The following is a 72,089-nucleotide window of genomic DNA, read 5'->3' as shown; positions in this document are numbered from 1 at the left end:
ATAGGTTAAATTTGAATAGTTGGTGGCGCCAAAGGGTTTAAGTAGGAGAATCCCAAAGTTGTGACTCAAGGCTAAGAAGAAAAAGAAACATCTTTAAAAATATTTTAAAAAAATCGTAAAAAACAAACAAACATTGTATATACAGTATGAATGTGTGTAGAATGAATGTTGTCATTATCATGTGACCTACCAGCATCAGTTGTGTCGCTTCACTGCCATTCATAAATTCTCTCACGTGGCCTCATGGGATAGTAAATTTTTGACGGTAAAGTTCTGGCAACCACAGCTGCCGGTATTTTACCGTAAAAATGCCATTTTATTTTTTACAGTGTATGCACACTTCCGAATCTCACCGGTAGTAGTAGGTCATCCGGGCACTTTTTGCTTACTCTTTTAGTACTGTGAATTCAGCCATACTTTTTTTGTAACATATTGTTTTTCACCTATACTGTACTATATAGTAGTAGAAGTATACAATTTCGGATGCAGCCTATAAGCTTCAGTGCTTGCCCCCTAAAACCATACATTAAATACATTTATTTTAAATTTTAAATTTGTTGAATTTGAATACCATCCAAAGATTGTTAAAATCAACAGACAGTGTGACTACAATATTAATCAATTAATTACATCATACTGTAGATAGATAGGTAGAGAGCTGTAAATCCCATTAACAGCACTACAGCGCATGAGGTTGTTTATGGAAATCCAGTGTGAAGCAATAGTCTCGACCGCCTCTCACTGTTGTGTTTCTTTAATGGATGTATATCTGAGTGAGTTTACTCCCTAGAGAGTCGACACAGTACACATCCACTTATCAGGACTATTACTGAGGACACACTCGCACACACCGAGCGTTTAACTCCTTATCTGTGTCACACTCATCTTCAATCACCTTCAGCGGCTCAAGGAGCATCTGTGCTCCTCTTCAGCCTTTCATGAGGCCCGGGTCATCTCTCCGCTTTCTGTCCAGGGTCAAACGGTCCTTGTTTGGGCTTCTGGCGAGTTACCATCCTTGACCTGTTCAAGATCTACACACGCACACACACACACACACATCCATATCCGATTCCCTCTCTCTCTCGGAAAGCAGAGCTGCTAGGATTATGTCTGTAATTATTTCTAATCTCTGTCACTCCTGTGATGGGATAATCCCACATTAGGCGGCCACCTTTAAGAGCATTTCACACCATTTTCATTGGCTGTGTCCAGATTAAACTGTGTTGCTCGTCTTTACCAGGCCACGAGGCTGGTGTCATTGCGTGGTCGTCCCGGTAACCCTCCATTTGTCAGCCACATCATTGATTATCAATATTTCATTACAGCACACAGATATTAGCCTGACCTCCTCTGAACCATCCAACACTTTCTCCAGGGTCAAGAGAGACGGATAGAGAGAGAGAAAGACAGAGACATAACTATGATTGTTTTCCTATTATGCTCTTTTGGTTGTGATGAAGCAAATAAAAATTCTTACTGAAAAACTTAAGCAAAATACAATTTAAAAGGAATATTCTGGTTTATGTATGCGTTATGCAACTTTAATGTGTGCATCTATATCCATTCAAGTTGCATTAGAAAAAAAAAAATATATATATAGGCTATATATATATATATTTATGCAACTTGAATTTTATGCATACATACAATTAATGTTGCATTCAAAATCCATATGGTTCATAATGTTGACTTAATGCTGAAAAGTGTGCATTTCAAAATGTATCCTACTGAAGTAGTTTGCCCCATAAACTTCCAATATAAATGATTCACTGTAATTCACTGTATTTTTGTTTTATTTTGAAGGAGTCAGTCCAAATTATTTTTTTTCATATAGTTGTTTCTCTTCCAGCAACTCCTTAAGTATACAACCACTTCCTGTTATGTCTCCATCCATTAATCCATCAGGTAACTATCACTGACAGAACCCACTTTCAACACCTAAAAACCAGAGGGACTCTGTCAAAATAGTCAGAATTTGTAACAAAGTGAAATCCTAAACAGTGGTGCTGGTTTTATATGTCTCGCAGTCTCTCGCATAATATAAAATAATTTCAACCGAAATCAATATTTCATGTCCATTTATTTATTTCTTTTTGCTAAGCAGCCGCGTAATAAGCCGGATAATGTACAGTCAACCGGTCGGTCATTATTGCAAAATCTCCTTCAGGTTGCTCCATGCGGGGTTTATTTCATGATAATGAACGTCTGACTGTACATTATGCCTTATTGCTTAGATTATTCTGAATTTTAATAAATATAAAGCAGTTAGAGACCTCCCAGACTATATGCGGGGCATTTTAAAACAGGATACACACAGGCAACATTGGCCCAACGGGCTCTTTTACAGTCTTGAGCAAACAATTATTATGCCAGCCTCTAATTAAAGCTTACAGTCAGTGGTACGTCCAGCCTTGAAGTCCAAATGACCAAATGTAGACCATCCCACCCCCCTCCATTGCCACACGTCCCGGCAAACGGCCTGCGCTGTTACCCAGCCTCAAGCCTGCTGCTTGGCGGGAGCAGTCCGAGGCGAGGCTGATCAAAAGCGGGCGAGAGGGTGTTCGTGACGGGCAGGAGGGGGATAACAGGCCGGGCGGGAGAGCGCTGACGCCCCACGGTTCCTGACCGCGGTCGGTCTCTGATGGTCACAGCCAGGGCTGTCGGTAGGGGTGATCGTAACCGCAGGTGCAAGCTCTATATCCGAGGCCTCCATCAAAGAACGAGACGGCCCTGCTGAGAGAGGCCGGAATAACAAGCATCAATGTGATTACACTGATGAGATAGGAGGGACTCACAAAGGACAGTGAGCTGGGCTTGTACCCGAAATGCGACAGGAAGTGAGGTCATGAGTGAGTGGAATACGTTTGGATTACAGCATCATGCTGAAAACTTGAACGATCGCATAATTTACTCACCCTCATGTAAGTGTAAATGGGCCCGTCCTCAGAGTCCACACTTTCGTGACGTAATGCCACTCGTAATGTCGGGTAGAAGTGCGCATCGAGGGCACATATCGTCCGCAAAGGGACATTCGCAAGCGCCCTTCTGAAATCTAAAATGACAAATGGGACACCCTACAGTCTTGTGGACTTAACGGACACACACACGTGGGCACTGTAAGTCCACAAGACTGAAGTGTGCCATTTGGGACAGAGCCTGATGACTGAATTCTCATTTTTGGACAGCATGCTGTCCAAAACATATTCTTTAAATTAATTGATCATAATCAGGAATGCGTTCAATTTAAACCATCAAATGCCAGATTTACTAACAGCTTGCGCCAACGCAAACCCTTTTGGCATTGAAAAAAAATACTCTCAGGATTTACAAAAGACATTTGAAACATTTGCACTGAAAGGTGTCGACAGTTATTTTTGCGGCTGACCTTTTTGCATATGGATTTATAAAAGTTTCCCTTGCAGACACAGCATTTATGGAAGGAGAGTATTTGAATAAATCACGCAAGGTGATTTACTAAGGTTTGTGCTAGTTTACTGGTATTTGCGTCATTATTTACCGCCCAAAAAAAATGTCTTAAACCAGACGCCAATTTGCTCTGCTCTTGGTAGATTGCGTTAGTCAAGGAAATAATCCGGCTGATCACTCGCAGAACTTTCCACTTTCCGCTTTTTTTGGAATTGCGCTCTCACGCTAATTTGCCCTGTTTAGTAAATCTGGCCCTAAGTATTTAATAAAAGCTCTTCAAGTAGCAGAGAGTGAGAACTATTTTTGTACTAAAACAAAATAATGCAAATGCAAGTTCAACTGAATCTTATGGTAAGTTTGAACAGTATGTGTGGGTTTGTGTGTGAGACGAGACGTCTCCTGTAGGTGAGGCCACAGTGGGAGGATGAAGAGGATGATCCAGGGTGACGACTCCACCGAGACACCGGGTACACGGCCTTTGCGTTCCCCTCAGCAGCTTTAATGAGTTTAATCGGGTTCTTAAGCCGCCCGATCCAGCCCGACCCCCCCAGAGCCCTGCACACAAACCCAGCGGCCCACCACCTGAGAGACGCACAATTTGGGCTCTTTTAGCATATCAGTCGGTTTACGCTGTCGCTACAGGCCTCATCTCTCACACTTCTCTGTCCATGTTTATTCAGCTTTCCATTGTTGTGTCTCTGATCGCTGCACTGGTTTTCCTTTTCTGAGTGACGACAATGAACAAATTCGTCCGAGACCTCTGCACTACTTTTCACCCTCAGTAAGACCCATTTCTGAATATGAGCTTATATAACTGCTCCTAAAACATGGTTATATAACATAACATTTTGTAGATTTGCAAAAACTCCCAGAGAGACAAGACAAAAGAGAGCCTCAACAAATCACATTTCTTTTCTGCTAAAACGTCTCTGACTCACACACTTAGCACAGTCATCATCAAACCGGCCGGCTTCATCTATATTTCACGTTAACTTGTACTTTCAAGTACTTTTGCGCAAAGCTTTGATCACTAAAGACAAAAGTCATCATATCCGTGCAAGCAGTTTAAGGTGCGCTCACCGTGAGGGGCTTCAAACCCTCAGAGGAAAGATTTTAAAGTCTTGTCTCGGTTAAACATCCCGTCCATCTTACGCATAACCTCGGTTTAAAACATGCCCAAGTTATGTAGGACTGGAACACCATGGGAGCCTGAAAAACACATATAGCAGCCAAAATGGTATTTGAATACACTTAAAAATGTCTTAATGTCACTATGTTAGATAACAAAATATCATCCAACTGGCCTCTGCAAACAAATGATGCTAGAGTTAACTTTACTTTAAGGGAACTGACTTCATATACTGTACAAATGTGTGGAGTTTGTAAGGGTTTTTGAAATAAGTCTCTTATGCTCTACAACACTCAATTTACAATATCAAAAAAAAAGAGTAAAAACAGTAAAATTGTGAAATATTATTACAATTCAAAATAACTGTTTTCTATTTGAATATATTTTAAAATGTAATTTATTCATGTGATCAAAGCTGTATTTTCAGCATCATTACTCCAGTCTTCAGTGTCACATGATCCTTCAGAAATCATTCTAATATGATGATTTGCTGCTCAAAAAACATTTATTTAAACAAAAGAACAACATTTATTTTAAATAATCTTTACTGTCACTTTTGATCATTTTAATGCATCCTTTATTTCTAGCTGAATAAAAAGTATTAATTTCTGACTAAATTAATTCCACTTGGTTTGATAATTTGTTGACATTCAGATATAATTTTGAGGGCCAGTGTATACTGAAAAACCATAAAGACAACAATACTACAAATAGTAACTAAATAGAGAATTTGATTTAAAAAAGACATGCTTTTTCATGCCACAGCAACACTACATAAAAATGAACTACAGTATTGTACATCATACCATATAATGACTTGCCATACTGTAAAATTAATTGTGGTAGTTGTTTGTAAGCTGTGTATTAAATTAATAGAACTACTCAGAGTAATGAAAACATGGGTAACACTTTACAGTATTTTACAGTGTCCTTGTTACATAATATTACATGTAGTTACTGTAGTAATAACAGTAAATTATGCATAATTGCATTCAACTAACCCTCAACAAAATCATAACCCTATAGTAAGTACATGTAGTTAATTAATATTACTCAGTACTTAATTACATTGTAACAATGACAGCTTAAAATAAAGTGTTACAAAATATATAGCATTATCATGCAGAAATCTCCTAAACCAACCCTCCTGAAAGCAAACTTCAATTCAAACATGCCAAGAATACTGAATTTGGTTATTATTAGTCCCAGAAGCTGCTATATATCTAAAAACACAGAACTGACAGGATGTTAGCATGTCATACTCAAAGACTCTGATAAAACCCATGTGACAAAACCAAATGGAGAAGAGAGCAAAATAACAAGAAAGAGAGAAGTTTATGGTTTTTGTCAGTGTTTAAGTGAGTGTACTTGACCTTCTGTCTGTTTGGAAGATCTGGTACATGTTATCGACTCCCATTTTCCCCGTCCAACAGCACTCGAAACCCTGTTAGTGCCTCTTCAAATACTTTAGATCAGGTTTAGTTTAAGGTCGACATCTTTCGCTGCTCCTCCCAGGGCAAATCAAGCAGCTTTTTCGCATTTCAGCGGGAGAAAAACACGCAAGTTTCAAAGTTGGTTTTTCTGAGCTTCAGATCTTAATGAGACCAGTAAGAGCTTGCCCTACTACCCGTCCTGCCACTCTGTGACAGTGTCAAAGCATTATCAGGAATTCATACAAACATATGGCATTTATGTATTAACACGTACGTGCCAGATTTATTCTTGGCCACTTCTAGGACAATAATCATTGTGAAGCTGTTCAACAAATCCTGTGTGTTGGCTTTCTGAAATGAGAGAGGGAGAGGGAGAGAGAGAGAGAGAGAGAGAGAGAGAGAGAGAGAGAGAGAGAGAGAGAGAGAGAGAGAGAGAGAGAGAGAGAGAGAGAGAGAGAGAGAGAGAGAGAGAGAGAGAGAGAGAGAGAGACTTCCTCTTAATTCACAGCTTAAGAGTGCCACCCTGTGGACGGAGCCGCTCTGTGGTTCGTTTTAAATGAATCAGATGACATGTTTGTTCTTTTCTTTGTTTGTTTGTTTTTGCTTATTGTTCAGCCGTTAATGAACACTTAAAATGATAAAAGACTACCAGATGGATTGTATCAGAGTTTCTTCAACCAATAGCCTGAATGAAAAATAATGTTGAGACGCGAGAATGTCTCAATGAGACTGAAAAAAGAAGTTTAACAATGGTGTTTTTATTGTTGTGAAATATATTTATTATTGGAATTATATTATTTTAATAGATTTTTTATAAAAAAAACATTATATTCGTATAATGATGAGGATGATGAGGATTATTACTATTGTTATTATTAAGCTGCACTGTAAAATTATTATTATTAATAATAATAATAGTATATCAAGTAAATTATTGTATTTATTTATTTATTTATTTCCAGTTTGTCTCCTTCAAATGATTGATAGATAGATAGATAGATATCAATTATCATAGAAAATAACGATAATTGATTTTATGAATATCAAAACACGATAACCTGTGCTTGATGATTGAAATAATAGCTAATATTGAAAAAGACAAGATGATATTGTTGTAGGCCCTATGTATTGCATACATTAGTTTGATTTGATTATTTTGGATAAATCAATTAATTATTGCTCCTCTCAATTGCTGTATAAAATGTGTGATTGTCTGAAACGTATATGAGTTTAAACAAATATTTCAAGGTGTTTTCTATCAGATTTTGTGGTAGCTAATGTTCAAGCACTTTTCCGATTCTCACTTTCAATTGTTTTCTCTCCAGATTCGTTTTGTGTTTTTCTCCTCCGCGCGGCTCTCAGGAGGACCCGTTTGAGAAGACCGGCGTCTGAAGTCACACGTTGGCTTGAGCAAACGCTTGTTTGGGTCAAATCTAAAGTGTCTGAGCGAAACACGCTGCACCTAAAGATCACCTGCCTGCCTTTCTCAAGTTAAAAAGTCCAAAATGAAAGCAACAGCAGACCTGTTTAAATTAGCCTTTCCCCCTCGTGGCCTCAAATCAAATAAAACACAACAGTTGGAGTCCAAACAAGTTAAAAGAACGTCCTTGTGGGTTTTATCCACTAAAGCAATAGTAACAAGAACAACCTTCTCAAAGGCTAAAATGTCCCAGCGGTCCAACACTCAATAAAGATTTGGCTACTTAAGAAGGTCGAAACAGCAAGCCATTTAAGGGCTTGACATGGACCCAGCTAGCATGCTGCTTTTACCATCACTCATACCGAGGTAATGCAATTCCTCGCCAATGTTCTGCGCCTCTGATACATTTAGGCTAATGCTTGATGCAAATGACACGGGGACAGATATAAATATAAATGTATCTTCATCACCTGCGTTCTCTCGCTCTGAGAGTCCTCCATCCCCAGATGCCCGGTTATTCACTTTAACACACACACACACACACACTGCTGTCTCTCCACACGTTCACTAGCAGAGTCTTCGTTGATGTCAGGGGAGTGAAAGCTTATTGATTGTTCAACAAAAGGTTGAGAAGAGATAGTGAAGACTTGGATGGACATGAGCTCTGGCCTCTTACTTTCCTGCTTATGATATTTTCAGTCACTATTTTTTTTTTTTTAATTTTCAATTTCATTTGTCTGGACACACCACACTGAAAACATATGGTGTAGGATTTACTTCAATTTTCACAAATAATTAGAAAAATATGGCAAGTAACATTGAGTTTAACATGAAATTATTAAGTTGAATGGCTAAAATGGTATTTTCTTGTAAAACAAACTCAAGTAATTTTTGTTTTACAACTAGTAGTAGCAGAATCAGACACTTTTAAATTGACATGAAATCAAAATGTACCTAATTTTCTTTCTAAATACACATTCAAGGTCTAATTGTTAATGATTCATCACTTCACAGACTTTGAAAGAAAAAGAAATGTTGTGAACTTGTTACATCTTTGAAGCAAATCTCCCTTTTGGACGATGCTGCTAATCTAAATGTTTCACCATAAAATCTATTTTTTACTTTGAAATATGCCGCATTTGAGTTTCATGTTGAGTTATTATTCCATCAGTCTTTTTGGAATTTGACCCCAAACTTAATTTCAAGTTCCCTCCATACCTCACTTTCATACTTTATTGGACTATTAGTTAATTAAAAGTTATTTCATGCCAGTTATAAATCATTACACAGATTCATTTTTAATTCATAGGGCTGAGGGGGTAAAAAAGGAAACTCACTGTCTGGGACCCGATGACTGTCAGCTCTGAGAATAATCACATATCAGTGTGGAGTTCAGAGCGACGGGGCCATTTCACATTCTGACTCTAATTAAAGATGAAACGAGGAGAAGAAATGTTCAACTCGCCCCTCAATCAACATCTGACAGACACAGACCTCACCTCGCATTCCCGAAGCCCAACCTGAGCCGCTTCTGAGACTGTTGAAGTGCTTCACAGTTCTACAGCTGGTCAAACTCACTCCGGCCTCGCGACTGAAGAGATCATGACATCGTAACTTTGCGTAAACATACACGCCACTTTCAAGTCAAGTGGCGTGTTATCTATACGCATTTTGAGCTATCCGCGTGTATGTCCACGCCGAAACGAACCGTCATCTTTTGCGTGTATGTCTACGCCGTTAAACGTCCGAGTGATTCCGCGTGTATGTGTACGCCGTTAAATGTCCGAGCGAAACGAAGCAAAATTCATATCTACATCTGTGGAGCAATATTTTTTTTCCTAGGATGGTAGGGGAAGACTCATAAATAGTATTAACCCCAGTGACGGGTAGGTTTAGGGACGGGGTTGGGGTCATATATTTATGTAACGTTAAGTCAACGGCGTTGATAAACACGCTGAAAAGCGATTATGCGTGTTGATAGCACGCCAAAAATGGAAATACGAATTGGCGTGTCATACATACGCCATTTCATGATGAGATCAGTCTGCTCACTCAGAGGAAGAACAATTCTGTCGGACCACCACGTGAAATACATTTTCTGACAAAGCCATTTACGAGACACAGCAAGCATCTCGGAATTTTGATAATGGTTCCAATTCACTGGTCAGTTTATTAGAACTTCTGATTTAAAACCGATCAGAACAAAAACCGCAAGAGAGTTGAGATAAAATCTTGACTCTTTTATTGGAGCGGTTTATCTCACCTCTCTTTGCAAACATTCAGACAGAACGTTCCAGATTGAGATTTATTTGTCTACTTTTTAAAAAAATCAAGTGGTGGCACCAAATATTTCAGTATTGGAAATGTGATAAATTCAGATGCACAGAGGACATAAATGTTTCAATGCTATTTAAAATATCTGGGATATTAAACAATTAGCATAGAAATCGGACACTTTTGAATCAACATGAACTCAAAATTGACTTGAGTACATCTTCCAGGTCAATTCAGTTCACAGCATCAAAAAATAAAAGAGTTTTTGAGATTTTTCCTCAAAATGCAGTAACTTGCTTTGTCTCTTAAGCAAAATTTACTTTACAGGTATTGCCTCCTCTTAATTTTCAACTTGTCATATGAGACATTTAATAATTTCATCAATTTCATATGATAAAATAAAGATCAAACACCTTTCAAGCTAAACATGGCAAAAAGTGAGTTTAAAAAAAGGTAAGTGTTTATCAGGAAGTGATAAACTACTGTATATACAGTATATATAGTAATCTACCGTTCAAAAGTTTGGTAAGATTTATTTGATCAAAAATACAAAACAGTCAAATTGTGAAATATTATTACAATTCAAAATAACTGTTTGAATATATTTTAAAATGTGTTCAAAGCTGAATGTTCAGCATCATTACTCCAGTCTTCAGGGTCACATGATCCTTCAGAAATCATTCTAATATGCTGATTTGCTGCTCAAGAAACATTTCTTATTATTATCAAAATTGAAAACATTGCTTCATATTTTTTGAGGAAATCGTAATGCATTTTTTTCCAGGATTCTTTAATGAATAAAAAGTTCAAAAGAACAGCATTGATTTGAAACAGGATTCTTTTGCAATGATGTAAAATGCTGTTTTGTCTGTCTGTAAAGCGCTTTGAGAAAGCTACTTTTAAAGGCGCTATATAAAATAAATATATTATTATTATTATTAAAAGTCTTCACTGTCACGTTTGATGAATTTAATGCATCCTTGCTGAATAAGCTATTCATATACAAAAAAACAAAAAAAATCTTGAGAAAGAGTTCACACCTGAATCAATATTAAATGCAATGACATTTAGACGTTAAGTGTCCAATTTTTGGAAACCATCAACCTTCACATTCATTCCTTCATCCATTTCTAAAAGACTCCGAACGCTTATATAACCAGAGTGGCGTCTCTCTGCGTTCTCATGTTCTACTTATTCAAATGCGTCCCAGCGACTAAATTTCCCTTTGTTTGAATTCTCCTCCAAATCCGCGGAACAAAGAAACAATTATTTTGTTCTTGTTTTGCCGGCCTCAACTTTTACAGCATTCTTTTTGAAGTCGCCCCGCAGATGTTTTTATTTTGTTTGTTTCTCGCTCTGACTGACAAGCTTTGTTTGCTGTTTGTCGACTCTGCATTTGAGGCTGTAGCGCCACGATTACAAGCTTACATCAAAGTTCCTCTCTTCCCCGGCATCCCTGCCCTGCCGGATCCCAGCGGAGCTGTCTGTGCTGACAGCCGCTACGCCTTACATGCGACACCGCGCGGGCGCGTGTGTGTGTGCGTTAAAGAGCGAGAAGTGGGTGCTTCAGGCTGAGGACTCTACAGGTTTTGCTTCATGGCCTTAAGCACTGAGGTTGTTCTCTTTGTTGCGACTGCCATGCGCAAGGAGATAAAGTTGACGCGAAGCTTCCAGGCCGACACGTTAATCTGGTCATCCCCCAATCCTCTCGTTCCCGCAGCCCTGCTTCAAGTCATGTCGCTAAATCCCCCATATCTCCCTCCCAGGCCCGCGGCTCTTGTGTTCGAACAATGGCCTCTTAGCAGGCCTTGGACTGACGCCCGACTCTGCAACTGTCTCTCTCTCACCCGGACTCTTTTTCCCTTTGTGACAGTGTGTGTGCGCGGGCCTTTTGGTTCCACGGCGGCGGCGCGTTCGCTTAGAGAAGCGCAGACTTGGTGGGCCCCCTAATTTGCGTCTATGAATGTGTATTTTGGTGGAACAAAGTGGACCGAGAACAGAAGACGCAGAGCTGCAACAGATAGAGCCTAAAACACAGAGAGCCGACACGCTAAGATTTCTGAAAAATACATCCAATAGCGCGACAACAAGCTCAGATATCGAATTATTCATGCGACTAAAACTTGCAAAGCACCTCTTCAACTCCGCTGCGCCCGACTCTGTTTTTTTCTCTTTCGGAGCAGTAAAAGAGAGGTACGAGAAGACAAACGGGGCATCAGAGTGGCGTGTCTGTGATGCGGTGGGACAGTCGAGGGAATTGGGCGCAGTCACCTCCTCTGTCAAAAGCTCTCCTCAAATCTCATTTGAATGCTAATTATTTTGGTCAGTTATAAACTATAGATCAACCCCAACGTCCCAGTGGCTCTTCTATAGGTTCTGTCTGGATCCTGAAATATCGTCCCGGGAGGACGCGAATCACCTTGCTTTCTAACATGTCCCCTGTCTCTGCTTCTTTCATTATACAACACATAACCTATCAGATATTCCTGCTTCTGCTGGCACTCTGGCCTTGTTGCCAGCCATCAGTAAGTGGGAAAAAAGGCACAAAGCTCGTTTTATCTCGCCTCAGCTGCCGTTCACAGCTCAGTTTTCCTCTCTCATACTCTCTACGCCACTTGCTCTCTTTCTGTGCTTTTCCCCCATGGAGCGGGGCCGATGTCTTAAGAACTCACGATTCTTCTCGTTTTTATTGAGGTTTTTTGCCTTCTTTTCCTCTCGAATGAAAACACTGCATGAAGCAGTACAAAAGCAGCTGTGTTGGAGACACACAAAGACGACACGACAGAACCACATCGCTCCCATTATACTCAACCAAGCTGTCTACAAATACTAGATTTGTCGCATTGTGTCACATCGCTCGCTTGTGGTGCATGTAAAATAAATATTTAGAATATGATGAATGTTTAAACATAAATGGTTAATTGGGGACAAGTTCCTCTTAAATAATAAAATAAAGGAGGGGTCTTATAAAATTGTACATAGAATATACCCAGCAAAGAAAACTTTAGAGAGATTTAAAATTGATACTGAATGTTCCTGTACCTTTTGTGGTAATTATGATGAAACAATTTGTCATCTGTTTTATGATTGTACATACAGTAAGATATTTTGGAGAGATGTTGAAAACTATAAGACGTAAAACTGGACAAACTTTAACATTGAGGGGGAAAGATGTGTTTATTTACTTTGAAGATGGTGGAACAGATAAGGATTTTTCTTTTTTTGTCCAATTGTTATTAGTCTTAGGAAAATTGCATATTCATAAGAGGAAATGGGCAGAGTCCAAACCAAATTTTGAACACCTTTTAGCAGAGCTAAAACAATATCACACCACTGTAAGAGGTCTTAAAAATAGACCGATCTTGTACTCTCTAAATATGTTTAATTTGCATCCTTTTATGTAATTTGGTCTTGTTTTATTTTTAATTTTATTTTATTTTATGGTTATTGTTTGTCTTGTATGTCTGTTTTAGTAGTGTATTTTGTGTATCAACCCTGGCATAAACAGATGTTGTTGTATTATATTGTTAATACTGAATAAAAAAAAATAAAAAAAAATGTTTAAACATAAATTATTATATTAAGACTTTATTTAATATACACTACATGTGGACAATGTTTCACAAGAAGAAAAAACGCACAATCCTTACTGGATTTACTATGCTACATTTAGTAAAGTACACTACCATCAGGGCTTTGAGTCTCGAAGGAAATATCTTACTTCTGCGGTAAAAAATAAACTGGATTGGGCCAGTTTGGAACATTTTCATGTGCCCTGCCACAATTTCACAATTGATTTTAGCAACATATGTGTGTCAGAAAAACATTAATTTCCATTGTCCGTTAAGCGTTCAGAAACACAATTTCACTGGAAACTGATACATACTACTGTGGCATGTACTGATTTGTTGATCATTGCAACTGATGCAAATGATACAATCAAACGTCACTCTCAAATATGTCTTGGTGACATATTTAAATCAGCAGAATTCACAACATGTTTAATATGTAACAAAAATCCAGTTGGGAAGATATTAAAGCACATTCACATGATCACTGGATGTCATCACAACACATCAATCCAGATTTTCTGTATGCATATAATAGAATACCCAGACAACTTACAACAGCACATTCTGCAGAGAATAATGCATCCCATAATGCAATGCAGTCAACTTAACCTATGTCCAGCAGGATGTTTTACATAAAATTGGATTAAAAATTTCAAATAACCATTTTTTATTTAGCCTATACATGTCATATCACGTAGCATTACCGATTGAAATGTTAGATTGTGCAAACTGTTCCACTTCATCATTATTATTATTAAAAATACTTTAAAAAGTAGTGGCTAACAGTGAATACTACACAGTAAACAATTTGCTAGTATTGCATAAAAAAATATTGACTATATCAGGAAAAGCATATAATACTATTACAGTTGTGCAAAATATAATAATGATACTGTGCGTAGTATGCAGATTTTCAGCATATAATACCCTATGATATACCCTAGATGATACACTAGATGTGCTAAAAATGATCAGTATACAAGGGAGCACACTAAATGGAGTATTACTGTATGATCCTACAATGCAATGTGCTGGATGCGTGAAAGATGAACAGAAAACAATGCCACATTAAGACATTTTAAATGATTAAAAGTGCAACATAATGGAACAAAAAAAAAAGAAAAGAAAAAAAGTACAGCCATTCATCAAAATTATTGTTGACATTTGCAACAAGACTTTAGATCAAAGAACAGTCATTCTGATAGAAACCTGTCAGTTCATTAAAGGGATAGTTCACAAAAAAAAAAAGAAATTCTGTCATCATTTACTCACCCTAAAGTTGTTCCAAACCTGTATGATTTTCTTTCTTCTGCTGAACACAAAAGAAGATGTTTTAAAGAATGCCCAAACAGTTGATGGACCCCATTGACTTCCATACAAGTGTTTTTCCTACTATGGAAGTCAATGGGGTACATCAACCGTTTGGTTACCGACATTCTTCAAAATATCTTCTTTTGTGTTCAGCAGAAGAAAAATACAGGTTTGGAACAACTTGAGGGTGAGTAAATAATGACAGAATTTTCATTTTTGGGTGAACTATCCCTTTCATAGCTGAATGGCATTAGCGCAATTGTCAACTGTAGCATTTGTAATCAGTGACCTTTAGATTTTCTTTAAGAGCCTGATAAAAAAAAGAAAAAAAAAAGATTTTGCATCAGTTGTTTACCACCCTGTTTACAAAAGTATTCCAAATCAACTCCTATTGTTCATCCCCTCAAAGGGATTTATGGTTTCCCAGAAGAAATGTGTCAAGATGCCGTTCATTCAGCAGGATAAAAGTGCAACCTTTCGGAGCTCGTTGCACCGGAGGCCGAGGAGAGAGAAATCGAGGGTCTGCAGCCCCGGCCGGAGTCTGGAGAGGGTTTCCAGCGGTCTCTCGACAGCGTTATCACACTCCGCTGCTGCTACAGCCAGCCGGCGCACAACAAAAACTCATTCTATAGTTATTGTCCGCCCTAATTGTTCTCAAGACTTGAGATAAGTACACTACGTGACAGAGAATTTCAGAGAGGACCCCCACCTCCCTCCCACACACACACACACACACACACACACACGTGCGCGCAGTCATTAGCAATGTGCGCGGGGGGAGCGCGTGGCGCGGGCACTCAAAAGCACTTGACTTCCTGCCATCTGAATTAGCGGCTTCCTTTCTTATTTGTTTTGATGGACAAATCGCAAGGCTTTCATCCTTGCATACTTAAAGATGACACCACAAACTGGCAGCCTGCGCTATTGTTCTAGCGAGCGTTTATTCAACGCTGCGGCGGCTCGCTCGCATTCATGCGACTCAAAGGAAGGGCCGCTCCCAATTTAAAGGCGTTTATTAAAATTCAGACTAGCCATTACACGGCAGAGCGCGGGGAGAAACTGCGCGAAAAAAACCCAACAAGCTGGTTAATCAAAAGTTAATTGTACAATTTTCATGTAGATGAGCACGGCATATACATGACTCCCTGCTCTGCGATTATTGAAATAAATAAACGAGGCTTCTAGAAATGTGGTGGGACTTTGCGGCTGGTAAACAATCAGGCCGAGTTTAATTTGTGGTAAACAAAGTGATTATCCACCGGGGGTACGGAAGGAGAGGCTAAGGTTAAATGAAATTTGCAAATGTACAGATACAAGGCGTTTTGTGTTGGAGTCGAGCAATTATAGAAGCGGTTTAATGAAGCAAGGTCTGGCATCAGGGGAGCCGTTCCGACTTCAGACGACCTACAACCAGTCACACTTCTGAGGAGCACATTAGAGCAAGAACTTCACAGAGAGAGGAAGAAAAGACACGCGTGCATGAATGCTAGTGATGTGCAAAACGTTTAGAGCCGAGTAGTCGTGTGTCGTCTGAACGACTACTTATCTCTGTATAATTATGCATGCATGTTTACGGTCACTGTCCACCTGACACATATCAAGTGTGTAAACATAGGTTGCTAACTTGCTAACTTCCTTCTGTCTTGTTCACTCGGATGTCCGTCATTGCTTAAAGGGATAGTTCCCTTTGAAATTAATTTTTGGTATGTTTTAGCTTACCTCAAGGGCATCCAAGATGTAGGTGTCTTTGTTTCCGCAGAAGTTTCAATTTTTATATTTTTAGGTCAAACCGTTCTTGTCTGTCAGTCATATAATGCAGGTCTATGGTCACCACCTCAAAGAGCATGCACAGAGAAGTCCAAATTAAACATGATTTAGAACGAGCGGTTTGTGTGAGAAAACGAACAGTATTTATATCGTTTTTACCTCTTGTAAACACAGCCACGTCCAAGTGATCTGATGGCGCGGGCGCTTCTGTCTGTGCGTTACAAGAGGTAAAAACGATATAAATACTGTTCGTTTTCTCACACAAACCGCTCGTTTCGTGTCTTAGGCCATCAATGTGTACTTACATTTACGAGTCATTAAGGCCATGTTTACACGGAAACGATCTGAAGAGAAAACGCAAAAGTGGCGTTTCGTTTTCACTTTTTATTCTGCGTTTAGACGAGCGTTATGGGGGGGAAATCTGCGTGCATATGGAGACGCAAAAGTGTTAGAAATGCGATGTAGTATGCACTCCAGGCGGCTAGGTGGCAATGTGAAGCACTGCCACACAACAACAACAAGTCCGTGCGCCTGCGTACAACCTTCCTTCTACTTCTCTCCCTAGTAGCGCGAAATTGAAAAGACTCTTGGACGTTTATCAGAGCTGCTAGGGCAACTTGAAGGTCCGACGTATGGAAATAATCCGACATGTTGGTTGTTATTTTCCTGTACGGGCGCATGTCGTGTGTCGTCTGAACGACTACTTATCTCTGTATAATTATGCATGCATGTTTACGGTCACTGTCCACCTGACACATATCAAGAGTGTAAACATAGGTTGCTAACTTGCTAACTTCCTTCCGTCTTGTTCACTCGGATGTCCGTCATTGCTTAAAGGGATAGTTCACTTTGAAATTAATTTTTGGTATGTTTTAGCTTACCTCAAGGGCATCCAAGATGTAGGTGTCTTTGTTTCCACAGTAGTTTCAATTTTGATATTTTTAGGTCAAACCGTTCTTGTCTGTCAGACAGTCATATAATGCAGGTCTATGGTCACCACCTCAAAGAGCATGCACAGAGAAGTCCAAATTAAACATGATTTAATGACTCGTAAATGTAAGTACACATTGATGGCCTAAGACACGAAACGAGCGGTTTGTGTGAGAAAACGAACAGTATTTATATCGTTTTTACCTCTTGTAACCACAGCCACGTCCAAGTGATCTGAGGGCGCGGGCGCTCCGGTCTGTGCGTTACAAGAGGTAAAAATGATATAAATACTGTTCGTTTTCTCACACAAACCGCTCGTTTCGTGTCTTAGGCCATCATTGTGTACTTACATTTACGAGTCATTAAATCATGTTTAATTTGGACTTCTCTGTGCATGCTCTTTGAGGTGGTGACCATAGACCTGCATTATATCACTGACAGACAAGAACGGTTTGACCTAAAAATATCAAAATTGAAACCACTGGGGAAACAAAGACACCTACATCTTGGATGCCCTTGAGGTAAGCTAAAACATACCAAAAATGTATTTCAAAGTGAACTATTCCTTTAAGTTGTACGAGTGGCCATTACTGGCGGAACCCCTAAGCCCTGGATAACTTGTGGGTAAATTAAGTGCGAGTCACAATCGTGTTGCATTGTGGTCTATGGATCTGCCTGAAGTGTAGATTGTAGATGCAGTCGTGACGTAGATTCGCTCCCTCTGTCAATATCGAGAGGGTCGAGGGTCCACTTGCCAGGGGGAAAGTGCTTAGGGAAGTTTGCGAGTGTGTCTGAAAATGGAATTATGCACTTATAAACTATGTTGTTTTTACACCATCAATGTAAAAACACCTAACACTAAAAAGTAACTGTTAACATGAAGAATCACAATGCGATTCCACACCTCTACAAGAAGATGTTTCTCTAAATACACCAACAACAAAACACAGAACGAAACTCACTAGTCCAGAGACCAAGAACTAAACCATGCATGCATGCAACTGGTTAACCGGATTCTAAAATCATAAGATACTGGGTTGGCTCATACAAACACACACACACACACAATAGGCTTAATGATGGACATCACATGATTAAACAGGAAAACAGGTCTCATTGCATCGCATGACAGTGTTAACGGCAGAACAAACTGACGGTGATATCTGGACTTTTAAGGTAATCAGCTAAGCTAGCTAGTTTATTTTTATTCTATTTAAATATCTAAATGTTAGTGAGAAGAAAAAAAAAACATCAATCTGCATATGCGATGGACATCGGTTATGCTCATCTTTGCTCGCACCTTTGAAGGTATCTTCAGTAAAACAACTCTATTTAAAGAAGCCTATAAAAAAAAAGTTTTACAGAATACAGAAGTTTATTGCGCATAACTCCCATTGGATCTTACAAGAAGTGAACATGGCATATTTAGTTTTTTTCCATACTGTCATGCTCTAAAAAGGACAAAAATTACCATAAAACTTGCATTGATTCATGCATTATACTTCCAACTTCTCAGAAGCCAAAGCACGGGTCTGTACTGTACAGGATGTACTATATACTGTAGAATATATTGCAAAAATCTTATGAACTAGCCTACTTTTTGGAGTTCAACAACCCCGTTCACATTTGGGAAAATAACAGCAAAGTACCACCATATGCAACTGAAGTGTGATTTGATAAAAGGAGAGTAACGGCAGCATGATAAGCAGGAACTATACAGGTTAATAACATACTGTACATCTGTGATGTGTTTGTGTATTGCATAAATAAGATGATTAATCAAATTTGTTCACTGACATTTCCTTCCTTACAATAAAATCTTACATCCAATTTCTATTTTAGCTTGCTATTCATTATATTGATTTAAATGTGTGTGTTGGTTGTTGTGTCTCAAATGGGAATAAATGTTTTTGCACGAGCCAGCTAGTTCAATCTTAACATTTTTGAGAGCTTGTCGTGAAACAACACTGCATGTATTTAGACACAATATATATGCATAATCACACACACATGAACAATAAATCCTTCCTTATAATTCATTCCAGGCGACTACCTGGCTCTGTTAGGAAATTAAATCCGCTCTCATCTTAAGAGACGGCTTCATTTGTTTTGAACCGCATTTGAACACACGGCCCCATCCGAGAGTCATGTTGGCAGAGCTCGGCCCCTAATGCCCAGCTCTATTAGGGCACAGTCTCTCTACTGGGCTTTGGCAGAAACCATTCCACATTTTCATTCTAACCTCCTGTAGTTTCTTATTCTTTTGTATGAAATTAGAATTTATTAAAGCACTTTGGACAAAGGCATGCTGAGAAAAGTAAGAGCCAAAGTTGGTATCTTTAGCCGGATTGGAAGTGAAGAGTGTGTGCCTCTGGAGGGACTCAAGTGCTCGGGAGTCAATCTCATTGGGAAGGTCTTAGTTTTAACACTCAGTCTGAGGTTTTCACTGCATAACAATCTCTAAACTCTACACTTATGATGTTAGCTTGCACAGGGAGTGGACAGCGAGACAGAAATGAGCAGATGAATAAACACAACTGACATGTAGGGGTGAACGGGGCTAACATACATCATGGTTTAAAAGTTTCCATACATGCTAGCATGACAAAACTTAATGTAGCCTATTTACTAGTCGGCATTTAAACACTATATAAAGAAAACATTGTGCCAAATTTCTAAAAATCTTTGTTCGCTGAACATTTATTTAACCATAGGAAAAATAAATGTACGTTCTGTTTTTAGTGTTTATTTAAAATGATACAAATCTGCTTATTTTCTATTATAATCACCAATCTTACAATGTGCACCACCTTAGAATGATATTCTATAACGTTAGTGATGACTTTTTATTAATTTTATCGAGAAACCACGGGAAACAGGTCATAAAGATTCAGAGTAAATATTCAGAAATTATTAATTATTATTATGGTTTAAAGTATGCTGTGTGTGTATAGCTGTTTTGCGGTGTGTTCGTTGTCAAAAATGTGTTTATTTTTAATTAAAATAATTGACATTATTTTATATGAAAAAGTTATTGTATTTAAGTGACAAAATATTTTAGTTTGCCTTGAATATTGTTTGGATTTGATCCGATGTTAAGCTGTCATATTAAGAGCTCGGCTCCACCTATGGTGCATGTTGTCACATTTCGCCATTCTTTCGCGATACATAAAGAAAAAAGTACTTATTTCATTACTATACTCATTACACTAAATAAGAAAGTCAAAGTTAGGCTCTTCCCTACACTTTTACCCAACAACCTGAACAAAAAAAAACAGGAAGCATAACTTACCAGAAATGTTTCAGGATGTCAAAACATACATCCAATGTCATGGCACTTTGTTGCATATGTACGTTTGTGTAAAATAAAACTGCTAACCGAATCGAGTGTAACCAGAGAGGAGCCATTTCTTCACGGAAGTCTCATTAGGCCTCAGCCGCGAGCAGATTGATAAACACAACAGCGACACCTACTGACCGAAGCACAGACATGAGCGATCAATGTATGTTGTACAAGTTCTGTCAAAGATATTTGGCGTAGATATATTCACATCTTCTGTCATTCTGTATCTCTATAAAATATTGTATATTTATAAACACTTTAAAAAAAAAAATTGGCCAAAGGGATCTATTTTATTTATAATTTATTTATATTTAAAATTAATAGAAAAAGAAAAAGTACATTAAAGATAAATAATAGAAAAACGTGATAATATTAGTAGTAGTAGTAATAATAATAAAATATCAAATTATTTTAAATAAACATTGTTAAATAAATATTGACCTTATAGCCTACTGTTTGGACCCATACATATATAATATATAATGATATTAATAATATAGATGAATAATAATATAAATATAAATAAAAGTGAAACACAAGTAGCACTGGACGTGTTTTATATGCTCATCATAATACACTACAGGTCCTGTGTTCATGGCAATAAAACAAACTAGCAAACATCTCCACTAGATGGCAGTAGCTGCGGTGTGTTGATGGGAAGTTTGCTCTGGCTGTTCGATGGACTTCGTGTTGTGTCCAAAACATGAACATTCAGCCAGAGATGGTCTTATATTAGTCATTTAGTAGCTTTGATTCAACCTTCAGAAGGAGGAAGGCATGCAAACTCAGTGTCGTTCATTAAAACATTACTGCCTTAGCCAATCCTGTATTAAGTTAATTGAAATAATAAAAAGTGATTGAATGAATTGAGTGAATCAATTAAGTTAATGAATCCATGAGAGTAAATTGTTATTTACCTTACAATCCCATTCTTACCCAGAAATAAGCATTGCGGTCATTTGCTCTGTAATTTGACTGGCACTTATTTACATCGTCGCATCATTTCTTGCAGTAAACGGTTCTTTTGCATTTCAAGGGTTTCAGTCGTAAACGGTTCTGTTTCTTTGCTGTGAAATAGAAATTTGAGAAATTCTTTATTTGTGTTGATTAAACCTTTATATATTTGTCTTTTATTTATTTAATTTGACCATTTTTAAGTTGACCAAACCTCCTAAAATTTTATTTGTAACCATTTTTAACCTTTATTGGGCCATTTATATTATTTTATATGCATTTATTTTGACTATCTTATGGTTAAGCATTTGTATAGCTGATTAAACCTTAATTTAGCAAATAATCCCAACAAAAATAAGACGCAGGACAACGATGTGATTTCATAATGCATTTGTTCATGTATTTGTAAATCCTTGGCCTCCTGCAAGGCAAACAATCGGTGATGTGTGTGCTTTAAAAACCTGTGCAGTTTTTCTCAGCATCATTCTCAGGGAAACAGAGGCAGGACGTTTAAGGTCAGAGGTCATGAGTCTCATACAGTTGCTGTTTCTGTGCAAGATCATATCTAATATAAACTCTTGCTGATGTTAAACCATGAAAATGTGTTTGTGCCTTTCTCACCAATAATACTTTAGCAGTATTCTGTAACACTCGCTCTCTTAATGTGATGGGTGTATTTGCTGCTTTGAAACAAAAGTTCTTAAAAAGTTCACATTTGCAATGGCTGATGAGCACAATGTTAAAGACAGGAATAAAACAACTTTTTGACAATGATATCTTTCATAAAATGTAAGACAACAACTCTGCATCTAATAAATAAAATGGCATGGGACATTCACATACATGCTTTATCTCGCAGGATGTCCTGTCTGCAACAGTGCATAAATACATACCACCTACAGCTTTACAAATTCTACACGAATCGCTTAATAAAAAATTAAAATAATTAGTCGAACAAACAAACAGACAAAACACTATTTTACAATAACAACAGAAGCCCAACTGGAATGGATCCATCCTCAGAGAGATGATTTAAGACCAAAATAAACCCATTTAAATATATTATAAAGGAGACAGAACAATGTACAGTTTTTAAAACTTTAGTAGCCTTAGTATATTACAGATAGATATGGTCATTTAGTAACATTGAGGAGAAGTGCATAGCAAAATAGAGCGCAATTATCTTCCAGTCGCGGTGTAAAATCCTGATCGACTGACGTGTAAAAAAGCATCAAACTCAAACATTTAAGGCAGATCAGATCATTTGAAATTGGCATAGTCTGAGAAAATGTCGACAAAGTCCTGTACCACTCTGTAGCAGAAGTCATACTGTTCCTGTCGGCGGAGAGAAAGAACAATGAGCAAATCGCTTTATTCAGAAATATTGAGAAAATGTTATTACCCCCTACAAATATTTACTATGACAGTTATCAAATATGATAATTACGTCAGTTGTTATTTTTATTTACTTTTATACTGTTTTGTAAATCTTTTTTTTATATTTTAATAATTTAATAATAATCATAATTTAATCCATTACTTATTAATTCATCGTTTATCTTATTATTTCATTAATTTATATTACTTTGTACTTTATACCAAACTGCTCATACTTTGGAATTGACATTAATATCATACTAATTTAATCAATATTACCAATTTATTTATACTAATAATGTATATTATTTAACTTATTCCTTGTATTAAATAATAATACAATTAATTAATATATAAAATTGACATTCAAAATATTATATTTTTATTATTTAATTAGTATATATTACTTGAATTAAACATAATAAAATCCACAAATTAAAACTGCCTTCAAAGACCATAAGACACTTTTAGAATCCTGTCATTTTGACACTTTTTTCTTGGGATAACAAGGGTGGCAATAGCAATTTACCACATTTTTTTTGTAGTGTTCTAGCAGAAATGATGATTACTGTGTTTATGAAGTTGTGCGTGTAACTGGGTAGTGGATATGAAGTGTGTGAAGGTTTGAACTGACCACTGTCTGCACCATGTGTGGCCGCTGCATTCGTAAACTTTTCACAGTCTGAAACACATCCAGCAAACCCTCGGCTTTCACTCGCTCCAGAATATTACTGAGAGCGATAAACGTACCGGTCCGACCCGCTCCGGCACTGCAGAATACACACACAAGAAAAACAAAAAAAGACATGACAGTCGAGTTAGGAAAGTGCTGGTTGAGCAGCCCTGTAGTTACCTTATATTACCCAGTATTCTCTTAGGTAAGTACACTGTATAACATGCGAGTACACGTACTGTAAAATAAAGTTCAACCTCCGGTCTCCTGTCAAACGAGCGTTCACAGGAGGGACGCTGTGACGTGACGTAAGTGCATTGTGATGTTCGCGCGAGTAGTAGCGTAGAAGCACGGTGGACTGTATGGCTTTCCTCACAGGAGAAGCAGACAGGTTTGGTTATGCCTTATTCTCACACGAACTTCACAACGCACTTACGACACGAGTCACATGCATTGTGAAAGTTAAGAAAAGTTACCGGCCAACTGGCATTTTTTCTCAGATTTACGCGGGTCATACTTTTATGGTTGGAAAACACAGAAATCCGAATAAATACGGAAAAAAATTGCATTCCTGTGACATTATCCGACATTAGTGAACTGTGAACATGCGAACATGTTGATAAATAATCTCAGGGGGTATTTCAAGAAAATATTTAATCTCAAAAGGGTTCGGATGACAAACCAGTTTGGGAAACCCTGATCTATGACTTATTTTAGGGTGTGTTCACATCTTGGCATGTTTGGTTGGAAGAAAAAGGAACTCGATTAAAAGGTGCGATTGCTCTGTTAGTGCGGTTCATATGAATAAGTGTGAACGCTGCGATCTGAACCCTGGTGACACCAAACAAGTGGACCGAGACACTGAAAAGATGAGTCTCTGTCCGCTTCCAAACGAACTCTGGTGCGGTTCGACTGAAATATGAGCACAACCCGGACCAAAGACATGTAAACGAACCAAAACCGGGACATGATGTCACCAGATGTGACCCTAAAAAGGACCGAATGCTCAAGCATTGCTGTTTTTTCTCATCATAGTCGTGATGTTGCCGATCACAGTTCAGTAGAGGCGTCAGAACCGCGTCTCGTCGCTGCAGATCTGTGTTTGTGTGTGTGTGACGGAGGGATTCCTGCCGCTCTTTTGACTCTTTTACACACTTTATAAGCTCTTCACGAGTTCCCAGCTGGTCAAAATACCATCATTTGTATGCTACGAACATACAACAACGTGTTTAGCCCAAAACACAGCATTGTTTTCGATGTCCGGTAAGTTCTGTCGCAAAATGTACGTAATAATATACGACCAATCAGGTTGTGAACACATCCCTATGCCTTAGGTTCGGTATCAAAATGCCAATGTGAACGCTAAGCAGACCAGGACTAAATGTTTGTTTTTCTTTGGTCCGGACCAAACAAATCAAGTGAACCGAACTACAAGTATGAACACACGCTAAGCCTGCTAGTTAAAGGTGTGTTTTACCTGCAGTGCACGGCGATGGGGTGGTTGCCCGACTGCTGCTGTTGTTTCTGCACCGATGCGATGATGTCGATCATCCCTTTTCCTTCGGCTGGGATTCCGATCTCTGGCCAGCCGTGGAAATGAAAGTGCCGAACCAAACGTGTCTGTTTCTCCTGTTAGGAAAACACATACACACCAACATACATTACAATTCATCCGAGTGGCCACCACATATTAACTCCAAAGGTACACCAAAAAATGCAAATGGAAATGCATGCAATATTAGCATTGACAATGCAAATAAGATCATAATGCGCGCTCACCGGGCCGTATGTGAGCACCAGATCTCTGAGACTGAACGTCTCACACAGCGTGTCTCCTTTAATCTCCACTGTGAAGTCCCCGTAAGTCACTGAATCCTCAGTAGGCCAGTACTGAAAACACTTGTCCTGCAACACACACACTCCAAATGACAAAGCTGACAGGATTTATTCTTGAAAGTTGTGTGAGAGTGTCTGCACAACTGGATTTGTAACGTGTGTGTTTGTACCTGATCTCTCTCCTGCAGTTCTGTTAGCATCACGATTGAGTGACACTTCCATTCCCAAACCATCCTCCAGAAATCATCCACCGTGTGTGACAGAGGACCCTGTGTGGCGATGAAATAGTCCTTCTGCCGGTACCCCTGGAAAACATAAACACATGAGATATATATATATATGAATAATACATACCAGGATCAAAAATACAAATATAAACTGGCCTTGGAGTGTGAATAATAGGGGAAAATAGCTAAATAATGCCACTGGACAAAAATATAATAATGTAAAATACAGGTTCATGGCTGGTAAGAAATGTTTGTGGATGGTAAATTGGCTAAAAGTTATTTTTGGACCCAGTCACAAACTAACCAAAATACTAACTCAAGCCCTAAGACAACTTTCTGAATTTTTCAAATGAAAACATTCAAATTGTCCCTGTTTACTTTCTTACCAAGTATCCCTGGTCTTGTGTTGAAAGAAAATAATGTTCATTTCATCATGAGACGCTTGAAAAGAGTCATTAAACACTTACATCAATGAAAGATGCGTTGACATAATCGGTGAACTCCTGGCCTCTTTTCATCGATAGGATGACTCGGTTAAAATCATCTGAAAAAAATGAATGAGAAAAGACATACATACATAAATGACCCGACTGACATCTAGCATAAACGCTGTGTTTTGAACTGCATGACTCACGATTACAACTACAGGCACAAGCAGAACAGGAAAAGGAAGAGAGATTTCTGATTAACTTCCTCATAAACAAAGCTGAGCAGCACAACAACATGCATTGGGCAGACGGAGAGAAGGTCCATTCAGATTACACTCTTAGACATTAAATATGTTCCTCGAAACTTTCTTCAACTATTATTTAACATTGTCTTTTAGATTAGCTGGCATAATTCACTCAGGGTTTTCGATCTTCACGAGTGCCGAAGATCTGAAACTCACATGGAATGATCTGAAGTACTCTGTTTTTCTTCATGTTGGCAGGCAGGTTTCCCGTCCTCATGTTTTCCTTCATAATACGCATGTTTGTCAGTTTCTGAAGAAAAAAAAAACAGAAATCCCCCCCCCCAAAAAAATCAATCAACAATTAAAGAACTAGGCATGCGACGGTAACAAATTTTCATATCACGATAATTTATTAAGCTTTTATTACAGTTTTATTGCATTATCACAATATTGAATTGAAGTGCTGTCCTCTAACAGGTTTAATATCTTTTTGTTCTTATACAAAAAATAACTCTGAAATGTAATACAATAAAACAATACACACATAAAATATATAAACTAAACACGTTTCAAACTGATTAAAGTGCAAAAGAACTATAAAGATAAAGGATCAGTGTGTATGTGGCCAGAAAGTAGCAGCTGTTCAAAACGGCCATCCACTGTCAGAGAGCGAAAGCGCCTTTTCATTCAGCGGACCATATTTTAACAATCTAAGCGCATGGTCTAAAGCGCACAGCGCAAGTGCACTTAGAGCCTGTCCAAATCCACTTTTGCTAGTTTTACGACAGGAAAAATGGTCGGCGTGCACGGCACATTGTCTAAAAGGGTTGTCCCTATTCTTTATATGAGTAATGGGTGTGTTTTGGGCGTAACGTGCAATAAACCAATCAGGGTCTCATCTCCCATTCCCTTTAAAAGCCAGTTGCGCTCGCGCCATGGCGGATTTGCTATTTACATGACGGAATTTGCAAGCGGAAAAACTGAACGCTTCTCTAGCGAGGAAACGGATCTGCTCGTGCGCACAGTCAAAGCGAGCAAGCAGACCATCTACGGGACAAAGTGTACGTGCGTTGTGGACCCGCCTATAGGCGCACATTACTAATGCGCCCTTTAAATATTTCCTGTTTAAACAACGTGGCGCAGGACGTGAAAATGATAACTGCGTCGGGCTGAAAATAGCGAAACACACTTGCATTGCACCAGGTGTATGATATGGTCCAGCGTCTTCCATCATGCTTCTCATCCATGTTGGGGTTGTTTACATCACACATGTCTACACACCACTAGTGTCAGTAAATATCCTCACCCTAAACTCCTCCTCCAGGCCCACGCGGTCAAGCGGAGCATTGGTGTTGTGGAGTTTCTGCAGGTGTCCCTCCAGAGAAGACACGTCCAGCTCTGTGTCCCCATACAGGAAGTACTCCAGCAGAGCCTGATAGATGAATGCGTACTGCAACTACAACAAACACACAGTACACCTTTAACCCTCTGGGGTCCTTCGGCCCAAATGGACCCGAAGCATTTAAATTTTTTTTTTTTTTTTTAAATCATAGCTTTATCGGAATGGTCCGAAATTTGGTGACTTTGTTGGTACTTGGTATATGAACACCCAAAAAAATTGGGGACAGGATTTGAATAGTCTAAGTGGTTGGAAAAAAAATAGTCCCACTCAGGACCTTCGGGTCCAAATGGACCCGCATAGGAAATGAATGGGAAATTGGCAAAAATGTGAAAATACAGAGTTTTTTTGTGCGTACAATCTACAAATCAGCCACGATCCAGAAAAAAAGCACACAACAGTGAAGGGGTGAATCTATAAAACATCAAGAATGCAAAACAGACACATCCACACACACACACACAAACACACTTTTATACACATACACACTAATAAATTCAGATTACAGATGGGCTTTGAATTTTTAAAATGGTCAGTTTGTCCACCAGATGGCATCCATCTCATTTCAAAAATTGCTTTCATGAGGCCTAGGCTTGACTCTAAAATGAAATACAGCTTAAAAAAATAAAAAAAAATAATAAAAAAATATATTATATTCAATGGGGAAAAATGGGTCATAATTATTGCATTAATATTAATTATAAATCTTTTTATTTATTTATTATTATCTCCAAACACCAAAAAAGAAAAAAAATATATTATAAAAAACAAGTAAAAAAAAATTATGATTTTTTTAAAATAAATATTAATCCCACCCTTCCGGCCCATTTGGACCCGAAGGTCCTGAGTGTGACTCTGAAATGAAGGACCCCAGAGGGTTAAACATGCACGACTTCTAGGTAACTGCTTCAGTCACCTGTTTTTTTCTATAATGACAATAACAAATGAAGTAGGTAGATGAGGAATTATGCAAAAACCAACGGCATGCGCTACTCACATCTGTCTGAATGAGCTGTGATCTCTGCTCACGTATCCGTGACACGAAACCGGAGACGTCCACCTTCTGTTCTGTGTACATCATGTCAATCATGGCATCAATGACGATGAACGTTCCTGTCCTGCCCACGCCAGCACTGACACAGAGACACAGCACAGACGCCATTATTCACAAAACCAACAACAACATATATATAATCTTTGCTGCTCTTATTGTGAGTGATTCATTAGTGCACAATATGCCAAAAAAACATATTGGTAACACTTTCCTAAAAGCCTTTATGTATGACGCATTATAAAAGTATTTGAATGCAATAATTATGCCTTGTAATGCACCTTATTTCATTGTATGATCTCATGAATAATTGTAACCACAGTTACTTATGTTACCTTTTACCTTTGGTTACAATTGTTTATGAAAGGATATAATGCATTATATATTATATAATATAATGCAAATACATTTATGATGCAACATACATAAATGCAATAAGTGTTACTAAAATATTTTATCTTCCAAACACCTATCATACAGGGACCAGTTTTTCACAATATAAATTCATATAATATAAATAATAATCAAAATATCAATGATCTTGAGGGATAAAAATTAAATTTTCTATCAGAATATATGTTTATATATTGCATATATTAAGACATATAAAAACATACTATATTTAGAAATATGACATTTTTATTTATTTATTTATCATGTTGAAAACAAAACAAGAAAAATTAAATTTTCTATCAGAATATATGTTTATATATTGCATATATTAAGACATATAAAAACATACTCTATTTAGAAATATGACATTTTTATTTATTTATTTATTTATTTATTTATCATGTTAACATGTTATTAAATTGCAATTCATTTTTTTTTTTTTTTTTTTTTGTGAAACCTGCATGGCAATTTTTTTGTATAATTATTTTTTTAGTTCTAAATTGTTTCTGTGTGTGACACCATGAAACAGCTTTCGTAAAGTCTTCACTTCAAATTAATTAACAATAATTGCAAGTGAGAAATAAAATATCTGCAAACACAACGACAAACACACATATTTTCCATCGCCTTATTCTAATCTGAACACTAGAGGGCATGAGTGATCAACCGAACTAATGCACAAACCCTTAGGCCAGAGACACACTGGCTGCGTGGCGTGAGCGTCTCAGCTGCGTGGCGTGTCCGTTTTTATTTCGGCTCCCATGTTAACAGGTTAGAGCTTGCACACTGCCTGCGTGACACGCGCGTCTCAGGCGCGGCATGAGCCGCGCGGAAAACGCGTGCATGCTAGAAATAGAACCGACGCCTATTTTTCACGCGACACGCAAACGTGTTGGAAGCGTTTGCAGGCAAAATAGTATAGGAAAAGATGTTTATATGTCATTTTGTACACGAATACATATTAATAAATTACATTTTGATGTTTGAAAATCTAGGTTTTGACATAAATTCAGATATAAATGTCTTTTTTTTTAATCCCATTATTTTTGCCTATATGATTTCATGTCATTTTATTTTTTAAACAGTCGAGTCCTGGTGTCCACAGAGGTCATAGCATATGAATAAAATATAGCCTATATATATTTTCATTTGTTTATAATGCTCTTAACAATGTGATTACATGAAAAAAAAAAAAAAAAAAGATTCTTTGAAAAAAACTTTCTGGGCCTCAGGAGGATATAAAGTTAGGATAGGCTACAATAACATCGTAGTGTGTCTTCTGAGTGACGGTCCAACATCAGGTAGGCTAAATATAGGCTCTTTAAAGCTACACAAAATTTGTAAATGTTATTGAAATAAACAGACAGCCGCATGTTTCCCTATTTTTCGGATTTTGGAAGATGCGTGATAAAAGTTGAAATTGTTGTTGTAAAGGCAAGAGCAACAGTAATCCAAATGTAGACTGGTCTGTCGGCGCCCTCCCTCTATGTCACATATAGCGAATATGTATTCGTGAACGCCACGCAGCGCCGCGTCAGACACGCTTCATGGTGTGCAAAGACACAGATAACGCGACACAGCCGCCACGCAGCTGACACGCAACAGAAACGCCACGCTCACGCCACGCAGCCAGTGTGTCTCCGGCCTTAGGACAGGAACTGAAGTGCTCTGCATTATTACTGACGCTGCGTTTGGTTGTTTAGGACACAGGATGAGGACAGACGTTCAAGACTATGACACACACACACACACTGATGATGAGTGGACAGACGGGACATTGTGTCGTGAAACCCCGGCATTGACCTCCATGAATTCACTTTATGAATATGACCAATCAGCAGTGAGAAAGGACCTTCCTTCACCTAATTCAAATCACATGCTAATTGTTCTGAATAATGTCTATCATTGTCTGATCCAATTAATTATGCATGCATGACTGACGCAAAAGGGTCTGCAAGTTCTCAAAAATTATTACTGTGGATGGAAGTTATGTAAAATTTGTCCTTTTTCCGAAAGCTGAAATTCAAATGAGCACTATCATTCCGCAAGTTATTGTTACTTTGTAAAAGTAAGAAGTTTGGCAATGTAGATCAGGAAGATAAAACTTAAAATGTCAAATCTGGAAAATAAAGCTTTTTTTTTTTATCAGATATAATTGTTTTGACCTTTATGGCATTTGAATAGGGGTGTAACGATATTTGAACCGAACCGAAAAACCGCGATACACCATCCACGATACGTATCACGATACTCTCATGGCGAACCGAACACGCCCCGCCCCCTGCTGCCCCGCCCAGCCCCGGCTCATTGCACCTCATGTGTTATGTGTACACAACGAATACAGGGCTGTTGCCTAACCACCATTAACCACATATAGTCGCAATAAGCTCAGTGTTTTGTTACTTTTGATAATAAGCAAGGTGTAATCTTTCAAATTATGTCTATTTGATCACGAAATGCAAACAATAAATGCCGTTTTGGCGCTCTTAGATGTGGCGTGACAGATATCACTGTATGCATGCGGCAGCGCGGAGCGCGATCATCTCTTCCTCAGTTACAGAATAAACATGAATGGACACCCGAAGGTATGTTGAAAGATACAGTATACTTACTGAAAGGCATCATAACTCGTGTAATCACTCAATCAGTGTTTCAACAGCGGAAATACGTCAATAAAACGCTTAGTTTTTCACATAGCTTTATATTTACCTCAGGCAAGTCATTCAGTGTCCACAGCTTGCTGGTTTGCTAACTCTTTCACTAAATAAATGCTATATATTAGCCTATATATTATATTTTACTTAACCTGTTTATGATATCTTGATTATTTAATGTATGTTTAAAATAGTTGTCATGAAAATAACAGCAACTGTGTAAATTATTATATAACAATAACAAATTAGAACATGTTAATGCAAAAATTGCCTTATGTGCAGTTTACATGTTTTCATACAATTTGTTATTTGAGTGTTGCTTATTATTATATCATTTAGGCTAAAAGTCTAGGCTGTTAAGCTTTAATGTATAGTAATGTGCAAGTAAGGGCTGTAGTTTACAGCGTTAGCAGATAATTTTGTTATCCTTGAGAAACGTTTACTTGTAATTGAATTAATTTAAAGACAAGGACACAATTTGTTCATTAAAGCACTGTTTAATAAAAATTATAAAACGGTTAGTTCCAATCCTTGATTCTGATTGGTCAATAGCTGTGCTTTATTCACGATAAAACACGGCTATGACCGCTTCACCCAACGGTTCTATGTATCACTACACAACACCCCTAGCAACCACTCTTAGCAACTTAAACAGATGTTTCATCTCATTGATATTGTTCATTTAAAGCTAGAGCAGAGCATTGTGAGAGATCGAGTAAGCGAGTGTACCTGCATTTACAGTAGACGTAGCATTTTCCTTCAGGTCAGTCCTATATTCATAATAAAAAAATGCGTTTGAATGTCCGCTGCATATTTTGTCCTTTTAACAGTCATGGGGTTTTCCGTGCATAACGTTAGTCATCTGTCAGTTGCGTCTGTCTTCTCCGTGATCACAAGTTCGAGTCCTTTCAAAAGCCTTCTCTACAGACTCACTCACTCACTCACTCATAAAGACAGTCTTTGCCGCCATCTATTGGCGAAATAATATATGTAACTTCTGTTGCTGTTCACGTTCCGGGACTATTTTTTCCAGCGGAAGGCAGGCTTTTAGTGATTTTACTTCATGAAAGTTGCATAGATACATATTTTTCGGCTTTAATATTTTTATTGTGTGGCAACCGTTTTATAAAAGCAATAAGGTACTCGAGGCAAGTGCTGTATCGTGAATAAGTAACGGCTGAAGGGGTTGCAGGCACTCCGCTTCGCGTCGTGCCTAACAACGCCCTCCAGCCGTTACTTATTCACGATACAGCACAGCCTCTCGTACCTTATTGCTTACATAAAAGCAATTTTAGCTTTCTGAAGTAAATGTGGGTGTTTTTGCTCGTGCAAATGTTGCCGCCGCAATGCTAAGTTTATTACTTATTGTGATGGTTTAAATAGTTTTCATTATATTATTTTAAATGATTTTCCTACATTATTTAAAAACAAGTCATTAAAATTATGTTATAAATCATTATAGAATTTCTCATTTTATTTTCTATACTCATTGTCTTGTTTTGAACACAATATAGTATAATATCACTTTTTCATTAGATTATTGATTAATATTGATTCATTAACAAGTAATAAAACATGAAATATTGTTTAACATATTAATATTGTACATTTAAACGAACATTTCTGAAAAGAAGCTATTTTGTATGTGCATTACCTTGTATAGTAATGTATTGAGAATCGCTCAAAAGTTTGAAATGCAAAGTAAAGGCAAAAAATAGTGACATGAAAGTTTCGAGCTGATCATTATAAAACAGAGAATACGACACAAGGTCAAAAAAATTTTGTGCATCTTTGCATGATGAGGTTGCAGACCAAAACTGGTCGCACTTCACACCTAAATGATCATTCTTCACGCAAGAAGTGTGACTCTACAGCTTTAGTTCTCGCCTGATATTAAGAGTACAAGAGTCATGCTGAAAGAACACCCACCTGCAGTGCACCACGATGGGCCCGGCGTACGAGGGGTTCACCTGCTTCACCTTCTTCAGGAACTTGAGCATGCCGATGGGCGAGAAGGGAACGCCGAAGTCAGGCCAGCTGGTGAAGTGAAGCTGCGTGACCAGACGGGGAGTTTTGGTGCCGTCGCTGGCCTGCTGTGGTCACACACACAGGAAGGAATGTGTTCTCAAAGATACATATACATGCACTTAAAAAAAAAAAACTGTTCACAAGTCACAAACACAAAATCTCTGTGGCAACATAGAATAAAGTGCAAGACCAATACTTTATCCATAATATCAAGAGACATTTCATCTACAGCTCGCATGAAGATGACTTCAGTGTATTCACACTTACATATTGCACACAGAATTTGCGTATCGTGTAGTCCACCAGTACTGTAAAGTCTTCCACAGCGACACGCACGTTACCGTACGTCCAGCATCCCTGATCAGGCCAATACTGATAACACTTATCCTACAGACAAAAACAGTGTATTCACAATAAGATAATCATATACTGTAGTTACCATTATTTGTTAGCTTATTTCTTTAACCCAACAGTCATAATGACCATGGTAACAAAGGAGGAGTGGGGAAATGAACAATGGAAAGCAGGAACTGATGAAATGCAAACTAAAAGTCCATAATAAACATAATTGTGACAATTATAAATAAATTAAAAGATACGTTGTTTTTGTAGAAAAAAATATATAGCTGCTTATAAAGTTACCATTATTTTATATTATTTCTTAATTTATTTGTATTCAATATTTTATGTACTAATAAATAATAAATAAATAAAAACAAAATTAATTAAAATGCTGCTAACCTACATTGCTTTCATAGTAAAAAAAATACAATTAAAATAAAATTTCTTTATTTATTTTAATTCAATATTCTTCTTCCTTTTACTAAATAAGTATATAAATATTAAATAAAAACAAAGTTCATAAAAATGCTGCTCAACTGCATTTTCTTAATACAAAATAAAGCTGCTAACATAGTTACCATTATTTGATTAATCTTTTTTAATCTTAGTATTATTTAAAAAAAAAAAATCTTGTAAAATATATTTTCTTAATTCTAAATAATGTATAAATAAATAAGTAAAGTTAACAAAAATGTTGCTAACCTGTACAAATATAGCTGCTAATACAGCTACCATTATTCAGGTTAGTTTATTTCTTTTATTTGAATGTACATGAACTAATATAGTAATATTAACAGTCTATTAATACTATTAATGAAAGTTAAAAAGTCACTCACAATACAAAAAAAAAGGCAAGAAAACAGTGCCATAAAAGTTTTCTTCTAATCGATATAAAAGCGAGAGCCCGTCACAAAGTCAAAACATGTAGTTCTGTAGATAAACATAAACGCATTACACGCCAATCCTGTAGAGTAAATCTATCTAACACTGCCACAGAACAGCTGTAAGTGCATTAGAGTAGTAAAGGTGACTTTTAAGACACCACGATGCTAATCTGAGCTCTTAAAACAGCCCGTCTGTCAATCAGCATTATCCAGCCCGAGAGCGGAGGATAAATCTCTCTTAATGAGAGTTTGCAGACTAATTAGGTTAAAGCCAGAGAGAGCTTTATCAGCCATTATTAAAATCATCGATTCCAAGCCCTACTCAAAGCTGATTTTAATCTCCTCTCCGTTCTGTGTCTCATTGATCCGTCTTTCCAGAGATGCTCACGGCCGTGACGGAGAGGAGAGGAAAAGGCCTTGTGACACCTGAACATCAGAGGCCATCGAAATGAACACACTCCATGATGGTCAACAAATTAGCTTTATGAAAAAGGAACTGATTTGAAATTGAATAGATTTATTCAAACGTGATTGTATTCATATTCTGATGCCTATTTTTATGTAATTTGGCATAAGTATGAGAGCCTGTGCAGTGTTGTACACTTCAACTCGAAGGGAAAAAAACGTTTGCATCAACCAAATGCATATATATGTAATATAATGCTAATAATTGCTACATTTAGCAATAAGAAGCCTTGCGATTCAGCAAATGTAATGCTATGCAGCTTTCTGACATCAGATTTATTTACAGGTCTGATGACCAACAAGGAAATCCAAAAAAAGGATACACACCTCTTTCCTCTCTTTCAGATTGGTTAGCATTACAATAGTGGCTGATTTCTGTTCCCATATCATTCTCCAGAAATCTGCAACCGTGTCTTGTTTCGGACCTGAAACAGAGGAAACACATCTTATCCAGTTTAATTATGTCTGACTGTAGCTACTGAAAGCACACACACACACACACACACACACACACACACACACACACACACACACACACACACACACACACACACACACACACACACACACACACACACACACACACACACACACGTGTGACTGCTCACCAAATCTTATTTTTATATTCAGATGCACTCACCTTGTGCTGCAATGAACTTATTCTTATCTTTATAGCCCTGGGGAAACAGCGTATGAAACCACGATTTAAAAAAAATAACTTTAACACTTTAAACTTTTTTGACTAATGAAATCATGCAATTATGGCAAACCAGGGTGAACAAATTGATAAAACTTTACTTGAAGCCTTTATGTCTTTATGTTTGTCATAAATATTTGTAACCAAAGGTAAAATGCATGATAATATTTGTAGATTCTGAAATCAATTATTAATGCATTATACTTTCTAAAGGCGTAACAATGAATATTATAAAAAGTATTATAATGTATTATAACTGTGGTTATAATTATTCATAAGATCATACAATGCATTATAATGTACATTACAAGGCATTATTAATGCATTAAAAATACTTTTATAATATAGTACTATATATAAAGGCTTTAAAGGACAACTCCGGCGCAAAATGAACCTCGGGTGTAATAACACATTGGTACAGACTAAATCGTTCCCTGAGATTTGTTTTCATGATAATCGAATGTAAAGAGTTTTATCTCTAAAAACAGTTTAGCTTATAACGCTAGTATATTGGGCATCGAGTAAGCAAAAAGAGATCGCTAGTTAATACCATTAACAAGGCTCAAATTAGCCCCACACTAACACGGCAGCATAATGAGTGTCCTTACATGCAAACCGAAGCATTGAGAACTTTGTAAGTGTATAGACAGTTTAATAAGAAGATACTTTACACAGACAGTACAGTTAGCGCATACAGACAGCAGCCATCTTGGAAAACAGTCTCGATCAATAGAACCACGAAGGTGAGCGAACAGTATGTGTAGATATTGAAGATAAGATAAATTATATTTATTTTTTTATTTTCTCTGTTGCGTTCAGTGCTTCTCTTATGCGCTCAGTGCTTTCTTCCGGAAACAACGGACCATATGAGATTCCAAGTCACAGTTCAGCTCACGTATCACCGTGTTCGTGGTTTGACTAATCGAGACTGTTTTCCAAGATGGCTGCTGTCTGTATGCGCTAACTGTACTGTCTGTGTAAAGTATCTTCTTATTAAACTGTCTATACACTTACAAAGTTCTCAATGCTTTGGTTTGCATGTAAGGACACTCATTATGCTGCCGTGTTAGTGTGGGGCTAATTTGAGCCTTGTTAATGGTATTAGCTAGCGATCTCTTTTTGCTTACTCGATGCCCAATATACTAGCGTTATAAGCTAAACTGTTTTTAGAGATAAAACTCTTTACATTCGATTATCATGAAAACAAATCTCAGGGAACGATTTAGTCTGTACCAATGTGTTATTACACCCGAGGTTCATTTTGCACCGGAGTTGTCCTTTAAGTAAAGTGTTACCAAAATGTTTTGCTCTGATAACAATTTGGATAATGGTCATCATCATTTGCAACATAATTAAATGTAATTAGATTTTTTATTTTCAAAAATGTTTATTGCGGTTTCTCATGCTCAAGAATTGTATTTTGAACAAGAAATGCATGTTTAAACAATTAAATTAAATTAAACAATTCTGACAATAGAGTGCTGCAGGCGTGAAGGGCGTTTTTCATTTTAAAAGTATAATAAGGTCTGTGGTAGTAAACAGAACCTGACGATACTTTTTGGGGATGTTTTGTTCTACAAGTTGCTAACATTTGGGGTGTAAGTGTGTGCAGTATATGTTACTTAATACAGCAATATGGGTGTGTGTAATTTACATTGTGGAGCAAAACGTCCAAGTATCGTCAACTTATGTTTACCACAGTCATTATTTTACTGATAAACAAAAAAAAAAACATTATAAAAACCCATAGGAATTTCTCCAGGAAATAGGTCTTCAGGTTTTGACGTCGCGACTGCAACACTATTTCTTTGTCAACTTGATCGCAGTGCATTGATGCATTTTACGGCATGGCAAATCACTTACGTCAATATATGATGCATTTACATAATCTGAACATGGGACGCCATCGATCGGTGTTAAAATCACTCTGGAATGATCATCTGGATAACAGCAAAGACAAAAAAAAATTATTTCTAAACATAGACACATTTGATTGCTCCTTCTCAGGCCCTCTGTGAGTTTGTGATTGAACTTCTAAACAGCAAATCTACAAGACTAAAGATTTTAAAAATAAAAGTAAAAGAGTGAATGACATGGATGCGGGCAAAAGGAACTGAAAGTGATCTATGCTGTATTTAGAGAAGTTGATATTAGACAGGCGAGGGTAGGCAAAACCTCAGTGTGATATCACAAGAAATGAGATCAGCTGATGTCCAAACGCGCTCGTATGAATCATTAATATCAAAATATACGGGGGTGATATTCACTCAGACCTTTATTCCTGTCCATTTCTCCTGCATTAAACACGTTGATTATGAGAACTGATTGTTTGCTTACCATCTAATCTACCAAGACTGTAATGTGTGGCCTAGTTATGAGATGATCAACCATATTCGCTTCACCTGTGACTGGTCATAATGTTTTGGCTCATCGGTCAGAGAGAGAGAGAGATTTGGGTTTCTTACCACTGTCGCCTCTTGCTTGCTTAGTCCAGGACACTTGGTAATATTCAACAGTATTATTGATCTGACTGCACTGACACTACTGGATGAGAACGGAACTGAGCTGGACAATGACATCAGTGTTTTCTGCAGAACTGCTTTATGGATTCAGTTAACTAATTTAATAACTTATGATCTTTACAACGGAAATGAATCAAAACTGAAGTGACTTCAGCTGAACAATGACACTATTTTCTTTTTAGAGCTGCTTTACAGCCGAGATGAACTCTGTTTGCATCATTAAATCATCCTGTTATCTCTGTAAAGCTGCTTTGAAACAATCTGTATTGTGTAAAGCGCTATATACGGTAAATAAAGGGGACTTGACGTGACTTAAACAAAGAGAAAAAGAGAGAATTCTTACATGGTAAGATGTTTGGATATCGGTTCTTCTCCTTGTTTTCTTCTTTATTGGCCTCGTCACATGTTCCTTGCTTCGAACCCCCTGGTATTGACTGTCAACAATACAAAATAACATGTTAACAACACTAAACCAATGGCCACCACCCAAAGCACATCTGATCTTGGATGCCCTGTTAAATAAAGCTTTTTTTTTTGGACTTGGATGGCCGCCTGTCTGGGAATAACAGATGTTGTAAGCTTTCTGCATTATAATTAAAAGAATTACTTAGCACATGCTGTGAAACTTCGCATTGTGTTTTTTGTGTATGTTGCTCTCTCTTGTCTCTACACAAATGCACTGGATGTGGATCACGCACCTGAGATATTCACCCATCATTAAACTTAAAAAATGACTTGATTTCATTTAACTAAATTGCACTTGAATTGTTACCCAACACATTCATTCTTACAGAATTGTGTATTTGAGTAAACCTGATCATGCTGTTCAAATTCCCACCAAACTTGTCATTTTGTTATTGCTGAAAATGAATGATATTACTGACGCTTTGTTCCTGTATGTATAGGCCATTGTTTGACCAGCAGAGCCACTTCCATTCCAACTTAAATAGTTTAAGTGGCCATTAAGATTGTTGAGCATAAACATCGTTTCCATGGGACAGAAAATTCACATGGTTCATTCAGTGTGTTCCTGAATCACAGGCCTGTGAATCTTGAATCATGCGTCTAAAAGCAGGAGAGAGGGACATTCTCGAATGAGTCAATGCCTGATGACTCCTGAACATCTTAATTCCAGTAAATCTCAGTGGGAAATGAGAGGAGTTGAGCCATCAGCAAATGTGGAAGGATATTTGCTGATCCACATGAATGCGCTGGAGCGTTTCTGTTAATAACAGCACGATAATGCACCATCAGCTTCTTTACGAGCCACAAGCGAAATAACAATCTCTCCACCCAGTGTTCCCACTAAACACAAAAAAACTTTCAGCAACATGAGTGATGTAATCAGTGTAAACAACAATAATGAGCCGCTTGCAGACGGGATCTAGTTTTGTATTTATTTTTGCAATTTTCTGATTATTTTGACATAATTGATACAAAAATTACCAATAAAATGAAATTTCACAAATCTCAAAGCTAATCTGCTATGAAACATGCTACTATAATCAATTAATAAATATTAACTTAAATATTAAAATAATGACATTCTATTTTCAATGATTTCTCAATTAAATAACTAGGATTGTCTTCACTGCATTGAATTATATATATATATATTAGGCATAAATGTGTTCATATTTGATTCTGAAGGGCTTATTAAAGCTACGGAAGTCATGAGTGTTTTTCTTGTCAATATTATTGTATTTTTGACATCTCTAACCATGATCAATATTCTTTTAAAATACAATCTTTACATGCACACGAAACAACTCACATTATACTCTTCCCGGAAGAGCTTCCCATCATCGGCCGAGCGTATCCGATACTCTTCTTCCAAGTTGTCTACTGGGATGGGGAGATAAGTTTTGGATGTGGAAGGGGATCTTGGCAGTAAGACCACCGTCTGTTGCTCTATAGAGGAACACGTAAATAAACGTTATAGACAATCACTTGAACAGTAATGAATCTTTAGGAGATGCAACATTTTATGTGAATTCAATAGACATTTACTTCACGGTTTACATAACGATATGTGCAAAAAATACAATCACCTCACCAACTGACACACACACATGCAAGTTGATTGACAGGTGGCGTTCGACTGTTTGTATACCTATTAGTGCAAAAATAAATATCTTGCTATATTATTTCTGAAAGTGACTTTTTGTTTATAGAGCTGCTGTATAGAAACGTTAACGCTTTGATTGCTATTTCAGGACAGCACATTTCCTGACCTTTTTTTTATGCTGTCTTTCATCATTGGTGTGTGTGCGTGTGCGTGCGTGCGTGTGTGTGTGTTTTCCACATCCAGGTGAGGTGTATACATAGATTTGGTCAGTATCATCAATCGTGATTGGGTTTGATGTTAGGGTAGACTGCCAGTTAAAATTCTCTACGTTTAGATCTCTATTTTTAAATTCTATAATTTAGACACAACAAAATTGTCGCACCTACATATATAACAGGACACTGTTAAAATAATTTTTTATTTAAAGAATAGCATGTTCAACAGTTTTGTCACCCAGGAAAACATGCTAAGGGGCCGTTCACACAGAACGCGTTTTTCCATTCCACTGCACTACTTATCCATTGTTTTTCAATGCAAACACACGCTAGACGGACGTCTTTAGCCGGTGCGTAGGCGTCTCGCGTTTCTTCCAGCATCTTGCACATGACACGTCATTTTAAAAACTTGGTGCTCAAGTTACAAAAATTTCAACTTTTAAAAACCACATCACTTTCCTTATTTTTTTTTTTTTGCTCCAATGACCGTTTTTAACAACAAAAAACACGTTCTGTGAACCGGCCCTAACACCATAATTTATTTTTCAGGAAAGCTATCAGCATGCCTTTGTAAAAGAAACGGGCATATTCAAAGCATCATATTATGCATATATGCTTCATAAATGCAAGTGACCCGTGTGGCACCAAAAGAAACCCACAACCATTGGTTTAGAGGTTAGAGAGGGTGAGATATTAGTTTAGACGTCCATGCCTGTTCATGAGACACAACATATACCTGACCTTCTGATGGCCAGCCAAGATCATCCTTATCCTCATCATCATCATCCTCATCCTTATCCTCATCATCCACATCTATATATTCCTCTATACAACACACATGCAAACACACACATAATGACCCGTGTTACTCAGGTGTACATTAGCGTTTAGACTTAAATTAATAAATAAAAAAACAATGGTGAAACCATCTATGGTGTTGCTCTGGGTGGTTTCTTGGTGGTTTCCAAATGACTCAAATCAAAAGTGTTCACCAGTCTCTATGATTTCTGTTCTCTGGTTCGGGTTTCAAGTAACATAATTGTAAGTATGAGCAATAGTACGTGTTTATCTGCATAAAAAAGAGCATGTTTGCAGACTTAAACACTGACGTTTAAAGGTTTTGGGTCAGAAAGATTACATTTTTTATAGGTATTAATACTTTTATTCAGTAAATATGCATTAAATCTATTAAAAGTGACAGTGATGAAATGTATAATGTTACATAAGATTTCTATTTCAAATAAGAACTTTCTTATATTTATCAAAGAACTCTAAAAAAAAAAAAAAAAGTATCACGATTTCCACAAAAATATAAGCGACATTGCACTTAAGACTTAAGCACTTTATTCGTTTTTTTTTCCTTTTCTTTTTTTTCTCTTATTTTAATTGCTTGTTCTATGTGTCATGTGTATGACTATGTACAGAATGTTTCTATTTATTTCTGTAGCCTCTTGGCAAGGTCATTTTTGTAAATGAGAAGTAGTTCTCAAACAGTTTACCTGGATAAATTAAGGTTAAAAAATAATAATAATAATCAGAAATATTTCTTGAGCAGCAAATCAGCATATGAGAATGATTTCTGAAGGATCATGTGACACTGAAGACTGGAGTAATGATGCTGAAAATTCAGCTTTGATCACAGGAATAAATTACAGTTTAACACATACACAAAAAGTAAACAGTTATTTTCAATTGTGAAAATATTTTACATTATTACCGTTTTTACTGCATTTTTTAAATCCAACTATTGAACGGTAGTGTACATCAAAGAGACAAACACACAGAGTGTGTGGCACAGAGAGCTGGAGAAAGTTGGTAAACCATTTCCTTTACATGGGTGTGACGTTCACCTCCGAACACCGAAACAATCTCTCAGATTGAAATGTTAATAGGATAATCGGAGAAAAAGTGCAGAGGAAGCCTAATACATAAATCTGCAAGACCTTCGACAAGACACAGTCTGTGGCGACAATCTGACCCTATAAGGGCAAACCAGTTTGAGATCCCTTCTGGACATCTAGAGGAGATTGTGAGGAGAGAACAATCTGAGATTCTGGAGACTAAATCCAAGGCTAATCTCATTGATTGCTGTCTAAGAAACACAATCTAGTCTTATAGAGACCACTTTTGTGATGTATCTTTCTTATGGCTAACCATGAGCCACAGCTTTTGTGTCAAACATGCAAACTCTAATAAAAGCAAACAGGAACATATATTAAAAAAAGAACCTTCTTCCTCTTTCACGATGTTTTAGTCATGTTTGAATATTTTTGAGGAAATATTGATAATGGAACCACAAACAGCATCATGTTGCCATGTACATCACTGTATCCATGAAACAAAACAATACATCATTTGGTTACACTTTATTTTAAGGTGTCTATGTTACAAAGTTATAATACATTTAAGTACTGACTAATTTTAAGAAACTACATGTACTTGCTATAGGGTTAATATTAGGGTTTGGTTTGGTTAAGGGTTAGTTGCGTGTAATTATACATAATTTATAGTTATTACTATAGTAACTACATGTAACATATGTAACAATGACACTGTAAAATCCATGTTTAAAGATTCATAGTTTAATGAATCACTAATATTAGTAATGCTCACTAATAATAAACTAGAAAAGAAAAAGTGCGTCAAGACAAATTTTGCTGTTGGCTGACAAAGTCTTGCCTGAAAGTTGAGTTTAAAAAGTCTAATTTTTATGAAAACTTTAAAATATGTTATTAAAATAGTTAAGATTTATTAAAGAATTAAGCCATGAAAACACAAGTTTGTGAAACAATGTGTTATCTTAAATAAAAAATAGTTTTTAATCAATGGTTTGGTGTTTCATTGTAAACATCGCGGATGCAGATGACAACATTCCTCAAAAATCAGCATAATATTATCTATAATCCACAGCCAAAGTGAACTTGTTAGGCAATTGCAGTCGTTCTGGATAGAATAACGTACGTTCAGCACACGAACACGCTCACGTCCTGCTCTCTTCAAGAGGCACATTGCATCTTGAGGCAACAGGAAGCCGAATATAGCACGTTTGATAAAGTGAAACTCGCCAAGACGTCTCACTTTACAACAGAGCGTTCAAAATCACCCAGTTACTTTTATCCAGTCTTAAATAGCTGACCGATTCAGACTCAGAGCAGATAAAGAAACCGTGTACCTTGCTCTTCCAGGATGCCATTTGGTACTTTCTTGTCGACGGCTGTGATGACAGCTTTCCTCTGGCCTTTCAACCTGAAAGACAATAAAGAAAAGGAGGGTTAAACATATCAGGAAAAGAGGATATATATCACAATCCTAAGTCTTCAAGTTTGTCTCACCAACGAAAACTCTGGCTCTTTTTCATCAGAGGTGCTGTTTCTCCACAGACACACGCTACACAACACACTCTCAGCTGCTAGAACCATGCGAAAATCTGTGGCTTCTATGTATGAATAAATATATGTGTGTGTGTGACAGCATGTCTCAGTTCCTGTCCCTCCCTTAATCAGAAAGGGGCGGAGCTTGTGAGCATATGACAGACTCACAGTTAACAACTCTCAGTGTTTGTGTTGTGTGCCATACCTGTGGCAAAACCAGGTCAGCAACCCAAGAAAAAGCAGCAAGACGGACAGCCCCAGCAGTATGGGCAGGATGTGTGTGTTGTACGAGTCCCCTAAAGGAAGAAGGAGAGGCAGTTAAACCCACAGTGAACAAAAGAACAGGAAACTGGCCCACGAACAGAGCCGCTGGAGCCGGAACAGACACACTTAGCGTTTAAGTGAGGTATGGCAGCCAGTCAAGCGAAGGCATTATTAGTGATTTAATAGAGACGCTGGAGCTGTTTTGACTGCGGGGATAAGCATCGCTCATTCATTTAACAGCAGGTTTGACAAGAATCACCCGCTAAAGCTAAACCCGCGATCAGCACTTTACTGCAGCAGTCTGCGTAATCCACCGCAGATTTAACACACATACACACTAATGCTTAAACACTGACAGCGACCAGGGAGGATTCAAATTTCATCTCGCTGCTAAATGTTATACAACAACAAAAAATGGTTACAGTATTGGTTGGTTCACATTTTGAGTTTACAACAGTTTTACAGTTATTTGTGAGAAATGCCTACATTTTCTCATCATTTTATAGAGGTTGCAATCCAAAAAAATAATAATAATCCCAATTTTCCAGGTCTGAAAATGTCTCAAATTTAAAATAGCTTCAATAAATAAAATTAGATATGCTGTAAATAATAATAATAATAATTCTGACAGTAACATACTGTTTTTCATTCAAACGTAATGTACTGTAACAATGCATTCTGGGCATTATATATAAAAAAAGGTTCGATATAGAAATTTGTCAAAACAAATTTGACATGAATTTGCAGCAAAAATTTATTTTTAATTTTTAATTTATTTATTTTTAAAAATGTATGCACTGTAAAAAAATTATATGATCAATAATTTATGACAACATGTGTTTACATTGCTTTAACTCATCAAAATTTTCAACTTTTTAAAGTTTTTTTGAAGTTTCAACCCATTTTTAAAGTCAGTTAATGTAATTTAAGTTGACTTAAACATCCAAGTTGATTCTACTGAATTTAAGGCAACAATTTTTTTTTACAGTGTGTGAATAAGGTGACATCATCTATAGCGCCACCTTGAGTGAAACAGCGGTGTCATAGGATCCTGTTTTCACACATCAAGCCAATGATTACAAATGCCAAAATGAATGGAAAACAAAAGTACAACAGACAATAAAACAATGATGGATCATTTGATGGCAAAATAATACCATTTACACCCTATATAAGACATTCTAAAGGTATTATTTCTTTATTTATGAATTTATCTTCAGTGATGGAAAAATTGCTAAATAAAGTATTTTGTGTGTACGATAAATGTGATACTCTGCATTTAGAATTGGAAGAATTTGGAGAGAGAAAAAACAGTAATGCTCATTTTATTATTATTATTATCAACTATAAATGATGAGCACTTACCAGTGTCATTGGTCACGGTTGAATTGGATGTGTCTGGAGCTTCTGTTACAAAAAAAACAAGGACCATTGTGTCTGCAAGAGAAGAAGAGAGCATATCAGAGTAAATTATTTTAAAATATTCTGATAATTTCCTTACTTATATGAGACTCTATTCAAAAACAACAGAGCAGAAAGACATACAGCACTGTATTACTGGACACAGACAAATATGTTTTACTACTTTTCCACTAGATGTCACCAGAGTCATTTAAATAGAGTTCCAGTACAAACACTTTCAATCCGAGAGCATCTCTGCACTGACAGGCTAGACGCAAACTCTTAAACTTCACTTTCTCGTAGATTACACATGATTATTTAGTTTTGGGGGGATTTTAGGTGCACATGTGCTAAATGTGCTATCAAGCGGATTTAAAAAAAATCCTTATCTGAATTAATCTAGAATTCTACAATCTGAATTTAGAGGTGTTAGAAGGCTCATCTGATTCTTAATCTGTTCATTATTAAATCTGAAAGGGTATTTTTTTGGGGGGGGAAGCAGATTATTTACTGTTCCCCATCAGTGGGTGTCTGCCGTTCCCCTTAATCTGCATATCACATGATTGACACATTTAGCAGTGGCAGAAGAGGACAAGACTGAGTCTCTCCTCATAATTTGCTCTCACTCATTACTCAAACAGTACATGATCAAATATGCATCATACTTTTGGTTAGGGGCATATTCTAAATCCCTAACCCATAGTAAAAGTAAAAGAGATGCTTGAAAGACTAGTAAACGCATGAGCAGAGAGCGTTAGCGTGTGCTTGTGAATGTAGGCCGGCCTCTCTCTTCTCTATCTGGAGGGCAGATGTCGTGGGCTACTTCTGGGAAAAGCCACAAGAATTGATTCAGTCTCAGTTCTGCTATCAGCGCTGCTCGAGAGAGATAAGATACTCCACAAAACACCCACGCACAGCCGCCGATGCTCTTCATTGAGAAAATGAAGTGGGTGCTGCTGCTAATTCACTAAACCAGCACAAAGCATATATAACACACACCGGTTACAGACAAATCCCTGTGGTCCTGCAATGCAAACCACTCAACACTAGAGAATCCTGGAGGTGTTCAAACTGCATGCCAAACTATCAGCAGAAAGTAGGGTAGTTCATGTGAAGTTCATTATTGAATTAGGTGATTATACATCTGAATGTATGTATACTTTAAAAAATGAACATGCTGATTTTACATTGATTTACATTAACACTCATTTCTGGTCTTATCGTGCATAATTCATTTGTGCAGGTTATGCCAAAGACATGCTGTTTTAAATCTCTTATGCTCACCAAGGTTGCGTTTATTTGATCAAATATACAGTAAAACAGTAATATTGTGAAATAATATTATAATTTAAAAGAACTGTTTTCTATTTGAGTATATTCTTTGATGAATAGAAAGTTCAAAAGAACAGCATTTATTTTCGAAATATAAATGTTTTGCAACATTATATGTTTTTATAGTCACTTTTGATCCATTCTTTCAAAAAAATGATCAATTTCTATTTTTTTATTAATTAATTCATAAATTATTGATTACTATTGATTATTGTTCATTAATAATTATTATAAAATTAATAAATAAATGATTCATTAATGTATTCATTATTTATTATCATTTATTTATTATTAATTTCTGTATATTTAATTTCTATTAATTATTAAAATCTTTTAAAAGAGTCCAGCAGTGCATAATATATTAAATCCAGCTAATCTTAAACCAGCTAAAATGGTCTCCCAGCCTGAAAAGTTCCCTTTGAAACCAGACACAAAACACCAGAACAAATTGTCCACAGAACTATGTGAACTGCAAAAAAAAAAAAGGAGGTTATTATAAATTTAAGAAAACTATTTTAAGTAAAATAAATAAATAAATAATTTGGGTGAGTTACATCACCCAAAATATACACTTTCCTTTATGCATATATGTACTTTACCTAAAATCCTGATTATGAAAAAGTTCATGGATATTTTTTCTCAGCTACTTCTTGTTGCATTATCAGCGTACACCAGACTTTCTCCCTGGTAACCTCACAGACTGCATCATTTATCAGCCGGGAGTGAAATAAAGTGCTTTCTGCATTAGCCGCTGTGATAAACCGTGATCAAATGCTGCATTTTTCGACAGTATCCCAGAGCACACCGGAGTCCGGACAGCAGCAGAGTGTTTGAGTCGATACACTATCCCACGGCGATTAATAAAGAGCTGAGAGCGGAGAGCTGCAGTCACACGAAGACTGATGGCAGAATTATAATGAGAAGAAATGACCCTCCCCGTTTCATGCGGTATAGGGCCGATAGCCAAGCCCAGGGACACAACTGCACAGGTAAGCATGAATATGTATATGTATATATTCCATAGCATATATAGACTGCATCCAAGTGAATGCATGCAAATGAACAGAATATTGCAACTGCATATGCTTTTTATCCAGAGGAACTTCTGTATGTCTCTGTGGAGATACATGCGGTAAGAGGTATTGTTCAAGGGCACAGTGGGGACAAGTTTTCCTGTTCAGTGCACACACACACACACACACACACACACACACTGCTGTGTTTTTGCTAGGACACAGTGGAAACTGTTAAAGTAAGTGGGGCAAATCAGTGACACACATAAATCTTGTGTAGCCACACTTTACTGCAGGCAAACGGGTCTGACAAATCTGTGTCTCTCAGACTCCAGAGGGTTAATAGACTGTGTGGAGCTTCTCCCAAGTCCCAAATAAAGATGAGTTTAACTCGGAAAAAAATTAAAATAAATAATCTGTCATCGTTTACTCACCCACATGATGTTCCAAACTATTTATTTAATGGAACAATACAGGAATTGTACGAGTCTCTTTTTCACAATGACAGTGAATGGAGACAAAACAACAACAACAACAAAAACATAAATATATAAAATTAATCCATATGATGTGTGTGCCATATAGTCTAAGGCTTTGAAGTCATATGGTTTTGTGTCAGAAATATACTGAAATGGGTCATTACTCTATTTTTAGAAATAGAAAGAAATTGGTATTTTTATTCATTATTTATGATTTCTGAAGGATCATGTGACACAGAAGACTGGAGGAATGATGCTGGAAATTCAGCTTTGATCACATGAATAAACTACATTTGAAAATATATTACAATAGAAAGAAATAGATATTTTATATTGTAATAATATTTCACAATTTTACTTTTTTTTACTGTATATTTGATCAAATAAGCAGAAGAGACTTCTTTTAAAAACTAAAAAACGGTAGTGTATAGAATACACTATTTCAAACAAATTTTTTTATTTTTTTTTAATAAAGGTTACATATTACATAACACAGATGATGGTAATCTAAATCCCCTTAAAATATAGGAAATGAGCATGCGCAATTAAATATTTAATATTGATGAATAGAAAAAAACTTGTCACCTAATAACCGATATGGTACCAATATATTGTGCATAAAGTAAACGATGACAGAATTTTTATTTGATTCCGTCTGTAAACAAACTCAACTCTAATGTTAATTTTTACCTTTACATAATTACAATGAAACCTCTCCTCCCACATCGCCTGTCTTCCTCCTCCATCCCTCCATCCCTGTGTCCCACACTTCCCTCCTTCAGAGAACATGTGACGTGTTTGCTATGGTCAGGAGCGGTCTGCCCTCAGCATAGGGCACTTCTTAGAGTCATTACTGTAAAAAGGTCATGGGGTAAAGCTAGCAGACAGGCTCCTTTTATACGAAAGGCATTTGCAGATAGCCTTGGGTGAGGCCTTAACCCGTCCCCAACGTGTGCCGGAAACATCTCTGGATGCACTCGCTGTATTAAATGGTAAGTGAGACTATCTCTGTTTGTGTTTGTGTGTGTGTCGAAGCTGCTAACCATGAATTAATGACGCTCTGTCGTGGGGGTTTGTAGCCCACACGAAAACTCCCAGCGACTGCTCGGTCTATAAATGAGGAACGCTCCTGTGTTCGCACAGACATGTCATTTCCTTATGCAATCAGCAAAAGCAAGAAGAACAAAAGTATGTGTGTATGCCTGTGTATGAAGTGTGTAAACGTACTTGGGTTGAATGTGTCTGTCCAAATTATCAATGCACCTGAAACTAATGTACATATACATGTAGCGTATATAGACAAAGGCAGCATCCAAACTGAAATAGAACTTCAGAAGCAGCTGATCTGGACTTGATTTACTAGGAAATAATTAAGAACTCATAATGGAAAATATTAGGGAGAAACATGCTTCCAATAGAATTTGCCAATAATAATATTTCAATAATGTAATAAGCATAAAAAATGCACATCACACAAGTAAATATGTACTTGAGATTCAAAGCTTATTATTTGTAAAATAAAATCTAGTAAACTCCCTCCTTCTCCATGTAGACTGTTGACTAAACAGCAATTTTACAGATTGCAGGAGCTGCTTACTACAGAGAAAACATAATTACCAACCCACGACATCGCTCGACATGCCATCATCAGCTTATAATCAGGTGACGCGTGTCTGTCTTATAGTAGAGATACAACCCAAAATAAGTGCAGGGAGGGAAAGACAACAAAATGTCTCAAACACTCAAAGCGCGCGCACACCGCCAGCACAGCCACGACAGAAAATACTTAACTTAAAAAGAAAAAACACAATTGTTACGTTAAAGCCGACGTGAGCGATTTCTGCACCGCAAGTGTCAGTAAAGTAATCATGACTGTTTACAGGTGGTTTATCTGGGCATCAAGCATGTGTCACCCAGCCTGACCAGCTGAAAAACACCAAAAACTCCTCGAAAAACAGCCATACATACATGTTGGGAACAAATTACAAAGGCCCGTTGAATTATTAGCACGTATGATTCCACGTATTCTAAAGTTACCACACCCCAAAACATTGTTCAGATGTTAAAGATATTCAGATCAGAGATATTTAGTGTGTGTGAATTACCTCAGTCTGGCTGGATCTACTTTAGCCATGCGTTTCCCTGAAAATAATCGCACACCTTAGAGCGTTCGTTTATTTTCATTCTCCGAATTCCTGGCAGGTCTGACAGAAAGTCTCATTTGAAAGCTGCTGTTAAAGAGGATTTTGGCACTTTCCTCCCCTCATATCATTCTGTTCTATCTGTAAATGTTATTTGACCATGATCTTCACAGAATGACAGTGTGATTTTAACACTCTGACGTTCTCATTTCATCTCACTTAGCAACGCTGCCACGTGAAGAGCTCGTTTGCATTAAAATACGACAAGTGTTAAAGTGTTAAAGAACATATCACTTTAAGAAAGCAGAATAAGACAGAACATAGAAACGAGTCACAAATTTTGTGCTGTTTTTATGCAGTTATATGTATATGTATATATATATATATATATATATATATATATATATATATATATATATATATATATATATTAGGGCTGTCAAATGATTAATCACATCCAAAATAAAAGTTTTTTTTTTACATAATAAATGTGGGTGCACTGTGTATAATTATTTCGTATATATATATAAACACACACACACACGCATGTATATTTAAGAAAAAATATTATTTATATATAAAATATTTATATATAATATAAATTATATATAAATCTATATACAGTGTATACATGAAAATATTTCTTAAATATATACAAGCATGTGTGTGTATTTATATATATATATTAAATAATTATACACAGTGCACCCACATATATTATGTAAAAAAACTTTTATTTTGGATGTGATTAATCACGATTAATCATTTGACAGCCCTAATATATATATATATATTTAAATTGTCATGATGCAAAAAATCTGGTCCTGAAAACAGGCTTCATTTTCTTTAGGCAAAATATAATTTGTTGCTCATTCCTTTTGTTTTCTGTATGAAATATGACTCAGACGTGTTCTAGACAGGTTTCCAGCCAAATAATCAACTAAATTGATTTTGATCTTTGCTGGGCCTACTGAGCGTTGTTCTCCCGCCTGCTACAATACTGTCTCTGTGAATCAGTCGGACGGGTCTGTAGGAAACTAAGCCAGGCACATTTGGTCTAATTCAGAGAAACCTCAAAGCAAAGTCAACCCTGGGAGACGCCATTAAAATGAGTTCAACCAACACAAGCAAAGGCCTTTTCATTTTCTCATTCTATCTTTTAATAATCCTTTTAGATCGTATTTAAGTTCTTTTTCATTAATATCCTGTCTTGTAAGAGGAGGTCTTTATATCTTTCTCGGGATGGTCCATCTGCCATGTGGGTTTTTACACACTGACCCATTTAAGAGAAAGAGACTCACCCAACAACACACAAACCCACAGCGACCACCAAACAACAACATCGCATTAAAGCGAGTCTCGACCGTCAAGTTAACCCTCCACCCAACTTCCAATAACGGCATGTTTGCCTTCGGCGCAAAGACCCCTTGCATTAATGCAGGCCTGCACAGGGAGGTCACATCAGATATACAGAGACCCGAATGATGCCAGCAGTCGCATCATCTTCCTGAGGGTTGCCATGGAAACGTGACAACCGATGTGGTTTGAGAAACGAAGATTGCGGCCTTGGGCTCTGCATGAGAAACACACACATATGGTCACGAAAAAATGCATCAATATAGAGAACCTAGACCACTAAAAAGATCCAACATCAAAACTCATTTTTAGGACAGGTATATTTGATCATAATGTGACTCTATGTCGAACATATTGACCACAAAATTCATTTATGCTGGTTTAAAACGTGCATTTTTAGTCCAGAAACATTTCTCGTCGCTCATTTCACTCTGGTGTTTCTGGAGAAACACAAACTGACACGCTACAATTCTGCTAGCCATCCGCAGATTGAATGAGAAGCTAATGCTGGTTATGCATTAACGTGGATTTAAACAAGTATATTGCATTTGTCATAGACCCGTCTCATACAACTACACCTTGTTGCCAAATCTTGACTAAATAAATCAACCCGCTGAAGCCAAAGGGTCGCCCGAAAGAGTCATCTTGTGCCAGAGCTCATGGTGCTTCAGGCATGAACAACTCGGTTTTTAACGAACATATTGTTTCTCTATTTCTTCATAGAATTTATTTAATCAAAAACTGAAAAGTCTGACAATATTAACCTGTTCTCTCAAGCTCAGCAATTTTAGAACATAGGAAAAAGATAAGGTATATTTATTTCATACCCGTAGGTAATTTTGTTTTGCAGATAAAGAAAAAAGAAGTGTTATAATTAATAAAAACTAAAAATCAATCTATTAAAACGCATTTTTGTAAATTGAAATGAAGCTGAAATAATGTGAAATATGAATATTAGAAGAAAAAATTACAAAAAAATTACAAATAAAATAAGTTAAGCTAAAGTACTAATATTTCTAAAAATAAAACTGAAATAAAAATATACTAAAGTCATCATGAAATCAAAATGGACTATTCTTGTTTTTTATTGAATATTGCAGTATGTATTATAAATGAATATAAAAGTACACTGTTGTAAACATATTTTTGTTCTGTCCTCTATTGTTTCCAGAACACTTTATTTTCCAGTAAAACACCCACTGTTTGCTGAAAGAGACCAACACCTGGCCAGCCCAATAAAATGGAACAATATTTAACTGTTCCATGACCACAAGTAAATTTCAAACAGACACCCAGTTAAACACCCAACTACAGTTTTACGTGCATCTGGCAAACTTTTCTTTGAAGACGAGTGTGTGCTGACAGATGTACGTCACAGGCCGTGCCAGCTGAGCTTTTACCTTCTAGAATTCAACAGCTGATCTTCACAGCCAAGGTAACCTGTGATTTCACATGAAACGAAAGGCCAGTTCCCCAAACACAAATTAATCCTGAACAGATCAACATTAGCAGATTAATTCTAGGGTTTATACTTTAGTTGAGTGATGCACATTTTGTGTAAAATCTACACTGATGAACTTGACGTTATTAAGAGATTGATATTTGGCTGGAATAAAAATTGCTCAGGTGAGAAAACTGTACCATACTAACTTTACATGTCCTGTAAAAAAAAAAAAAAAAAAAAAAAAAAAAAATATATATATATATATATATATATATATAGAGAGAGAGAGAGAGAGAGAGAGAGAGAGAGAGAGAGAGAGAGAGAGAGAGAGAGAGAGAGAGAGAGAGAGAGAGAGAGAGAGAGAGAGAGAGAGAGAGAGAGAGAGAGAGAGAGTGAGTGTGTGTGTGTGTGGGTGTATATATAAACATAATTATTTATTATGCTGGGAAATTCATTAAGCTGAGAATTGATTTACATGATTTTGAAAGTTTTATTTCTAATCTTCTCTTGTTGTTGAAATTTCAGTTTTGACATCCTGGATGTATACTAAATGAAATGTAATATAAAAAAATGTTGAGCAAACATAAAACTGCCTTGATACACTTAAAGTCTAAACTATTTAAAACAATGCACATTTACACAGGCAATAAATTTGTACATACTACTAAAGTGAATGTTGGCTCATGAATATTAATAAGCTAACGTGACTACAGAATACAACACAGCATCAGTGCAAGCTAATTAATTATTCATGAGCCCAGTGTTTCTATTGATATCACAAGCCTGTCGTATTGCACTTGGAACATAGAGCACAAGTCATATGAACTACTTTCATTTTATTTTATGATGCTTTATGGCCTTTCATTATTAAAATAAACACTTTATTCCATGTCATATCACAACCAGCTTTTCAGAGCATGCTCAAGCTTTTATTTTGACGTAACACAGCAGGTTCAGTCAGATCATTCTCACCCTGCAGAATTCCTCAGAGACTGTTTCCAGATGCCCGGCTCTCAAGCTGACAGACTTCAGCATGCCGTGTGTGGGAGCAGACTGCCAGTGCCATGTTGTTGATTAAGGTTGCATAAGGCTGTTTTTCGCTCGGATTGGCTTGTGAGAAAGAACTATTAAAATCTGGGCCGCACTGGATTTACACTGAGCGCCATTGTCCTGATTACACACACACACAAACAATCCCCGCACAAACACGCACTCACAACAAGAGGCCACTGATCTGAGCCCCTTCAGGCCGAGTGTCTCTCTCTCGCTCTCTCTCTAGGCCGGGTCACATGAGGGGTGGCATCATATAGAGGGGGCGTGGCCACTGCCAACACAGTGCCAGTCTGACACATCAGAGCAAATAAAGAGGTAAACATGGTAAAGATACTCATACCTTCCAAACACCCACAGCTGCAACAACCTGACAAAATCTGAGACTGAATCGCAATATTCTTTGAGCATAAAGTCAACATAAAGCTGCATTTGCAACCCATTTTGCTTCTAAAATTGGATGCATTTCTGAATGAAACAGGATATTGAACGAGAATAAAAAACGTAGGCCGGGACTTGATTGTATACATCTGCAATTGATGGAATTAATGCAACACTGTTTGGTAACGCCAAACTAAAATGAAAACTATTCCAAAGTATTTTCATTTTATTGATATCAAGCTGAAATAAAGTATAAACAGTAGACGACAAAACATTTTTTAATAAAAATGAGAAATTTTGTCTTGGCTACTAATCGAAATGAACATGTTTAAATTGAAGTACTAAAATTACTAAAACTAAATTAATAGAAAATTAAAGCTAAATAGAACTATTTCAAAAGAAACCAATAAAAGGACAAAAGCACATAACACTTAAATTAGAATTAAAGCCAATTCCAAATATGAATATAAAATATAATAGAATGTGAATAATACTAAAATAACACTGCAAAGCAAGTTAGAATTTGATGCATTTTTTAAATGAATTTTGCACAATAAAACAATTTTTTTTTTTCATTTATTAACTTTCTCATCATGCCTTTGGTTTATTAAAGGTGAAGTGTGTCATTTCTGCACCACTAATATCACCAAATGGAATTGAATAACTAGATCCCAAATACCACAGGGTTATGTTAATCTAACATAGAACGGCACACTTCACCTTTAACGCCCCATTTGACTGGACAGATATTGCAGTGAAATAAAACAGCCAATCAGAGTCCAGCTCTCACCATAAGCCCCACCCACCCATGACTGATTGGTTTAGAAGAATGCCAGTCTCCGCTGAGGATACTTCACAGCACAGAGTTGTAAACCAAGGGGAGCCGTGACATTATAACAGGCTCTGATGAATCGGATGGTTCGATGTGAGAGAGAGAAAGAGTGTGTGCGCACGTGTGTGTGTGTGAGTGTGTGTGTGTGTGCTGGCATTTTATTAATGAGACATGAAATCCATGCAGGAAAGCAGGGGAGGGCAATCCCAGCTTTGATTGGTCCTGAGCCGAGACAGCGCAGGAAATGAAAAGACTCAAACGATCGTAGAGAGAGAGATGAGAGATCGAGCAGACAGAGGAGGAGAGACGTCTCTTGTGTTTTACATTAAAGATGCTGAAACGCCGTCTGGCTGGAATCATCGGGCTAACAGAACAATTCATCCACATTCCAAACCTTCTTATTCACAGAATGTTTACGCTGCTCTTAGAATTATAGACATTAAAGCTCCAAAAATGATAAAAAGCACCATAAAAGTATTACAAATGTAGTCTTGTGCACTATATTCCAAGCCTTTCAAAGTCACACGATAGCTTTGAATGAGCAATGACATTCAATCATTTCATCATTCAATTCAATCGTTGACATCAATGCATCTTATTTTTCTTTGAAACAATTTCATTAATTTTATTCAGCAAGGATGCATTAAATTTATACAAATATAAAGACAGTTCTGATGATACAAAAGATTTCTATTTCAAATTAATGTTCCTTTCAATTCATCAGATAATCCACAGTTCCATAAAATATGTTTTCAACATTGATATTTTTTCTTGAGTATCAAATCATATTAGAATTATTTCTGAAGGATCATGTGACACTGAAGACTGGAGTAATGATGCTGAAAATTCAGCTTTGCGTCACGGGGATAAATTACATTTTAAAATATATTCAAATAGAAAACAGTTATTTTTAAATTGTAATAATATTTCACAATATTACTGTATTTTTGATCAAGCAAATGCAGCCTTGGTGAGCAGAAGAGACTTCTGCTTATAAAACCTTACAGACCTCAAACCTTTGAACGGTAGTGTACGTGGACTCAAAAGAACAGAGCAGCGGATAAAGATCTAAATTTGAGCTCATTCCTCACTTTAAGCTATCATATGACTTCATAATCTTGGAAGACAGCACGCCGGTCATACGGACTACTTTTATGGTGCTTTTTAGTCATGTTTGGTCCCCATTCAGCCAGGATACTCTCCTTTCACGTTCTACAGAGGAAAGAAATTCATTCAGGTTCGGAACGACATGGATGTTTTTTTGTTTTTTTATGCTGTGAGAGAAGAGAGCAGCAAAGCTCCTGTAAATATCACAGTGTGATGAATGATAACAATCAGAAGGACAACCTCCAGTCTGATATCTGAACGGCTCTTCAGACACTTCCCCTTGGCATTTGGAGCGGACAGACCGGGCCACATAATAAACAGGGTTTCTGATGAGCATTTTGTGAGTGTAAACGTGTTAGTATCGAGCTCATGAATGTGCGCGTGATTCGCAGTGATTTAGCTGACAATATAAAATCAACCAATACTGTAATTAATCGCAATGATTTTAATGTGCTTTTATTTGGCCAATGAACTGTAATTTAATCGTCTGCAGCAAACACACCGAACAGCTGAATCAGTTTAAACTGTTTGTTGTAATGAAAAGATTCAAAACTAAAAAAAATATATAAAACATGATTCTTTTAATTATTTTAAACCATTTTATGTAGACTTTTTTTTCCTGAATCTAATTTGGAACAGTCTATCTATTTAAACCATTCCAGAAGAAATATACACAAATATGCATAAAAAGTTCAGGGTCAGTAAGATTTTTTTGAAGAAACTAATACTTTTTTTTTTCAGCTTTAAACTGTCCACAAGTGACAAAGACATTTATAATGTTACAAAAAAAGTATATTTCAAATAAATTCTGATCTTTTGATCTTTCTATTAATCAAAGAATCCTGATTTTTTTATAGCGTTTTTACAAAAATATGAAGCACTGTTCACATCATTGATAATAATATTTTTTTTTTCTTGAGCAGCAAATCAGGATATTAAAATAATTTCTGAAGGATCATGTGACACAGAAGACTGGAGTAATAATGCTGAAAACTCAGCTTTGATCACAGGAATAAATTACATTTTAAAATATATTCAAATAGAAAACATTTATTTTAAATTGTAATACTATTAAAAAAAAATTAAAAATGAATTTTTGGTTTAAAAAAATTGCAGCCTTGGTATGCAGCATACGAGACTCATACGTGTGTGTGTGTGTGTGTGTGTGTGTGTGTGTGTAGCACATGCTGTCCTCCATCTGCCGCCTGATAAGTTATTTCCTTTCCTGTGCAGCCAGGTTTCCTGCTCGAGTCTGAAACACTTCTTAGCCTTTGGATATGCATACACTTACACACATTCCTTAAACAAGTCCTGAACACTAGTACACACATGCACAGACTCACAAACACACACGCGCATGGTCTATCCACAGACGCGTTTGCACACAACCCGCTGGAATATGTCCATGTTTTCAGGCCTCTGTGGAGCGTTTGGTAACCGATCTGATAATGAGAAACGCTGTGCCAGTGGAGCAGCAATAACAGGAACAATGAGAAAACAAAAAAAAATCCTTTGAATATTCCTGCAGACTGAGAGGATCAGAGAGTGTGCTGAACATGCTGCTTTCGTAACGTGTGAAAAGACGAAATGAAAATGAACCCGACAGGCCAGACTTTCTACGCTTGACTTATTTGAATGAAACTGGATCTTAAAAACATTGGTGTGTTTGCGTGAACATAAAAAGATGGAGGTGAGTATATTTAAGCTCATCGTGTTTTGTGGTAAACAACATTAAACAAAACAATTTACTTCTGAATTAAATGCAGGACATTCCCTTAATGTGGCCATATCATGGGATTGTTCTTGTTCTTTTCAAATGACTGGCGCAAGACACCTTGACAAACCTTGGACTTCAGAGCAACAGCAACAACAAAAAACCTTTACTGACTTTTTTCAGTCTGTATTTACTGAGGAAAGGCTTTGCCCCTACCTTGAGCAGTGAGGTTTCAGTGTGTGATTTGGAGGTCCATTGTAGCCGGCGAGCTGTAGGAGGAATCCAACCGTCACATCACTCCTTCAGACTTAAAACTTTGCCTCATACTCTCTCTCTCTCTCTCTCTCTCTCTCTCTCTCTCTCTCTCTCTCTCTCTCTCTCTCTCTCTCTCTCTCTCTCTCTCTCTCTCTCTCTCTCTCAGATATCTACCTATCTATCTACCTATCTATCTACCTATCTATCTACCTATCTATCTACCTATCTATCTACCTATCTATCTATCTATCTATCTATCTATCTATCTATCTATCTATCTATCTATCTATCTATCTATCTATCTATCTATCTATCTATCTATCTATCTATCCATCCATTCCACAGATCCACAAAGTGAACAGGTGCAGCAGAAATCCAGGAGCTCAACGCAGCAGCACAATGATTCCTGGAGGGAGAACAAGAGAGACAGAGACACAGGTTAGATGTTTGTTCAGGTAATTACGTAAGCCAGTCATTATTGCAAAATAAACCCTGACAGGGTCAGGCCTCGTTATAGAGAGCAACAGCCGGGTTCCGGAAGTAAAAAAACTCAATTTTTTTCCATTAGGAAATTGATTTTAACAATAACTTACAAACCTTTAAAGACAGACAAACTGTGAGCTATGAGGTTGTTAATCCATAGTATTTGCTTCTGCTTAAGCTGTCAGCCCGCATTATTTCAGCTTATTTTTTAAATAACTAATGCACTCTATATGTCTAAATATTAAAATAAATAAATGTATTATATGGCCACATATTAAAATAAATGCGCATAAATAAGTGACAGCAACTTCACAAAATTAAGGTGTAAAATATATAATGAATATATATTTTACAAAATAATTCGTGTCTAAAGAAGAAAATGAAAGCCATATGTCTAACCAAGTTGTGTGATATGTGATATAGGGGGGAAAAGCAACGAAAAAGCATGCCAAGTGTCCCGCTACCAGGACACTGACAGTAAACAGGCTTAATAATTATATTATGTTTGAAGAAAGAGACCACAAAGTGATATGAGAAGGAAAATGGTTGCCAAGGACAACACAACGACCAATAATAGATTTTAGAGATATTATATACAAATATTTGCCTGCAGAATTGCACGACTGACCAATCAGAATCATGTATTCCAGAGAGCCATGTACAGTAATAATAATCTTGACACAATGAGAATAATGGGCATAATGAACACAGGGTCTTAAGATCTGATTTTCCACACACAGGGAAAACACACTGAACTGTACATGATGGTAATAAACCATGTTCAATCGTGAACTAAATCACATTTCATTTAGTCATTACTTTGCTGAAGTTTGAGCAATAGCATCACTAATACCAAGTGCCACTAATGCCATTTCCTCTTAACTTAATGAACGAGTCCTGTTAGACACAACCATTTCAAATACACAAATTGCACAGGAAATCGACTTCACGCCTCGTTTATATCGAGCTCGCTGTTGCTGTTTGCAATGGGACTGAATATATTTAACAGCTCCAGATATTTCACCAACATAAGCCACCACCCAGGATTTTTATTCTAATTCAGCTGCCGTCAGTCCATCAGATTCAGGAGGCGTTTTTCAAATTGAAACCGCTCTCGGCATCGCCACACATCGGAGCCTGAACGCAGAGATAGCTTCTGTGTGTCACATAATCCCAACTGCCCCTCCAGAGGATGCCATACATGAATTTAAATGAGAGGGAGAGATCGAATGGAGTGGGAGTAATGTTTTGGATAAAGAGTGAACAACGGAAAGACAATTGAGAGACACGGTGAGGAGGAGGAGGAGGAGGAGGAGGAGGAGGAGGAGGAGGAGGAGGAGGAGGAGGAGGAGGAGGAACAGACAAGACGTGACCAAGTACAATTTATCTACCTGGGAAAAGCTGCATATAGCATTTTCACGCTTGTGCTTTCCAAGCCGGTGAACATCGAGTCTAAGCAACCGGCATGAGTGGGGTTACCATTTTACCCAGTTTTTTGTTCAGACGCATGGAATTGTGGGTGATGTGGCCACGTCTCATTATAATGCAAGTGCCTTTAAATTGACCATAAAATCAAAAGTGGCAATTCTCGAAATCTTCTCGTAATCTTTCATCAAAAACATTAGCGTCTGCTCACCATCACAAAGACATCTTTTCTAGTTCAAAAGGCCAATTTACTCAGCTATACATCAAAGTAGAGCACAACACAATAGCAAATTCCATGCCAACTTTACCATGATAATGGTAAATAAATTATAATTAAAAAAAAACTTTTACCATGATAGGATAATGCATTTATATTTCACAATTTGCCAAAAATGACAATCAATGATAACCATGGTTTCCACCAGATTACCACTGTAAAATCATTATAATCAACATTTGATCTGAAACACTTGATGCTTAAAGAATCAGTCATTTATTATTTGTGTGTGTGTGTGTATGTGTATATATATATATATATTTATATATATATATATATATATATATACAGTATATATACACTCACCTAAAGGATTATTAGGAACACCTGTTCAATTTCTCATTAATGCAATTATCTAAATTGCATTAATGCCTTGTTGATGCTAGAGGTCAGAGGAGAATGGGCCGACTGATTCAAGCTGATAGTAGAGCAACTATGACTGAAATAACCACTCGTTACAACCGAGGTATGCAGCAAAGCATTTGTGAAGCCACAACACGCACAACCTTGAGGCGGATGGGCTACAACAGCAGAAGACTCCACCGGGTACCACTCATCTCCACTACAAATAGGAAAAAGAGGCTACAATTTGCAAGAGCTCACCAAAATTGAACAGTTGAAGACTGGAAAAATGTTGCCTGGTCTGATGAGTCTCGATTTCTGTTGAGACATTCAGATGGTAGAGTCAGAATTTGGCGTAAACAGAATGAGAACATGGATCCATCATGCCTTGTTACCACTGTGCAGGCTGGTGGTGGTGGTGTTATGTTGTGGGGGATGTTTTCTTGGCACACTTTAGGCCCCTTAGTGCCAATTGGGCATCGTTTAAATGCCACGGCCTACCTGAGCATTGTTTCTGACCATGTCCATCCCTTTATGGCCACCATGTACCCATCCTCTGATGGCTACTTCCAGCAGGATAATGCACCATGTCACAAAGCTCGAATCATTTCAAATTGGTTCCTTGAACATGACAATGAGTTCACTGTACTAAAATGGCCCCCACAGTCACCAGATCTCAACCCAATAGAGCATCTTTGGGATGTGGTGGAACGGGAGCTTCGTGCCCTGGATGAGCATCCCACAAATCTCCATCAACTGCAAGATGCTATCCTATCAATATGGGCCAACATTTCTAAAGAATGCTTTCAGCACCTTGTTGAATCAATGCCACGTAGAATTAAGGAAGTTCTGAAGGCGAAAGGGGGTCAAACACAGTATTAGTATGGTGTTCCTAATAATCCTTTAGCTGAGTGTATATATATATATATATATATATATATATACACTAAATGAACAGTTAAACCTGTCTCTTTATGTCCATTTTTTTATTTGAGTAAGCATTAATTTAATATTATATTAATATTATTGTATGTGTAATGTTAATATAATACAAAAATATAACATTTTACACATTTATAAATACTCAAATTGCACACACAAAAAAACTACATAAAACAAATATTAACCTTGTTAACCAGGTAAGTGGGAGCAGTTATTAGCCGAATAATCAGCATCAGCATCTTATCTTTCATGATTCAAACAAGCAATACTAATATAATGCTTCCAAAAAATCTCCATGGAAATGTACGAGGCGGAACATCAATAATCACACATCTCTGTGCCTCTCTGTGTGTTTCTGTTGTCCCTGGTGAGCAGAAAAATGTCTGTGTAACCTTTAAAGAGCAGATGAAAGGATCAGATCTCAGACGGGCGACGGCCTGCCCGTGAACTCGCTCGATGAGGAGAATAAAACCCGCTCTCCTCCAGCAGAACACATCTGATGCTCTCCACAGCGAGTGTCCAGCAGCTTCAGTTACATGATAACAGGCTTTCCTTCTCTGGATATCACAGCAAAATAAGTCTTACGTCCTGAGCGCTGAACACACCAGAAGCATCCTGAATGAACAGAGCTGATCGTCTGTCAGTAGCCAGCTTCGTTCACATCTGTTTTATAGAACAAACTCGGCACAATAATGCATTCAAATTAAATGCATTCAAAGTTCATCAGCCTAGAAAAGTGGTCCCTCATCAAAATGACTTTAAAGCTTAGATTGCACATTTTTGCAGAGTGGAATTAAATGCAAGTACTTCAGCAAAAATAGAAGCATTTCTGCTTTTAATTTCAGAGATAATTTTCCAAAATGAGAAGTGGAAAAAAAAAGTGGCTGACAAGCTTTAAAAATGACAAAAAGACCACAAATATAAGTGCACATAAAAAAATTAAATAAAATCGCATTAAATTGCATGAAAAAAAAGAGCCGTGCGAATATCCTACAAACATAGGAAAGCTCTGAACAATAATAGCACACCGCAATTCAACCTCACACACGAGTTATGCACCACAGCTGATGGGTCAGGGGTTTGTTCAAATCCCCAATGCAAAGTATGAGCAATAATAATAGTGATTCCTTCCTTAGCAAGCACTACTAATAAATTTTACAGTCAGAAAAGAAAGATTTGAACAGCTATTAAATGTGCAAAGGCCATTTGCGCTGCCATTTCATGAATGTGTAATACTGCCGAGACCCACTGCTGTGTGTGTCCCGTCTCATCCAATCACCTTTAGCCTCTCCTGAGATGCTAAACATCCCTGAACGAACGCTGTTTGTCAGAAAAAGCGGACAAATACACGAACCAAGGCAGTTTCACTTATATATATCTGGATCTGTGTGCTTTAAAAGCGCTGTGTGTGTGTGTGTGTGTGTGTGTGTGTGTGTGTGTGTGTGTGTGTGTGTGTGTGTGTGTCCCTGGGCAAGAATCACACTAATTAGCAGCGTTTGTTCTGCCAGTAGACAGTCTTCTAGCACTGGAGATCAGGGTTTATATTTAAAACCTCCATTAACATGCAATATATCTGAGCAAAGAGCAGCTACAATTTACCAGGATTACAGCAACGGTCCTGTAAATACTCAACAAAGCCTCTTTGAATGAAAGTTTAGTCATAAAATGTGCACATGTGCGTGACCCGCACATTTGGGTTTAACAGTGATTCAGGATGGATTTATCAATAGCCGCTCCTTATGTGACTCAGCCACATTCACAAGAGCTGAAGACCAATTATTAATGTTTTTAATTCAACAATTCCTGGTTGCTCCCCTGAAAACGGCCCTGCATGTTGAGACTAGTATTATAAAATCCCTTACTAACCTTGCCTGTGCAAAATCATATCCAATCTTATCCACCCCTTGCAGAACTCAACTAGCTATTCTTAATAATCGACTAATGTAATGATTATTAGAACTATTAAATCAACTATTTGGGTGGATAATGCAATAATTATTTACTAGATAATTTAGCTTTTACCTTTAATCAACTAACAAAGGAAAGAAGTTCACTTTATTGTTTTTCTTAAGTTTTAGTAAACTTTCAAGGCCAAATTCCTCATGATAAGATGCATTTCACAACATATGTTATGATTATGATATGTATGACAATATCATATTTAGATGACTTTAATTGAACTTACATGTTGCATTACAGATAAAAAGGAATATCTCGAATAGTGGTCCCTCATCAGCACTTTAGAGCTCAAATTGCACATTTTTGTAGAGAGGAATTCAGCACAAATAGCTGCATTTCTGCTTTTAATTTCCAAGAGATATTCTTTTCCAAAATGAGATGCTGTTTTCTGTGAAACAAAGGCAGATGGGGAGTAGTGGATATTTTAAAGTGGCTTTAAAATATTGTTTTAACTAAATAAAAAAATATTTTAAAGTGGCTTTAAATGAAAATAAAATAATGCATAAAAAGCAGTAAATATTTTATTTAAAAAATTCCTTAGGTGCTCCACAGATCACGCTCCAGAACACTTGCCCTATTTAATAGCTATAGCATTACTGTACACAAGATATTAGCTTGTAGAAACCAAGCCACGAGTCAACATGATTGTCCGTGGACAGTATACTGTATAAAACAGCTTCACTAAGAGGCACTGTGGCGAATCAAACCATCTTCAGTGCAGACAGGAAGATGCCAACACGTGCTTTATCACTTCCCTATTGGGAGCGCTCGAAATAACGCTTCTAATCGCGTGTCATTTCCTGGCTCAAAGAAGCGAATGACGGCCTGGATTCAGTGCCCTGATTTTAACTGGCATAAATGAGGGCGAAACTTCAATCATTAATAACCTGATTTCCCACTTGCATATAACATGCATATCTGATTACCAAATTACCACAAACCAAGCAGAATAAACAAGCATTGAACCACAAATCAAGATAAGCTGAACGTCCTCTCCTCTCTCTCTCTCTCTCTCTCTCTCTCTCTCTCTCTGATGATACACCAATCACTGTTTTCTTTCCACTTAACCGTTTTATTTTCCTGGTGTGTGTTTGCGTCCCTGAGTGGGCATCTGTTTCCTGTCAGAGGAATATCAGGTTATAAAAGCACATCTCTGGGCCACAGCGTGTGTTGATGATACGGCTGTGTTCTGATCATGTATCATAGATGGAAGACAGCAGGACAGACAACGCCAGGATTCTGCCGGCCATCGGGAGGCAGATGACGGTATTAGTGAATATTATGTGTCAGAGAAACCATCTTCGGCAACCCTGAATCTCTGTGAGAGAAGATGGCTGGGGAAGAAACACGGATCTAAAGTCTTTAAGATAAATAAATAATGCAAAATACAAGTGCAATATCTTTTCAACTTTCTCAGTTCACCTGGCACTGGCAAAAAGTGTTGGCCCTACATCGCTGCAATCGAAGAAAAGTCTCTGTGTTAGTAGACCACTGATTTAAAAAGCCTTCAGACACATCCATCTATAGCTGGTCAATACTGCAATCCACTCAGAGTCCCTGAACAGTTCTCCTTCAGCTCACTTCCTGTCCCTCGTTCACCAGCCATCGCTCTCTTCCTCTGCTTTCTTCCTCTCAGACGCTGGTTGGTCGTGCTGCACATAAACAGCCCCAGTGGAAGAAAGGCCTGCATTGTGTCCACTGCACCTGGGCTAGCCCGGCCCGCGTGGGGGTTTTGGACTCTGGTTACGGTCCAATCTCTGCGTCAGAGCATCGCTCTTTCAGAGAGCATCCCACATCTGTTCTGAAAGTCAGGATGTTTTCTGATTTAAAATTCAGTCAACCTTAACTCACCCTCATGTCATTCCAAACCTGTATGACTTTCGTTTTTTCTGTTGAATACTGTGACAGGTTTTATTTTGATTAATGATATTTACTAGGAACCTAAAAGTCGTCAGGATGATTGCAGTAGTGGAAACCAGGCGGAGCAAAAAAAGAGACAAAAACAGAAAAGAAGAAAAATCTTTCTGATGGAGAAGAGCACAGGTGTAATAATGAGCTGCTCCAATTTACTTTCTGTGAGAAACTGACACTGTGAGATCGTAAACAACCTCAGGCAAAGTGAATATAGTTTTAACATTAGTCTCACCATTTTTTTGGTCAGCCTTCCATAAAATAAAAATGACAAAAACTAAATAATAAAATAAAATAATAAAAAACATTTCTTGAGATGTTCTTTCCAAAGTGAGATGCAGTTTTCCATAAAATAAAGGCAGACGGTGAGTAGTGGCAAACTTCAAAAAGGACTAAAAGCACCTTAAATTTAAATGGTTTTATAAATAAAAATAAATTAAATTAAATAACAAAATAAAATAAAATAAAAAATAAATAATTAAATTAAATTAAATTAAATTAAATTAAATTAAATTAAATTAAATTAAATTAAAAATTAAAAATAAAAAATTAAAAATAAAAAATAAAAAATTAAAATAAAATGTTGTGTGAAAGGCAGAATGATCGTCATACATACAGGTTTGGAATGACATGAGAGTGAGTAAAGGATGAGTGAACTGTCCCTTTAATAGTACAGAATGCTTGCCAAGGCTTTGCTGCAGTGTGTGTGTGCAGTGTGTGTGTGTGTGTGAGAGAGAGTAACTGAGGTGAGGGAGGTAAAACCACAGGGTCTCATTAATCACCTGCGCTCTGCCTCCTGCCTTCTGCCCGAACACAGTCTTGTATTTTAGCTAAAGCTAAAAATAGATATCCTTGGCAAATTGTGAGAGAACACACACACCTGTCACCTGTGATTCATTTGCGAAGGGAAGCACACAAACAAAAATGCACTCGCACTCCTTTTCACAAACATACAGGGGCCAAAATGAACCTTCGCCAAAAAGCAAATCTAAATAAAATTGGCTTGGTGAGTAAATGAAAGCAGCTGGTAAGATTGTTTAAACTATGCATTTAAACTGCAATGGAAGATGTAAAATCAAAATCAAATGGATAACAACAATCACTTACTGACAAGCTCAGTGACTCGGGATAAAATTTCCCAGCCGATTAGGATATGATAATATGTTTCTGAACAAAATACAACCCTGTTGTGATCATTAACTAAAACTGAAACTACTAAAAATATTTTTTGTTAATTTTAATAAGGCTGCAATAAAATAAATAATTTTATATGAAAAACTAAAAACTTAAAAAAACATTATTATACTTAAAAATCTAAACATAAATAAGGTAAAATAAAATACGTTTAAGCTGAAGGAAAACAAACTGAAATAAAAGTAAATTAAACTGAAACGAACAAAATATAATTCGATAGCATGTTGGTTATTAAAATTGTAAACAAAATAAGTAAGGGATAATCCACGGCTAGCCATGCATTAAAGGATTTTAATGCACGACGTAGAGGCGAAGAACCACCCGACGCGAAGCGTCTGTAATTTTTTAACAGATGTGTAAAAATGACGCCACTCCGTCCGCTTTAAATAAAGTAGAGCCATCGGATTGCTTTTATTTAAATTCATTATTAAAAGAGAGAGACAGAGAACTGAAAGAGTCGCTTAACCATAGCTAACTTTGGCGCAAAAGGTCACTGAAAGTGTTAACTGCCCATTTAGTTGTCTTTTTCGTATTGACCTCATCTTTGTCGTCTTCGATCTTATCTAGCTCTGTCGGTGTTAATTCTTTGTGCCGCTTTTTGTCATTCAACGTCTTCTCCAAGTCTTCTATTTCGTCTTGTCCCTGGGCTCATTTCTCAAAATTGCCATATTCACCATACAAATTAAACGATATGCAAAAATCATCCATTTAGCCTACCTAAATAAACGTTTTCATATGTGTCTCTCACACTGTTTGCAAGTGTAACTGTGTTACTATCGTTACCAATGTTTATAGTAGCGGATTCATTTCGACCTGTAATCAAACCGACTGAAACTACCTGTGCATTAAACGGTTTTACTGCACACCTTCCAGCCAATCAGAATCGAGTATTTAAACAGCCCGTGGTATAATAAAAAAATAATAATAAAAACAAAACATATGAAGTTTTTCCCAATACTGAAATTTACATTTGTTGTTATCAGAGTGCAGCCGTGTTGGATGACGTCACTGGCATGGTACCACTGTAGGCTAACGTTATGTCAGGCTACTCTACTGCTACTCTACCGCTACACCTACCGCTACACCTACCGCTACACCTACCGCTACTCCTACCGCTACTCCTACCGCTACTCCTACCGCTACACCTACCGCTACTCCTACCGCTACTCTACCGCTACTCCTACCGCTACTCTACTGCTACTCTACCGCTACTCCTACCGCTACTCTACCGCTACTCTACAGCAAACTCTAGTGCTAATCTACTGCTACTCTATCGCTACTCCTACCACTACTCTATCGCTACTCTACCGCTACTCCGACCGCTACTCTACAGCAAACTCTAGTGCTAATCTACTGCTACTCTACCGCTACTCTATCGCTACTCCTACCGCTACTCTATCGCTACTCTACCGCTACTCTACGGCTACTCTACCGCTACTCCTACCGCTACTCTACCGCTACTCTACAGCAAACTCTAGTGCTACTCCTACCGCTACTCTACTGCTACTCTAAAGCAAACTCTAGTGCTAATCTACTGCTACTCTACCGCTACTCTACAGCAAACTCTAGTGCTACTCTAGTGCTACTCTAGTGCTACTCTAGTGCTACTCTAGTGCTACTCTAGAGCAAACTCTACTGCTACTCTACTGCTACTCTACTGCTACTCTAGTGCTACTCTAGTGCTACTCTAGTGCTACTCTACTGCAAACTCTACTGCTAATCTACTGCTACTCTACTGCAAACTCTACTGCTAATCTACTGCTACTCTACTGCAAACTCTACCGCTACTCTACTGCTAACTACTGCAAACTCTACTGCTACTCTACCGCTACTCTACCGCTAATCTACTGCAAACTCTACTGCTACTCTACTGCAAACTCTAGTGCTATTATACCGCTACTCTTCCGCTACTCTACTGCAAACTCTAGTGCTATTATACCGCTACTCTACTGCTACTCTACTGCAAACTCTAGTGCTATTATACCGCTACTCTACTGCAAACTCGTGCTATTATACCGCTACTCTACTGCTACTCTTCCGCAAACTCTAGTGCTATTATACCGCTACTCTACTGCTACTCTACTGCAAACTCTAGTGCTATTATACCGCTACTCTACTGCTACTCTACCGCAAACTCTAGTGCTATTATACCGCTACTCTACTGCTAACTCTAGTGCTATTATACCGCTACTCTACTGCAAACTCTAGTGCTATTATACCGCTACTCTCCTGCAAACTCGAGTGCTATTATACTGCAAACTCTAGTGCTACTCTAGTGCTACTCTAGTGCTACTCTAGCGCTACTCTAGCGCTACTCTAGCGCTACTCTAGTGCTACTCTAGTGCTACTCTAGTGCTACTCTACGGCTACTCTACGGCTACTCTACGGCTACTCTACGGCTACTCTACGGCTACTCTACGGCTACTCTACGGCTACTCTGTCCATACTGTCAAAGTCAGTCAGTTCAGTCAGAGACTTCCTGCCTGTGCCTGTTACTGCGCCCTAGTAACAAAACAACAAACAAACATCAATGTTTTCCCCCCTTGTAACTTCTTCAGCAGTAAGTGTCCTACCACAAATAACACATCTGTAATATCACCTTTACTTCCTAATTCGTTTCAGTTCCCCTTTTGAAAAAAAATGTTAACATTTTTTTTTTCAAGATCACACAACAAAAAGCACAAAAATGTCTTAAACTTAAACTAAAATGAAAACTGAAAATATAAAAACTCATTCATGTTATTAATAAATACTATAAAAACAGTATATAAATAATACTAAAATATATATATATATATATATATATTAGGGGTGTGACGAGATCTCGTGCCACGAGATCTCGCGAGACTAAATATGACGAGATTTCTCGTCGAGTGAAAAAGCTGTCTCGCGATATCGCCATGAATATTTCACCGCTACACTCACATTCGCCTAAACTATCGTTTTGTTGTTTTTATAAAAAAAAAAAAAAAAACATTATAAACTAATGTGAAAGTCTGCTCTGCTCATCCAGCACGAGTTGCTGTTGCAATCAGTGCAGCACGAATCCCAGTTCACTGATCGCGTGCCGATGGCGGAGCGGAGGATTCGTTGCGCAACAGACTAAACGTCTGATACATGTCTTATCTTAATATGCGCGCTCAGCACCGCTGCTCCCTATACGCGCGGTCACGACTTTGTAAGTGAAAGTAAAACACAAGCTCCCTGATGTGCATTGCGCACAAATTAGGCTGCATACATACAATAGTCCGTCTTCCAATACCCATCTCTGGACTGTTTATTTGCGGCTATGGTCTCTGTTTGCACTGCGAATATTGAGAGAGCACTGTAACGTATAAAGGACAACAGACAAGGGAGGCTCCGTTTCTGAACTTATAATCGGAACGCTGTAGAGACAAACGCACCAGCCTCGTCTCTCTCTACCCGGCCTTTTCCGAACTCACTGCATTAACCCTATAACTGCCGGTGCAAAATAAAACAGCAATTTCACAACAATTATAAAGAGTCTGTGTGCTAACTTTGATTATGGTTGCACTTATTGTTTGCACTTAATAAGACTAAGAGATAACTGTTATTTATACTGTTTTTATTTCTCTGTTAAATGTATGTAAAGGAGTTCAGTTAAGAGGTCACACACAGCCTCAATCAGAAGTTCTGAAAGCTCTTACATGTACAGTAAGGTCTGAGGAGACTCATGTGAAATCATACAGAAGAAAAGCCAGTCAATAAAAACCTTTTACAGTGCTTGAATATTGTTTTCTTTCAATGCATTTGATAATTCATACTCATAAAGTAGACCTGAAATGACATGCATTAGAAGATTATTAGTTAAAACATAAAAAATGCACCTGCATACTATTTTTCCAGTCATGAATTTTGTCATTGAGGATTTCTGAAAAATTTTGTAAAAATCTCGTCTCGTCTCGTTCTCATGAACCCAATCTCGTGTCTCGTCTCGTGAGATAAGCGTCTCGTCACACCCCTAATATATATATATATATACACTCACCTAAAGTATTATTAGGAACACCATACTAATACTGTGTTTGACCCCCTTTCGCCTTCAGAACTGCCTTAATTCTACGTGGCATTGATTCAACAAGGTGCTGAAAGCATTCTTTAGAAATGTTGGCCCATATTGATAGGATAGCATCTTGCAGTTGATGGAGATTTGTGGGATGCACATCAAGGGCACGAAGCTCCCGTTCCACCACATCCCAAAGATGCTCTATTGGGTTGAGATCTGGTGACTGTGGGGGGCATTTTAGTACAGTGAACTCATTGCCATGTTAAAGAAACCAATTTGAAATTATTCGAGCTTTGTGACCATAAAGGGATGGACATGGTCAGAAA

At 37.3% G+C, this 72,089-nt stretch overlaps 1 protein-coding gene across 4 annotated transcripts; it reads right to left on the bottom strand.

Annotated features, from left to right (window-relative positions):
• Positions 1-21,934: 21,934 nt before the first annotated feature.
• Positions 21,935-59,330, bottom strand: ptprea (protein tyrosine phosphatase receptor type Ea). Of its 4 annotated transcripts, XM_056258076.1 has the most exons (21): positions 59,165-59,330; positions 46,064-46,135; positions 44,640-44,730; positions 44,236-44,309; positions 41,805-41,888; positions 40,555-40,691; positions 39,124-39,214; positions 38,122-38,198; positions 36,202-36,238; positions 35,889-35,986; positions 34,138-34,257; positions 33,772-33,935; positions 28,742-28,877; positions 27,652-27,801; positions 26,562-26,655; positions 26,140-26,216; positions 25,616-25,750; positions 25,389-25,514; positions 25,087-25,238; positions 23,571-23,706; positions 21,935-22,894 (listed from the first exon to the last, which is right to left on the bottom strand). In XM_056258076.1, the coding sequence occupies exons 2-21, from the start codon at positions 46,128-46,130 to the stop codon at positions 22,820-22,822; spliced, it is 2,121 nt and encodes a 706-aa protein (XP_056114051.1). In that variant the 5' UTR covers positions 46,131-46,135; positions 59,165-59,330; the 3' UTR covers positions 21,935-22,819. The 4 variants fall into 4 exon arrangements, with proteins under 4 accessions (XP_056114051.1, XP_056114049.1, XP_056114048.1 ...); XM_056258074.1 differs by lacking the exon at positions 41,805-41,888 and having other exon boundaries at positions 33,772-33,932; XM_056258073.1 differs by lacking the exon at positions 41,805-41,888 and having other exon boundaries at positions 59,165-59,329.
• Positions 59,331-72,089: the final 12,759 nt, after the last annotated feature.

Source organism: Rhinichthys klamathensis, unplaced genomic scaffold, assembly GCF_029890125.1.
Source record: "Rhinichthys klamathensis goyatoka isolate OS25496 unplaced genomic scaffold, OSU_Roscu_1.1 h1tg000148l_1, whole genome shotgun sequence".
NCBI classification, from domain to species: domain Eukaryota; kingdom Metazoa; phylum Chordata; class Actinopteri; order Cypriniformes; family Leuciscidae; genus Rhinichthys; species Rhinichthys klamathensis.
The sequence above is the reverse complement of the archived record's forward strand: the minus strand, read 5'-3'. Positions and strand labels throughout refer to the sequence as shown.

Bases quoted from the DNA above. Each gene is read 5' to 3' on its own strand.
- ptprea (XM_056258076.1), bottom strand. From the start codon at position 46,130: ATGGTCCTTGTTTTTTTTGTAACAGAAGCTCCAGACACATCCAATTCA. The intron at 28,878-33,771 runs GTGGGTGTTCTT...TCTCTGTGTCAG, and splicing joins CCCATCGTGGTGCACTGCAG to TGCTGGCGTGGGCAGGACAG. The intron at 26,217-26,561 runs GTGAGTTTCAGA...CATTTTTTTCAG, and splicing joins AGTACTTCAGATCATTCCAT to ATGATTTTAACCGAGTCATC.